Source organism: Neovison vison, chromosome 8 (assembly GCF_020171115.1).
Source record: "Neovison vison isolate M4711 chromosome 8, ASM_NN_V1, whole genome shotgun sequence".
NCBI lineage: Eukaryota > Metazoa > Chordata > Mammalia > Carnivora > Mustelidae > Neogale > Neogale vison.
Window position 1 is genome coordinate 140,424,411 of NC_058098.1, and position 72,089 is coordinate 140,496,499.

Consider the following 72,089-nt stretch of genomic DNA (forward strand, 5'->3'; position numbering starts at 1 on the left):
GGCTTCAAGAGCCAAAAGGGGACAAAATAAGAACACCGGGATTTTGCCTGGATTCTGGGGAACGAGGATTCCTTTCATCATGGAGCTTACCAATCAGAACTATCGGAGGTTTCATCTGGGCCAATCATGGGGAATGTTTCTTTGTGAATGAAATCAACCCAGAACAAAGCAGACGTGAGAAATAAAGAAAATTAAAACAAGCAAACATAAGCACGCACTGATTCCTATTGACTTCCTATTGATCCCTGTATGCAGCTGGCATGGAAGCAAAACCACATTGTGATCCTTCTGGTCTCCTGACCCAACGCATTTCCTCTCTTGTCTAAACCAGTCAGAGGCATATTTGCTGCGATGCAAAGATGCATGGCTTGTCATCGTCCCCATTCTAACCTTGTCTTTCCGGGGGACCCGCACAAGGGCGACAATGCCCCCCAGATGGTGCTGTGGGTTGGCTACGCCCACTCAGGTGCCTTTTCTCACGAGCAGGGTTCATCGGGGTCAGTGCTGTGTGTGCTTCCTGCCCCTCGGGGATGGTTTCCTAGCTGTCTCTGCAAGGGGGACTCTAACTTTGATTCTGGGACCAAGGGAGAGCTGTTCAGGCCTCTCTGCAAACTGTGCACACCCGGCTGCGGTGCCGTCTCACGTGAGAGCCCAGCAAGGCTGTAATGAACCCTTGAGAAACTGTGACTTATTCCCACAGTGTGTGTGACCGTCACTGCCCACTGAGTTCAGTGTTCGCTTCTATCTTTAGCCCCATTCCTTGGGCTACACCCTGAGCAGTCTGGGACAGACCAAGCTGGTGGTCCCGGACCAGCAAGGAGGCTCTCGGTAGAGCGCTCTGCCTGCAGCGGGCCTGGTGCACCTGCCACACTCGGTCTCCAGAGCGGCAGCCCCCTGCCTCCTCTGGTCCTGGGACTGGAGCCCTAGTCTCCTGCTTGGGTCCCCTGGTTTTGCTGTCGTTCTCTGCGGGTTCCCTGTCTCATGGAGGACCACACACCTCTCAGAAGCCTCTAGAGCCTTCTCCGGAGGGCAGGAGATCCCTTTCTCTGCCTGCAGTTGGACAGGGTTCTCCCTACTGTGTCCCAGACTCTGGGTGTACCAGATGCTGAAGCCATAGCCCCCCTGCCCCGTATCAGGTTAGTGGGAGATGCGGGTAATTCCAAGACAGTGCTCTGTAGGGGCCCCTGGGTGGCTCAGTGGGTTAAAGCCTCTGCTTTCGGCTCAGGTCATGATCCCGGGGTCCTTGGATGGAGCCCCGCATCGGGCTCTCTGCTCCGCAGGGATCCTGCTTCCTTCTCTCTCTCTCTGCCTGCCTCTCTGTGTACTTGAGATCTCTGTCTGTCAAATAAATAAATAAAATCTTAAAAAAAAAAAAAAGACAGTGCTCTATAATAGAAATAAAACAGTCAGCTTTCAGAGGAAGGAGCTACACACCTGAAACAGCCCCAGGAAGCTTCTTGGAAGAAACCACAGCTGAAGTGGGTCTTTTTTTTTTTCTTAAGATCTTATTTATTTATTTGACAGAGAGAGATCACAAGTAGGCAGGGAGGCAGGCAGAGAGAGAGAGGAGGAAGCAGGCTCCCTGCTGAGCAGAGAGCCCGATGCGGGACTCGATCCCAGGACCCTGAGATCATGACCTGAGCCGAAGGCAGCGGCTTAACCCACTGAGCCACCCCGGCGCCCTGAAGTCGGTCTTAAACAATGGATAGAGCTCATGCAGTTCGCCAGAGGGGCTGTTACAGGCTGAGGAAAGGCCACATCGGGCAGCCGGAGTCACCGCCCACAGGCAGTGAGCATGCGCTGTGAGGCGGGAGGCTGGGAGTCCCGCAGGCAGACCGGGAGCGCCCAAAGCCATGGACAGAGACCGCGGGGCTGGAGGCACCCTGGAGGGTCACTGGGAGAACGCTGACTGTAAGGGTGAAGGCGTTGAGGAGCTTTTCTAGGGATTTCCTCAGGAAAGTAACAGGCAGTTTTGCTTTTCCAAGAGTAGGGTGGAGGTATAATTTGGATCAATCGTCTGCCTACTGATGCCAGAATATTCATCTCATCGTGGGCCTGGCCTGAGGCCAGAGCCTACCCAGTGGGTCACACATGCTGGAGCTTGACCCCATCTTGGGTGCAGCTTCTTCACCCCCAAGAAGCCATGGTGACCCATCCTGCCAGACCGTTTGCAAAATGCTCTCATCCCAAAGCCCCGAGATCACTCCCATCTGCTGTCTGTGCCTCAGCCCCGTCCCTGGGCTCTTGCTTAACCCACAGCTCCCTCGGGCCACTGGGGTCACGATACCTGCCGCAGCACCCCGCATTGGCCTAATGGTTGTTCAGACCTTAACTAATGGGCTCATTACTACCCAAAACCGTGCCCTGTTCTTTTTTAAATGCTCTGAAAGCCTAACAGCTCCCCGAGGCTACAACTTAGACTTTGTGGCTTTTCCAAGTTTGCACCTGTATTTTGCTGTCATCTTTTCTGTTCCAAAGCCTGGTCAGTGGATGGACAGTTTTCAGGAATGCTGAGCACCAGACCCGCGGCTGAACGAGCAAAGGTACATAAGAAACAGATCTGCATCCTGAGCACAGATCTGCGCTCAAACCTGTCGCAGCAAGTATTTAATCACCTTTTCTGAAGAGGAGGTGAACACCGAGGGGTCGCGTGTTTTCCCCCGACACCACACAGCTTCCTGCTCCCCACAGGATAGGCTCTGAATTTGAACTCAGCTTGCCAGGCACCCTGGTGCACGCCGGGCTCACCAGCCCCATAGGAGTCCGGCGGGGCTGTGAGAAATCTCCTCTGGGGATGTGCGACTCAGACGCGTCTCCTGCTGTCACATAGGACCCACTGAGCTAGCATTCCCCGCCAGCTCGATGCTCTTGGAAAGCATCTGCCTGATTTTAGAGGTGGTTTCCTGAACGAAGTGCGTGATACCCGCTCACGCTTCTCAGAAAGAAATTAGGGAAACGGCAAAAAGCATGCAGCCATCAATCTGTCTGAGAGCAGCTTCTCACCGGCAGGCGGGCTTCCCCCGCGCACGGCCCAGACAGGAGCCCCGACCGCAGCGGCCCCGGCTCATCTCACCTGAGCGGGTTCCCAGCGGAGCTCCGTTTGTCGCAGCAACAGCGGGCTCCCAGCCGGGGAGGTCCGTGCTCCAACGTGGCTTGTCTGGGAAGCAGCCATACAACCCTGTCTCCTTGCGTGAGGCTGTCGCCAAAGCATCCCCCGTGCTGCAGAATGAAACCCGGTTTGGGGGTCCCTCTTCAGGGCTCCCCGGGGTGCCTGGCACCACATGGCACACCCCGCCACGTCCGAGCTCCAGCCAGACTGCTGACCTGGCCCCCGCGCTCTGTGATATCACTGGCTCGCACAGGGAGGCTTTAACTGTCTCGTCCCCAAGCTCAGAGCCCTCGTGTCTCTGTAGGATGCTCCTCCCGCGATGCCGGGGCTCCGCCGCCCCGGGCTTCTCCCTGCCAGGGCTCCAGGCTCGCGGGGGCTCACTAGCCCAGCCCCTTACCACCCAAGGATCCTTCGTTCTCACCGAAGTAATGATTAATCCCAGGGCTTCTGTGTAAGCCCTTTTCTTTTGAAGAGCCAATTAAAACATTTTCAGCATTCAGATATTTGTAAATATTCTGGTGTTTTTCCATAAATACCTATAGGTCGAAGTCATTGTATTCTTGGGAAAAAAAAAAAAAATCCAACAAGCACTCCTTCATTCCTCTGTAACATGCTGTTCTCATTTAATTTATAAGACTTGCAACTCCATATGGAAAGGATATGGTTGACTGGGGAGACATGGATATTAAAAAAAAAAAAGTGATCACATAGGAAATTAATAATGCACGCTACACTGTGGATTATACTATTGGGGGATTGAATGCAAAGGACGGAGGAGAAGGGCACAGAATTGGCACTACAGAGACCCAGTTTCCAGTCCCAAACCAATGCTCACTGAGCTGTACAGGTCTGTGCAAGTGCCTGGCTCCTGGCCTCTGTGCCCCTCCCAGGCTCGCCGATGGCCAGCGACATTTCCAACAGCCTGACCAGCTAGGTTTTTCTTTCTGGAGGGGAGAAAAGAAAAGCTACCTCCTTGTGCTTTTGGAGGCAGGGTGGCCCTTAGAGGGGGTGGACATGGGAATCGCTGAAGACCCCCAGGCTAGGACTCACAGCCCTGCCCCAGAAGATGATGACTCAGCGTCCTCGTCTGCCAGATGGAAGAATGATGCAGCCGCTGTAAGGACCAAATGAGTTGTTACTTGCAAAACCCTGGCTCCCGCTCAAGGAACATTAGCTGTTACCGTTACTCCTCTGGGGCCCTCGTTCTACCACGACTCTCTGAGCTCCCGCGCCGTCTCTCCGGACTCCATGTGCAAACCTCTTGTATACACTCAAGCGTCTTGTCTACACTCACCAAGAGAAGGTTCTGCTGATGTGTGCAAAGACAAGACCACACCTCCATCGCTAGGACACAGGATCTCGCCTTCAGAAGACAAAAACAAAACCATTTACTGAGCGTCTGCCATCCACTGGGATACTCTGTAACGTGCTTTTTCTCTGCTAACTGTTGTGTTTCAGGGCACCAAGTAAAGCATTTTTCTTCCGATAACCATTTAGAATGGCCCCGATCGTAAGACAGGCTAATACTACTGTAGAAAGCTTATACAATTTGCCCAAAGCGATAGATGTCCTTAGTGGTGAGTCAGGGATGGGAGCCCCGGAAGTCCGGCTCCAAGCCTGCCTGGAGGGTGAGGTCGTCCATCCCAGGAATCGGGGGGGGGGGATTTCCAACGCAACCTAGAAACTGGGATGAGGCTTTACAGAGGAGGAGGAGGGGGCTGCCTTTCTGTCACAGCCATTCTGTTCTCCCGTGTAACCGATAGCAGCATTTTACTGGGCACGAATTCACCGGACGTTTTTAAGTGTGCAACTGGAAATACGCGTTGCTGTGCGAAGTGTCTCTGGGTGTCCCACACTGAGTGATGGTACACGGCCACAGCAGCAGCAAGCGAGGCGGAACCCGGGAGGTGAGTGTGTGTGAGCCTTTCGCCGGGGTCCCTGCCCTGAGCCCTGTGGACGAGGCTTCACGCCAGCAGCCCGCAGACGCCGCCGGGGCACGGGGCAGGGCTGGAAGCATAGAGCAGGGCGGAAGGTGGGCTTGGAGCTGAGGGACAGACGCCGCTCTGCCCGCCTTCGCCCCGAAGGGAAAAGGGAAATGTAGGCGAGTGGAGAGGAGGACCGTCCCCTCCTCGCCAGGACAGACGGGATCCCCTGCCGGCCCCAGAGGTTGTGGGACAAAGAAGAAGGGGGGAGGAAAAGGATCAGCAGAGCTTCCCTCTCCCCACCACGCTGTCATCCATGACATCACACCGAGCAGAGCCGTCCCCGCGCCGGGGGCCGCGCCGAGCATCGTTTCTCGCCACCGGAAGATGCCTGGGCACGTCGACCTTCTCCTTCCCGCCCATTCTGGGGTTCTGAGTATTGCTAAGTGTGTATGCGTTGGTCGAGGCTTTCCTCCTTTACCCAGGCTTTTTCTCCTTCTGTGTGACGATGGGTCCAGATCACCTAAGGACAGGCCACCACGGCCCACCAATGTTTGTTCCACACATTTCTATTATCCCGGCGAAGCCCGGCGCCGGGGGGAGGGGGGAGTGTGCTTCGCGGAGATAATACTTGGGGGGGGGCATGTAATCACTACTTCACACACCGACGTTTCCCGGGGTTCCCCAAGGGACAGCGGCTTTGTCTGCCTGAGTGTGTGTCCCGTTTCCTGACCTCCGCAAGACTGAGAAGTGTGACTGGGTCCTTCTCCTTTGTGGGGGGCTCTTTGGTTTACCATAGCGCCCAGCTTCCTCCCACCAGATGCGGCCCCTCCCAGCTGAGACAACCGGACCGCCTCCAGACATCGTCAGATGCCTCCGGGAGGCCAGATCCGCTGCACTTGAAAACCGCTGGCTACTCTGATTACAAGTAGTATTAAATTACTCGTAATTTTACAATTAATATTAAAAGAAGAAAACTGTTAAGAAAATACCAAATTATGATAGAATGCATTCATTGTAGCATAGCAGGCAACCAGTGAACACTCAATATCTACCCGTGTATTTCTCTACTAAAGAGCAAACCACAAATGAATTCATTAATTTACGTATTAGGAAATTTCATATTTATGAACACTTACTGTTTTTTGGAGCACTTTCTTAGCCCTGATTATAAAGTCTTAAGAAAAACACTTGTCTTTTGTCACCAAGGTTAGCAGACAAATGAAAATGTCTTTCAAAAACACCTACGTGTGCAGGCGCACGTGCATTCCCAGCAAACAAAGGCTATGGTCAGTCCACGCGCTGCCTGATTCCTTTCACAAATAACTATTCTTTCTGCTCTGTGTTAGACACCGCCATGCCTAGGCATGGATTAGGAAGCTGTATAAGACCCAATTCCTGCCTTTAGGCAGTAATAGTTTGAGAAAAATGTAGCAAACAAGTGAGGACAATAAAATATTGTTTATTCTTGTAATAAATATTTAGGCAGAGTGCTGCACAGGGGTAATAGGATATAGAGCGGAATTAATACCATCTCCTGCAGTTAACGATCTAGAAGAGATAAGACACAAACTCAGAAACAAGGAAGAAGATTATAGTGGAAGTAAGGGAGGCCACAGGGGTTTGGAGGGGTGCACCCGTCTTAGATTAGAGGAATATTCATGATGATTTTAATACACGCTCGTAAGCTTTTGGATATACGGCTCATGAAACGTAAGTCGACTTCACCTCCTGTTAGAAAGGAGTCAGTGCTGGTGTTAGGGACACATTTCTAAGAGAATGTGGTGGCAATGTCACCATGGGACTCAAGATAGACAATGGCACTCTGCTGGCTTCTCTCCAGCTTGAGGCCACGCCCTGGGTGACCAGCCGCCATGTTGTATGGACACATTCAGGACAGACTGCGTGGCCCTGGCTGATAGCTCCAGTTGAGTTCGTGGTCAGTCTTGTGAGTGGTCAGACTCATGGCCAGTGTGTGAGCAGTGAGTCTGGCTTTCAGGTTTCCCTAACTGTGACTTTAATGGAAGAGAGAGGAATTATTTCTACCAAATCCTGACCCACGTTGCGAATTTGCAAGTAAAATAAATGTTTCCATTGTTTTAAGCCACCAAGCTTTGGGGTGGTTGGTTACACAACCATAGTAACCTTGACAAAACCACCTAGATTTGAAAGATATTTCTAAACAGGTATGGGGGCACAAATCTACTTTAAGTAGTCCAGGCAAGTTTTCGTGATGTGGTAATTTGAATTGTGCCTTGAAACCTGAGTGCATCCTCCAGTAGGTATTAGGCAGGCAGACAGGAAAATGGCAGGACCTGAACTGTGTTTTGTTTTGTTTTACTTTGTTTTTTCAGTGCTCCAAAATTCATTGTTTATGCACCACACCAATGCTCCATGCACTACATGCCCTCCACAATACCCACCACCAGGCTCACCCACTCCCATCTCCCTCCCCTCCACAACCTTCAGTTAGTTCCTCAGAGTCCACAGTCTCTCATGGTTCATCTCCCCGCTCTGATTTCCCCCAACTCACTTCTCCTCTCCATCTCCCCATGTCTTCCATGTTATTTGTTATGCTCCACAAATAAATGAAACCATATGATAATTGACTCTCTCTGCTTGACTTATTTCACTCAGCATAATCTCTTCCAGTCCCGTCCATGTTGCTACAAAGTTGGGTATTCATCCTTTCTGATGGAGGCATCATACTCCATAGTGTATATGGACCACATCTTCCTTATCCATTCGTCCGTTGAAGGGCATCTTGGCTCTTCCCACAGTTTGGCGACTGTGGCCATTGTTGCTATGAACATTGGGGTACAGATGGCCCTTCTTTTCATTACATCTGTGTCTTTGGGGTAGATACCAGTAGTGCAATTGCAGGGTCATAGGGAAGCTCTACTTTCATTTTCTTAAAGAATCTCCACACTGTTTTCCAGAGTGGCTGCACCAGCTTGCATTCCCACCAAGAGTGTAAGAAGGTTCCCCTTTCTCCACATCCTCTCCAACACTTTTTGTTTCCTGTCCTGTTAATTTTGGCCTTTCTAACTGGTGTAAGGTGGTATCTCAGTGTGGTTTAGATTTCAATCTCCCTGATGGCTAAGATGAGAAACATTTTTTCATGTGTCTGTTAACCATTTGTATGTCTTCATTGGAGAAGTGTCTGTTCATGTTTTCTACCCATTTTCTGATGTGATTATCTGTTTTGTGTGTGTTGAGTTTGAGTAGTTCTTTATAGAACTTGGATATTATCCCTTCGTCTGTAGTGTCATTTGCAAATATCTTCTCCCATTCCACGGTTGCCTCTTTGTTTTGCTGACTGTTTCCTTTGCTGTGCAGAAGCTTTTGATCTTGATGAAGTCAGGACCCACACTTTTAAGCACAAGGAGGCATGTGACCACAAGAATGAGGCTATGAGCCAGCACGTCCACTCTGTGAAGTGTGAGTGTGTAGCCTGGCTTGTCCACTGAGACAGGGCTGGGAAGAAGGATCAGAAGCAATCCAGCTAGATTCACATATGGAAACCTCTTAAATAATTTTTGTTACTCTGAAAACATACATATAACACACAAGTTACCATTTTAATAACTGTGTAGTGTGCAATGCAGCGGCATTCAGTAGATCCCAACGTTATTTTCCAAAGAGTCTTCACCCCGAAATTCCTTACACGCATCAGGCAATCATTTCCCCCACCCCCTCACTTCCCCACCCACTCCCCTGGCAACCACTCGGCTCCTTCCTGTCTCTACGATTTGTCTTTCCTGGGTATTCTGTTTCCGTAAAACCATACAACAGGAGGCCCCTCATGCCTGACTTCTTTCACTTGGCAGAACTCTCTCCAAGTCTCATCCACGCTGGAACCCATGCAGCACTTGATCCGTTTTTACAGCTTAATAATATTCCACTGTAAGGGAACAGCACATTCTGTTTACCTGTTTGCCAATTGTTGGTCATGATGGTGTTTCTGCCTTTGGCCATGGAGAGGGCCGCCACGAGAATTCCAAAGCAAGTTTTCGGTTGAAAACCTGTCTTCAGTTTTTCTGAGTATACACCCAAGAGTGGAATTGCTGGGTATGTGATATTCTGTATTTACCTTCCTGTCTTCCACAGAAGCTGCAGTATTGTACAGCCACACCAGCAGTAGAGGAGGCCCCCATCTCCCCACATCCTCATCCGCACTTGTTATCCCCCGTGGTCGCTGTCACTACTATTATTATTATGGCCATCCTAGCGGATGGGGAATGGCATCTCACTGGGGCTTTGATTTGTCTTCCCCTAATGACTAATGACGTGGAGCACCTTTTAATGGGCTTGTTGCCCTTTTAGATCCACCATATTTATATCTTCTCTGGAGAAGCTTCCAATGGGAAAAACTTCTGTCTCATGCCTTGTGACTGGGGCTTCAGCCACAGCGGAGCAACGGAGAGCCATTTGCCGTGGGAGGAGTATCCCGACCAGATTTAAAGTCCAGAGAAATCAACAAGCCTCCAAGCTGGGGCCACAGCTCCTGTGGAAATTAGGCTAGAACAGGAGCGAGAGGCTCCGAAGCCTGAGCGGTCATCGCAGCCAAGATGCAAGGAGGATTGAAGAACGTGGTCGGCTGGGTCCTCCGACCACTCACGGTTTTGCTGTGTGTTCCCGTTGCCTCCTGGTTCATGTATTTCTACAGCCATGATGGTGACCTGTTCCGTGTGGTAGTCTTGGGGAAAATCATCAGGAGCAATTCTGGAAGCCTCAAGAGAAGGGATGTTGCACCGTTTAGCTCCCTACCTGCAGAGTAGGAGGGAAGGTCCCCTAATCAGTCAGACCTGAGCCTCATTTTCTACTTTTCTTGTCAGAAAACACTTGAAGCTACACAGCTTAGGGTGAACAAAAATGCCACATTGAGAATTAAATGTCACATAGTCTACTTGGAGAAACACATTCCCTGCACAAATTATATGAAACAGTGATAGAGATGATTTCTCATAGTGCATCTTTACAGCACCCATTACTAACTCTGTAGAAGTAAGCCGGGAGAAATTAATTTGCCATTCTTCAGGAAAAACAGAATTTGGTCCTTGCCTCATGCTGAAGATGACACAAGACAGCTCCTTTCCTATATATTACTCTTCCTGTATCTTAATTTTTGAGACCCCTATAGCAACTTAAAACATGTCTACATGCATCATTTTACAAAATAGCATTATTTATTCTAGTTATTAATCAAAATGTTTATAAAGGAGTTTTTACACATTAAAAGTATTGAAAATCTTACCAGCCATTCCCTGCCATAACCACGCCTAGCTTAAGATAAATACAGAAAGCAAGCCAGAGATGCATAAAAATGGAGATTTACAGACCTTTCAACATAAAGGTGTAGATATGAATCTATATGATTCCCGCATCTCCCTCTTCTCCAGTTTCCTAATTCACTAGGGTTTTGGTTGTGTGCTCACAGCACTAAAGGGTCCTGAGTCATCCCCACACAGTTCCTTCCTGGATTCTCTTTCCAAATGCCCAAGTCAATTAGAAGAAATAGGATATACACTGACCATACAAAGTGCCTTGTCCAGAAGCATGGATGAAAAACAACTTCCTCCAAATAATAAAAAAGAAAGAAATGAGAAAAGGACAGATCTGTGGGTTCTGTGCCTTGGTCCCTAGTGTAACAACCAGAACACACCCAAGTCCTCAGGGAAGGGTGGCCTCATGATGAGTCCAACCTGTGCAGGAGCATCAGGCTTGCACATGCTCCCTGGTAGCAGAGGGCCCACTGGTGTGAAAGCCCCAGGTGCTGGGGTGTTTCACATCTCAGCGACAGCCTCATGAGACAATGACCATCACCCCCATCCTCAGCTCTACATCACCCCAAAACCTTGGCAAAAGGCTGTAACTGTGGGCGACCCTGCAAAGAGGAACAAGCTGACAAAGGCCAGAGGCCACGTTCCACGACCCTGGGGACATGACTTTCAATCAGGTAACATTAGTTATGTTTTAGACAATAAAGAAATGAACATTTCGTGGACATCCGGATCTGTGGCCTGAGATGCGTGTATGAAATACTGTGCATCATGGGTCATCATTCATGCATATCCAGCCTGGGGACCCTAGTTCATTTTAACTTCAAGCTAATAAGTAACATTTCAAATTCCATTTCAAACGTTGCATCACATTCCATCACATAAAGCTCCTCAAAGGCTCTATGTTTGGTAATTCTTGGTTCTTTCAAACATGCTATAGAGGGCACCTGGGTGGCTCAGCCGGTTAGGCGTCTGCCTTCCTCTCAGGTCATGATCCTGGGGTTCTGGGATCGAGCCCTGCATCAGGCTCCCTGCTCAGTGGGAAGCCTGCTTCTCCCTCTCCCTCTCCCCCTGCTTGTGTTCCCTCTCTCACCATCTCTCTCTCTGTCAAATAAATAAAATCTTTCAAAAAAAAAAAAAAAAAGGAAGAAGAAGAAGATGCTTCAGAAGGTAACATCTCGAGCTAATAACCCACATGTTATTGCCGGCAGCAGTAACTGTCGAGGGTTGACTCAGCCAAGGGCTTGTTTCCTCAAACTACAGAGCTGAGACCCTGCCTGTAAAGCAGGCAACGATGAAAAGGAGTGCGTGCCGTAAACCACGGTCTCCCAAACTTGTCTCGCTCATCTGTGTGTGCTCACAGCCTACAGATGGATGGAAGGTGTAAATGCCTTCGGGCCAGGGAACAGCCTGAAATGCCTCCAATTCCCTCAGTGCTGAGCTGAACCCCAGTGTCACTGAGGGCCCAGCCTAGGCTCTGAGAACTGGGGAACATTCCAAATGCCTTAGGCCCTATTCCCCGTCCTGCACTGGGCCTACATATCAAAGCCCTGCAGTTAAGCCCAGCAAAGGAGGCATTGTTGTTCCTTCTTCCCCTTCAGCTAGTCTGGGTTTTACTTGCTTCTCTCTTCCTGTGACTCTATGTGAAGTTGATGAGGAAAAGAACCAGAACAGGGAATGGAACCAGGTACCGCAGAGTCCAAAGTCAGCCCTATATCGTGTTAATGGCAGCAGGACACACAGGATCATGATCTTGGGAATGCCCCTGACCTCCGTCAGTTCTGACAAGGCATGTTCTCTTTCTGGTCTCATCTATTATTATGCCCATCCTAGGAGAGGGTTTTTATTTTTGTAAGTAAACTGTACTGTGTGTGACTCAGTATCATTTAAATAAAATCATGTATGTGCCGAGGACACTTAAGTTTAAATCCCAGCTCCTCTGTAAACGAACTGCACAGCCTTTGACATATCACTTAAACCAGGTAAATCTCTGTTTCCTCATTTGTGGAATGAAAAATAATACCACTGCCCCCCCCCCACAGGGCTGTTGAAAGTATTAGATGAGAAATCACAGGCAGAACGTCCGCACCAGGGTCTCGACGAGAACAAGTGCAGGGACACACAGGGGTGCTCAGCCCCGCGCTCCCTCCTCTGAATCCATTTCCTTCCTGAAAAAAAAAAAAAAAAAAAAAAAAAAAAAGTCTCACAAATATTACTTCAACTCCTATTTTGCCAATCTTCTCAAGAAGGAGAAATGATACTCTAATTTGAATCAATGAAATAGCTCTGGTAAGTGAGGTTTGCGAAGCGTAGCCCTCCGTGCAGGACACATCAGCGGAGATCCGTCGAGAGCGGCCGCGCAAGCCTGTCCCCGCCGGCTCCCGCTCCATTTCCCGTCCCGCCAGCAGCTCCCACTTGAGTCCATCAGTACAAGCATTTGGGAAGGAACCTCAAAAGGCAAAACCATTTCACTCTGGAACTCTACGTTGTAGAGATGCAAATGATTTCTGCATGGATGAGACCATCTTTGTGAAGACGGAATACGTGGATCAAGTATTTTCAAGAGACTGTGGATACGCCACGTGCTGACGGCGGCTCTCTCTCATGAGCCGCTGTACCTGGGAGCAGGCTGCAGGGAAGGTCCTGAGTGCCTCTGGCTTCAGCCCGCCCCTGAGCTCAGAGACGGGGTTCCCAGAATGGACGCACCTTCTACTTACAAGAGAGCAAACCCAGCGGACGGGGGCTGGCCAGCCCACGACGGGCCCCTTGCAGGCATGCTGCTGAAGCCGAGTTCTGCCCTTGCAGTGACCTGCTTCCCTCCAGGCTTCCCCATTTGTCACTCAGCCATCGCCTGCTTTCCAACTGCCCACCACCCGCGCATGTCGGCTAACTCAGGGTAACCTTTCAGAGGACACAGGAAGTGCTTTTTCCTCAGGGGTTCCCAGGCAGATTCAGAAGAGACCCACAATGCCATGAATATTTAATGAAATTAATGTGGCAAAGCACGGAATTCCTAGAATTTGGGGGTGAGGTCCCTACCAGCTGATTTTAATTTTCAGTGAGATGTTTCTTTTTCTGGCTTCCCCACCCTCTCCACAGTCTGAAGTCATGTGCAGATAAAACATGCTGAACACAGATCACTGGGCTAGCACTATGCGGACTGTGATGGTGCACACTGCCCAGAAACACTGTAGCAAGAGCCTGTGAGCTATTTGTTTCAACATGCATGTTACAGACCAGTGAGCCGAGATCCAGAGGGGTTAAATAAGGTGTCTGCTGTCACACAGCTGGTAAGTGCAAGAGGTAGGATTCAAACCTGTGTGCTATCAGCCTGGATGTTTACTTCGTTCTACACTTCTGAAAACTCACAAGGTCCCATTCGTTCATGCATTCATTCAGTCATTCTAGGGCTGTGGGTGCTTATTCTGGGCTGGACCCAGTGATGGGTAATGTCCATGGTCATAGTGCTCATGGGAATGCAGAGAAGGGGACAGCCGGTCCCGCAGGTGCATGGCGTGGGGAGGGGGGCACAGGATGCCAGGGACGGGAACCCCTGTATGGCTCAACTGCCCAAAAGCCCTGGCAGTACCAGCATCTAAGGAACAGAGGACTCTGAGAAGGAGTTGGGTACTTGAGAAGCTTTCTGGAAGGTGAGAGAGGAGAGCAGGTCCAGGAGTCCATGGTGTTACCACCCAGGACTGTGGACAGTGCAGCCTTTAGTGCAAGGGGGCAAGGTGGGAGGCCGTGGACAAAAGTCTCAATATTGGAGCATTGAAGAGAACCCTAGGTAGCAGGGTGGCCGGGGCAAAATGGAACCTTGGGGCATCTGAAGCAGGAGACCAATGGTGGTGAAGATGTGGGCAATTGCCAGGCTCTGAGGAAGGAAGAGTGAACACTGTTCAAGGAGTTTGCACTGAATCATGTCCCCAAGAAAGACATGGAAGTCTGAAGCCCCCAGGACATGTGAATGGGATCTTATTTGGAAATGGGGTCTTTGCAGGCAGAATGCACTTTCGAGGAAGCCAGTCCGCTGGGACCTCATCCAAATGTCTCAGCGACAAGACATGAGAGCTGAGGACTGTGGCCACCACCACAGCTCCCGAGGTGCGAGGGTGATGGTCCCTGGGCCGGTCTCCCAGCACGGCCATCATGAAGTCTCGGGAACGGAGCCGCTTCAAACACAGACGTGGTGCTCCCACTGTTCTGCCGCCTGGACGTCTGAGCTGGAGGTATTACTGGGGACAAGCTCCCTCAGGAGGCTCTAGGGGAGAGTCTGGCCCCCACCGTGTCTGCTTCACCTTCACATGCTGCTCTCCATGTGCCTGTCTATCTCCACCTGCCCCCCTTTATCAGGACACCAGTGCCCCCCACCCAGGATGACCTCCCTGTATGCGTTTGGACCTGCCTGGATAAAGTTACAGTAGGAGAAACACAGTCCCTTTCTCGAAAGTTTCAGAGGCAGAGTGTGACCTCATGGACACCTTGATTTCTGACCTCCAGCTTCCCAAACTGCGAGAAAATACATTTCTGTCGTTTTAGGCCATTAGGGGTAACCACGGTTACACCAGCCCTAGGAACCTAATACAGCCACTAAAATAAAAGGAAAACTACCATGAAAACTTGAAGAAGAGCGGTTTTTAAGGAAAGGATTATTTGAAGGCAGGGAAGCAAGGCATGGAGGGCTCTCGGCCCTGCCGGGGTCCAGGGAGGGCAGGCGCCGTGCTGGTGGGCAGGGGGGACGGGGTGAGGAGCGGCCTTTGGGTCCGTTTTATGGACAGTCGCCGGCTGTGTGTACGTTGGTGGGAGAAGCTGACGCCGTTCGGAACTGGGCATCTGGAGATGGGCAGGCGCCAAAGGAGAGCTCCTTCCCCGGCTGACGCGACTCCGGAGAAGTCAGGCCCAGGCTGTGCCCTGGTCCCTTCTCACCTGCGGGTGAGCAGAACAGGCTTGTTCCGTTCTTCCCTGTCCCTGGCTCCTGCCCACCCCCTCAAACGGGGACAGTGACAAACTTGAGCACTATCCTACAAGCAGTACCAAGGCCGACTGAACCAAAGGAGGTTTCTCATTCATTTTCAAGCAGGTAGTCAGCGCCCTGAGCTCACGCAGGATCTGGCCGATTTCTTTCCATCACTTTTAGAGAACGTTAGAGCTCTTTGCTGAGCATCCCAGTAGAGGACCCCTCCCTAGTTCCGTTGTTTCTCTCCCTCCCTGCGGAGCCTGACTGCAGAGCTGTCCCAGGCCGAGCTTTCTGCCCCTAGGCCAGACCCCAGGACCCGCGGTGCCCTCACCAGCTCCGGCTCCCCTCCTTCTTCTCCCGCCAGGAGCAGTCTGGAAAGTGGAAGCTCAGTCAAGCTAAGCGCTGGCGTGGTTTTTCTCTTCTTTAATTATTTTGGTCACACTGCATGTGCTTGACTCATATTACCAATAAAGCTCCGATGGCCAGTCATTCAGGGACATTTTTACATCCCTGAATTTGCTTTCAAAACACACTAAGCCAGGTTTTTAGAAGACTGTTTCAGGATACATTTCAGCTAAAATCACTACGCGGGTTCAGTTTCAGTGGATGGTTTTGCGAATTAACGTGGTTCAGTTCAGTTTTGGGTTCACGGTTCAGGTCAGGTCACGACCCTTAAACATTCCTAGATAAGGTGGATGATATTAATTTCTTATAATAATAATGCTGAAGACAGACATGAAAATAACCCTTTGTCTGGGACCCCACGGTCCTTGCAGACCTAGAGAGGAAAGATCTCTGGTGACTTCCTTAAAGCAGCACAAGGTTGCAGCTTTTGTGGATGTGAGCAGTGACGGGCGAGGGCGGACCACTCCCTGTGTCGGTCCTTCAGGGCCACTGCCGTCCACTTGGAGGTGACACTCTTACAGCTTCCTCTTCGAGACACCCCGTGTGCTGGGTTCAAATACCGTCTCTCCACTGACTTGTTGGGTGGGAAGGGGAAATTCAGGGGCAGGGGTGGGGGGCTGGGGACGTTCTGCCACAGGGGAGTCCTCTGAAAAGTTGAACCTCTCATTGTAGTTTTGCTAAAATGCTTTCATCGACAGTAGGATTTTTGTCATTGTTTTTGTTTATTTTTATGGCAGCGTTTACTCGCCAGCACAGGGAGTCCTGCGCAGCACCTGAGCACACGCAGGGGCATGTCACGCCGGAGCTGCCCTGCGGGCTGAGGCTGCCCCATGGTCCGGGGTGACAGCAGACAGCCACAGTGATTCCAGCAGATGGGCCTTCCCGACGGGGACCCCTCAAAGAGCAAACGTGCGGCCCCGAAGGAGGGTCCGGAGATTTCCTGCTTTTTCCTCCCCTTGGTGTTTCTTTAAACCACAGAGCCCTTCTGAGCCTCTTTCCACCTCAGGAAGCTGCTTCGGTCCCAGAGCAGCCACTGACCTTCCCGCCCCTCCCCCTCCCCCCTCTCCCCTCTCCTCCTCCCCTTCTTTCTCCTTCTCCCTTTTTCCTACTGCTCCTCCTCAGCCTCCACCCTCTCTCCCATCCCCCTCCCCCTCACCTCCTCCTTCCTCTGTACCCCCCCTGCCCCTTCCCCGTCTTCATCCCCCCCCCCCCGCCCCCCCTTCTTTGCCTCCACCTCCCCGTCCTGTTTCCCAGCTGCCTGCCTCTCGCCATTTTTTCCTCTTTCTTGCCACAAAAGCTCAAAAACAAAGAAGGAAAAAGAATCCGTGGTGTCAGGGGTCGGTGGAGTGGTCTGCAGGGAGCCCCCCGCCCCCGCCCCCGCCCCACCCCTCCCCAGACCTTCCACGGCAGCTGCTCAGGCTCACAGGCACCCCACGCCCCGCAGGCTTTCCCCACGCTGACCACAGGGCAGTCAGTGGGAGCATTTCTGCCCTAAGCCGGCCTTGCATTCCCCCAGGGGACTCGGAGCCACGAGCCCCAGCCCTGCGTCCCTCCAGAGATGCTCTGCACAGCCGTGTACCAGCCAGCAGCCCTGCCCAGGCCGCCTGGAAGACCCCTGAAACCTCGCACAGCCTGTTTCACGGCCCCTCCCCAGACCTAGGGTGCAGACATGGGGGGTGGGGAGCTGCAGCCTGGGAGGGCCTCCAGGGCTTGGCCCCTGGAGGAACGTGCTCCAGGGCTCTCCAGGCTGAGCCAGGCTCCCCCCTCCCCTGGAAATAGACCCTGAGTGGCCAGGTCCCCGCACGCTCACAGCTCACAGCTCACAGCCCCGTGCTTCCGTGTGGGAGGGGAGAGGCCCCTGGCTGCAGGTCCACCCCTGCGGCTCAGCCAAGGCCAAGAATGTCCTGGAAATAGCCGTTGTCCCAGCCTGCCTGCCTCACCCTGAGACACCCTGGCAGAGCAGACCTGCTTGTGTGGGTTACAAAGACCCCTTCTGTTTATATGGCACTTTCCTGTTTACACTCGAGGACCTGATCCTTGGGCGGGGAAGCAGGGGAAGCTCCGCCTGGTGTCCCTGCCCTCACCCCCCGAAATTCCTCCTGCCCATCACCTTGTTGGGTGACTGCTTGCTTCCAGGGCCTTCCCGTGGAAAGGACGAGGGCACCGGTCAGAAAAACCCGCCCCTGGCTCCTACCCACAGCCTGACTTTGGCTGCTGCTTTTTCTCTTCCCTGAAAGTCGGGCTACGAGGCTGGTGGTGTTACCTGGCAGCGCCGAGGTGTGAGTAGCGGGAGCGCGGCAAAGCGCCCGCCCATCTAGAACTCCACCGTGCTCCCTAAGGATAGGCTCTCTTCTCCCCAGCGAGAATGCTGGTGACTTGAATCCTGGCCCCACACCTGATTTGCACATGCCCAGAGCTTAGCACGAGATTTGGTGCATGGTTGCATTTTTTAAAACAGGAAAGGCCGTGTGTTTTGCACAAATGAGCAAATCTACTTTGCCAGCAGGTGGACAGAGGCGCGGGGTGGCTGGGCTCATTTATGTGGACCCTGACTTCGAGAACCTTACCCGCTATCCATCCTACTATCAAGTGTCTTCAAAGATCCGCGGTCCATCTTCTCATTTGTTCATAAAACTTCTCCAAATGCAGTCTGACTGTGAAGACACCTTACTGTCATCCTTCTGGTCGCCCCACCCCACAAGAAGTCTCAAACTTTCAAGGAAATTAAAGAGGCTCATTTACACAAAGTGGCGGGGAAACCCAGGTTGGCGGCACTCCCGGGGGGCTGAGCTCTATACAGTGCACAGTTACTGAGTCATCGACATGCGGACACCGCACCTGAGCAAGGAAGTTTTCCGAGAATTGTCTGCTAAGGGAGTATAAGTCTATTGATTCAAAAACTGTTTTGCTTGGTTGTTGCTATTAAGCAGAGACCACATTGATGCTTTCCAATTCAAATCTAATCATGTTAACCTTCAGCTTAAGCCGTCGGTGATCTCCATGATCTTTTAGGATCAGCAGCAGAATCCTTGGCCCAGCGTCTGAGTCCCTAAGAGCCCCTGCCCCAGGACACCTCCCTCTTTCTCCTCTGACCACCGGCTTCCTTTGGTTTTGGTTTGTGTTAGTGACTCACTCCTTCCCTGGACATAGCTGTGTCCTCTTCAGAAACCCCGCCCCCACTTTCTTAGTCAAGTCCCCTGTTTTTTTTGTTTTTGTTTTTGTTTTTGTTTTCGGATTTGGGTTCAAATACCGTTGCCAGCCCTCTCCGGTGCTGTGCATACAATCATCTTCTTTTCATCCCAGCTTTTTAAACAGACATCTCTTACTCTGGATATTTAAATGACCTAAACTGTAAACTCCCTGGGAACAAAGACTGTGTTGGTTGTTCTCACTCTTGGATCCTTAGCGTTTATCACGGTGGGCCCGGCTCCTAGTAGGTACGTGGTGTGTGTTGAACGGAAATCCGCTGACTAAAAGAATATCGATCTGAGTGACTCAGAGAGCTGTTCCCATAGGGGCAGCAGGGTAGAAGCCCAATTAGGTTAGGAGTGTTTGCTAGGCTTTCGGAAGCCAGGGACCATTCATAGAACAGCAGTCTCAGAGCTAAAAGAGATTTTAGACATCATTGAACTGAAAACTCCCTCTCTTTGCAAATCTACTAGGGCTTGCATGCCACTTGATAAATGGTTTTCCAGCTGGTGGGCTCATTTTGGACAAGAGATCTACATTAATAGTTGATAGAGCTTAAATCACCCCCAAAGAGTCTGTAGGCCAAATAAGGAATAAAATCGCCCGGAAAGAATAGATCCACATTTTAGAAGAGGCAATTTTAAATCTAATAAGCAAGGGGCAATGTATGTACAAGATTATAGAAATAAACCAGTCAATGGTATATTTGCATTAACTTCTGTTTCCCCCTTGCTGGGGAATCAGTCTGTCTGTTAAGGAGGGTAGGGTATGAGGTGTCTCTTCCCAGGTTTTCAGAGTCCACTTAGGATTTCTCCTCTCTGTTGAAACACGGGGAACTGGCCCAATTTTTTTCTTGTTTTTGGTGTAGATATTCTAGATAATCTCTCTCATTTGGTTAAAGTTCAGTACCTAAACTTAAAGTCTTGCTTAGATTTCCAGGGGTTCTACACGAGCTTTTCTATCACTTTTGCTGGACTCCCGTGTTTCATTAATTTCCACGTGTCTTGGATCTGGCGCTGGGACATTATTGAGTTTCCCTGAATCACTGCTATTTCTGTGTCTAATATCTGCCACTAGACCCACAAATAGGGTAAACCCGTGTCTCCCGTCAGTGAAGCAGACAGAGCACCCTACCTCCGATAGTCTCTTTGAGGGGTGGTAAAGGTCCTCTGCCGACAGGGAAGTTTACAGTCCTCACAAACGATTATTTTTAGGCTGAGCTTAAGCAGGAAGGCACTTTTTTTTTTTTTTAATTTTCTTGTACCCTTTTCTGTTTTCTTTCCCCATTCTTTGCTACTCAAGTCCCTCGACAGAGTCCCCATGTTGCAAATACATTCTTGCCCCCAGGCCTTAGTGAATTCGCTGTCTGTTTAATACCTACTCCATATGGGATAGATTAACACAAAAAGCTCTAGCCTTGTACAACACTCAGATGCTTTCTTGTAATGGCCATGAGGATGGGGGCCGGACATGAACACATAAGTGGGTGCATGTACCAAGAACAGAAATCCATTGAGTTCCCCCAGACCAGACGTCTACATTCTCGAAGGCTCTCAGCAGCCAATAAATTTGACTTGAACTTTTTTATTTCATGCATTCTGCTGTTAAAGCAAATCCTTCTTTCTAAACTAAGTATAATTGCAAGATACTATTCTGAGTGCCAAAAACGTCAACTGTAAGTTGCAAACATGGACACATTTAAACAGAACCATATGTTCGATTGAAAGGAAAAATCAGAAACAAACCAATCCCTCTACCTTTTGCTAAAGAGATACATTGCAAAGAAGCAACCATGTTACCAAAAAAAAAAAAAAAAAAAATTAGGGAAACAGTGATGATTACGTAATGCTGTGTATTCATATATTTTCATCAGAAGAAAAGTTATCTGTGCTCTATGGAAATCATAGGCAGGAGAGAGCCTTATAAAAACCTACTGCTTCGGAGGCAGAGGAGGATGGTGGCAGAGCTTTTTCCACACCAAATCAGCTGATTTCATTCTACACCTGGGTTATATATCTCACTGAGTTACAAAAGCTTGGTTTTGTTCAGGCTCTGTCAGTAACTGCCTCTGGGACCTTGGGTCATGGCTTCCTATGTCACTTAGAATAACACCCACAGTCTCCACCAGGTCACACCTCCCCTGTCCCCGTGACTCACCTCCCCCACTGCAAACCCTGCTCCTTGGGCTCCTTTTGTGCTCTAAGAAAATCCTAGGAGTTATGTTGCTGGATAAATCCCTGTTCTACAGAGAAGAAAACTGAGGTTCAGGAGTTTGAAGGAACTTACCCAAAAAAGGTAGAAGTGAGAAGTTGCAAGGTAAGGGTTCTAAGATTTATTTACTTATTTTTAATCCTGTGGCTTTCTGTGGGATAATCATTTCTTTATTTCAATAAGCTCACTCTACTTTCATTGGCTCATCTGTACCAAGAGAAGTTCGGGTCATATGTCCATACATCCAATGGTGGTATGTTTAATAGAGATACATAAACCATTTTAGGGAGGTATATAGACCTCCCTATATATAGGGAGGTCCCTATATAGACAAACTTCAGGAAAAAGTAGTTACACTTACGTTTTAAAAACAAGAAACTAGCTGAATCAATGCAGAGCTTAATGCATATTATTGCTAAAGGGATAATTGTTTATTTTATCATTTTTTAAATTTGTTTTTTTTTAACTGAACATAAAAAGTGAGCTTATTTTAAGTAATATTTAAAGTAATAGCACTGTATATGGGGAAAGAAGTCATGGGGGGAAAAATGTGAAATTAATGCCCAAAGACTTGGAAGTTGTAAAACAGTGAAGTAGATAATCCCAAATAGTTCTTCCAGCTCCCAGGAGCACAGAAATCAGTGATTTTGCTTAGCCAGAAAGAAAGTGTGTAATTTAAAAAGTAAGCCCAAATGCAGAATAACTGAATGATGGAAAGTCAGGAAACCACTAATACGTAGTAATGAAGCTAATAAGACAGTGGGAATGGATGGAGGCTGCGCATCAGAGGGTCCGCAACGAGTTATGTTTCAGAAGGTTCCTTCTGGTCACTGTGAGCACATCTCTCCATTCCAGTGGATTTGAAAGCATCTCTGGGTCAGTCCACCCATCTGTGGTGTCTTCAAGAGGAGTCCAGCTGTCCCACCAGCGAGGCTTCCAGACGGGGCCTGTTTGCAATTACGCCAGCATGAGACTTAGTCACCGTGTAATTCAGCCTGAAAGTCTCCTGACGACGTTTTGAATCAACGTGCTGCTAGGTGATGTCTGTGGGGGCGGCGTACGAGACCTCTCTTTCAATGAGGACTAGCTGGTGCGTAGGCATGTTGTTAGGACCAAAGGAAGTAGAAAGAACGTTATCGACAAACACACTGTCTTTTCTGGAAAGAATGGCTTTCTAATCGCTTAAGGTAGCTGCATAAATGACGTTCACTCCATTTAATGAAGTGAGTAAGTTAATCGTAGTGAAACTCATGAAAATATGTGCTTAGAGCATTTAAAATTCTCTGATAGTCAAATGAAAATCATCTTTCTAGATGGGATATGAATACGGCAGAAGAGTGAGTTTGCAGAAAAGTAATGGTTTGGGCATTCAACAGATGACAGAGGGTGTGCCCCATCCCAGGGTTATGTTCCTTCCTCTCTCTCTCTCTCATGATCTGTTTTTGTCTATCCATCCATCAATCCACTGTCTACATATACATGCAGGAATGACTACGTCATTTGTAGGACCCAATACAAGCTGAATCAATGCAATGATATAGATATAGGGATATCTATATCTATATCTACACATATATATGTCTTTCTACAAAATTTATTAGGAATTTCAAGAAGGAGCCAGCAGAGTATGGGCTGTGTGTCTGCACAGGCTGTGGGCTCATGAAGGTGACTCTGTACATATACACGTGTGTTTTATTATTCTCACTGTTCCTATAAATGTCATGAGCTCAAACACCTTAACTTCATATGTTTGGGTAGCATTTTACTCCACATGTGTGAAGAAAAGATTAAGCCAAGCCATCTTGTGAAAAAGGAAGCAGTCAAAGGAACTCACCACATATAAGGCTTTTTTTTTCTTTTTTGAGTCCAAATTACAGTAGGCAGCATATTTTTACAACAAACCTCCAAATTACATTTTTCTTTTGCCACAAAACCCTGTAAATTGGTTATAATTTATGGTAGTCAGTGCATTTTCTGAATTACTTGCCAAAGAACTTTCATATTGGCCAATTCTGAACTTCTTTCAAGAGTGGTTAACATCAATATTAGTTTATTGAATATGAGTTTCAGATATACATGCAGGGATTCAACAGGGATACATATAACGGAGCCGTCATCATGGTAAGTGCAGTTACAGTCTACTGACATCCAAGATATTAGACTCAATCCGGCTTCTGATGAGTCAGTTTGCTTCTAGACCATGTATGTCGAAACCTTTAAGTTTCTCTGGAGGGTAGAGGACATAAGTGGAAATTTCCAAGAAAAGTGGATAAAATACAAGCCTTTGTCTCCACAGCGAGATCATCCTGCTGGGTCCGTTGGGTTCTCCTGAGCACTTTGGACGCCTCAGCCCAGGCACCCTGATTTCAGAATTCCAGATTTTCCCCACTCTGGCCAGCCCATGCCTAAGCGACTTGCCTGAGGGTTCTGGCTTCGACTTCTCGTTCCTCTTCTAAATCCCTCAGCCTTTCTCAGGTGAAGTCATCTCGGCTCTGGTTCTGGTTTCTGGCTTAGCTCTGTTCTTTCTCTGCAAAAAAAGCACTCTCCACAGGGATGGGCTGCCTCTCCTGAGGAAAATGTGTTTGCTTCTCCTCCACGAAGTATCTTGTGTGTTTCTTAAGTCTTGAGTTCAAGAATTATCTTCAAGATGTTTAGGGAAGGAAGCCAAAATAAGTAGGCCAAACTGATCATGGCAGTTTTTCATTATCCTGGGCTCACGTGGGGCAGACCCAATGAAGAGACGCCTTTGCAACGCACTGTCCGCAGGGGGTGGGTGAGCCATAGATTAGAGATGTAGATTAGATTAGAGCCGTAGATTAGAGATGGGTGGCAGTAGATTAGAGACCAGCACAGACCCTAGAGAGCACCTACGGATCTAACGCCTCGACTCGCACAGGAAGAAGCTGAAGCCCGGGGCGTAACTTCTATCCTGATAACGCGCAAGCCTGGTGGGGTTGCCCGGAATATGTTCAGGAAAATCTTAGCCTGGTCCACAGAGTATTTTCATAAAGTCTTAGCCTGACCTTCAAAGCTTTCTGCAATTTCCTCTCAACCTATCTCTCTAACATTCCTTAGCCATATTGGACTAATTACAGTCCTGAAGCACAAAAAGCACATTACCTTGTTTTCATATCTCTTCCTACTATCGTCTTTCGGCTGCCGACATTTCAACTCCCTGATGTCCTTCCGTGTTAAATTAACCCACCTCCCATCTGTGGTACACATTACTGAGAATTCTTTTACACTGCGAGTTTAGTTTGTCATTATTGTTTAAGGCTCTTGTTAGTGGACTTTATCTAAACTCTGTTCTCATACACTCACTATGATTTCTGTAGTAATGTGCTGCCCGTTGCTGGGTCTTGGGCATACAAGGGGGTGTGGCATACTCATCGCCTTCAAGGGACTCAAAGTGTAGAACTTTGTCCTAAATTAAAGCACTATGAAGACGGCACGGAGAGACCGGTGTGTGCGCAGGGCACGTGGGGAGCTGTATCTGACCAAGGCCTCCTGGAGCAGGTAGGGCTGGAGCAGGGGCTGCACACTACGGGAAATTCTCAGGATTGGAACTTCTGAGTTAAAGTAGCAGCAAATAGAGAGAATGGCCCCTAACATAGAAACAATTTCCAAATCTGTTAATATTCCAAGAGGCCACTCTTTGTACAATTCTTTGTGATGTGAAGATAATTGGAGCTCTCGTTTCCTGTCCTTACAGATGATTACATTTCTTGCTTTCCACAACAAGAAAGAGACTCTACAAGAACATATGCTCCCCTGTTAACAACTGAGCGAAGAAACCTGAAGGGAGACACAGTCAGTACTTCAGAAGAGAAACCAGAAATTCTGAGTGTATTCTCCACCTGGGGCTCACATTTCTTGTACGTTAACTAGCATGCTACCCTCTCAAAGAAACGGATAGAGGACCAGAAAATATCAAGATGCTCATCATCTTTGCAGACTGTCGGTACCAATGTCTTTTCTTTTATGAGGTCAATGGAAGAAAAGTGATTTTTTGTTTTGTTTTTGTTTTTTTCCACAAGCCAAGAAAACCGTGAGCTGGGGGGTCTAAGTAGTCTGACATCCACGTGCTCCTCTGACCCTGTTCCCAGCACGACACTTTGAAGGTCGTATTCAAGAGCACCGTTACCTCCTGGTAAAAAGCACTGCTGAAACCAGCTAATGACAGATGTGGCAGTAATGTATGGAAAGCCAGAAGCAGCATGCGTAGGCTTTAGCTACCTGGAACTCTATTTCAGGCAAGAGACGATCGATAAAGTTCTGACTCGGTCCTTCCTTCCATGTAAGGGAGGGGAAGGATCATTGTGAAAACCGCATGAAAACAAGAGTCTGAGACTGTGGCAGAGAACTCGCGATGCACAGATCTGCCAGGCAATGACAGTAAAAATGCGACGGATCTGCTCTATTGATTACATTCACGTGGGATCCGCGAGTGAGCTTCCTGCTCAGTATGGGTACAAGAAAGAGACTCAGCAAACATCTGAAGGCTAATGAAAGCACTCATGCTGTCTGGATGGCTAATTGGATGGTATTTTTCAATCCTGGCAGGGTGGATTTTCTGAAACAAAGTAGAAATACTGTCATAATTCAGCTGGTAGCATTTTTATAAGGCTTTGGAAGACACTCTTGGGAATAGCTATTTCTTCTCTTTAAAATCCCTTAAAGGTTATCTTTTCACAGATAGAATGCCCATACTTTCTTTTTCAAAGGTCTCCGGTGCCCATGGAAGGACTGGAATAATATAAACCTGGAAAAATGTGCTTTCAAAACAGTGGTGACATTTCTCTGTAAACAACTGACAATTCCCTGCATTTGGTTTCCCTCCGATGGTAATTAGTTAACTGTGTTTATCTTGGTTCACCTTTGAGGAGGTTGTCAAGTTAAAGTGGCTCTATTGTCCTTTAATTATTTTAATCATTAAAACATCTCACTGCTGCATTCCCATTCCGTGGGAGCCAAAGCCTGTAAACACAGAGAGGGAAAACAATTTGAAGTGAGCAGAAGAGCAGTAAACGTGTTAGTTAATTGAACAAACCCTCATTGAGCACCACCATGTGCCAGGCACTGTGCTTAAGTCTGGGGAGACGTCGAGAGGAATTAGGCGTGGTGAATGCCCTCCAGAGGCCAACAGACCCATAGAACCACCTATAAACCATTTGATAGGAGAAGTAATAGGCTATAAACAAAGCGTTTTGAGAATGCAGAGGAGGACACAGTCTCTTCTGCCTGGCAGGCTTGGCAAAGCATATCAGTGAATGTTCTTGCAGTGGAAGATGGCCAAAAATACAACCCAAAGTTGGTTAAAGAATCAGGGCGTAGAGATAAAACAGGGAATCTAGGACACTGCCAGAGCAGGACTGAGTTCAGGGACCCAGCTGATTGCACCAGACTCAACTCTTCCCTTCCCTCTCAGGTGCATTGTCCAGCTGTGAGGGCTGGCTTTGTGCTCAGGCCACGTGCTGTGGCATGGAGGTTGAATGGGTGGCATGCTGCCTTTCTCCCAAGTTCTAATACAGCAGGTGTAACACCTGCAAGTGTGGCAGAGACCCAACAGAAGTCAGAAGTCATTGTGTAACCTACCACATCTGAACGAGTTCAGCAGAATGTCTTCTTCTGAGCCGGTCAGCATCCACTCGCGGCAGGGCCTATAGGTGAGGCCAACTCCGTCATGCCCACATGGCTTAGAAACCTTGAAAAAGCTCCCACCGCCCCGACCCAAATACATACTATTGTTTTACTAGAAGTTTGGATGGGGCGCCTGGGTGGCTCAGTGGGTTAAAGGCTCTGCCTTCGGCTCAGGTCATGATCCCAGGGTCCTGGGATTGAGCCCCACATCGGGCTCTCTGCTCAGCAGGGAGCCTGCTTTCTCTTCTCTCTGCCTGCCTCTCTGCCCACTTGTGATCTCTGTCAAATAAATTAAAATCTTATTTAAAAAAAAAAAAAAAAGATGTTTGAATGGGTGTTGGGCCACAAAAGATAAATCATGTAGGAGCTGTATCTCGAAGCACGAAGACAGAACAGGAGGCTCCACATGGACAGCAGTTTGCTGGACAGGTGGCTCACCGAAAGGGATGCACACAAAGGGGTTTTCCCAAAGCAGAAAACGTTGCATGGTGAGGCATTGGCCTTGATCTGGATGCCACACTACGCTGCTAACAGCTGTATTACTGTCTTTCTCTCTCAACTGCTGATTTCTCAGGGCTGATTTTTAGAGTATCCCTGCCATCTCTCAAAGGAGAGGTAGGCATGATTTGGTGATTTGGATGGGAGGGAAGTATTCTAGCACACCTGTGTGCCAGAGAGATGAAGGGAGGGAGACTGGGGCGAGTCCTCTGCCTGTTTCCATATACCAATGTGCAGTTCCCAAAGCTCCCTGAGCCATGGTAGACTCATCGCCTCTCTTTCTGTCTATTCAGCACGAGAGAAGAGCGCCGTGAAATAGAAAGTCTGAAATGAGTGTAAGTTGAGAAATGAGTGTAAGTTCCCAGAGTGGGAAGTCGTCTCCTGCCTGCCCAAGCTCTAGCCTCCTACCAGACTCCATGACACAGAAGGCACTGAAACATTATTGGCCATCTCTGTGGTCAGGACCCACTGGATAAATCACCTTGACTCAGTCTATAATTTCAAGGTCTAATCTCATTGGCCACCGCACAAACACTTAACTTCTTCGTATTTGAGGGCAAAGTATGGTTTGGGAATTTTTATGTAAACTGTGGATAATTACAATGTAGAATTATGAAAAAATATATATATATTTAGTCTGACTCTGCTATTTTCCAGGAGAAGATACATTCTTTTGCCTTCCTGTGCCTTGGCATCTACACAGATCAGACTGGGGCAGCTACTAAAAAGCACATGTGTTTCTGGCAAAATGAAGAATCCTCATGGGGTTGTTGAAAGAATCAAACTAGGTTAGGCACTTGGTCCTTGAAATTTGGTATACATTCTGTCAAGAACATTATGTTTTTCTCCCTAAAACTTCAGGCTTCATCTTTGCCTTGTTAATTCTTACTTATTACAAGACCGGTCTTAGAAATGCCTGGGTTTTCTCTGACTCTTCTGGGCTGGGACTCCCTTCCACAGGTGCCATACGCCCCTGACTGTCCCTGTAGTACCTCCTTTATGGATCCAATTCCTGGACACAAGTCTAGCGCCCTCTCGACTCCTCGAGGGTGGGAGCCCTATTGGTGTTTTTACACTACTGTATTGTAGCCAGGCACCAGCACAGGGCTGTGGGCATCACTGGCCATCACGAGTCCGATCAGTGAATAAGTGAGTGAGTGACTTCATCAGACATCTAAGTCCCATGCTTAGTGATTTAGGCTACAGAAGAAAGCACGCTGGGAAGCAGACCCATGGTTTGATGTTAACTTGACCGGCATAGGCAGAACGTCTCTGAGACCACTGAAGTATAGTTAGGTGTCATTATGTCTTCGTCTATTCCCGATGATAAACAGGTCAGCTTACGGAATGGGAGCTCTGGCACACAGGCGGCTTTGAAGCGGGCTTTGAAAATGCACCCCCAAATCCCACCTGTGTCATTCATAAGGCATCCGACGCCAGAATGCTACCTGCCTGACGCTGGTCGCTAGTTCACGGAGGGGGAAGAAGCATAATGGCATGTGTCTGCACAGAGTTCACAATTTTAACTTAGTTTACATATGTTAATTATATACCACAATGACGAGTTAATACTTAACCTTATTTATTTATTTATTTATAGTTTTTAAATATATCTACTTACATGTACTTTGTAAACTTGCATACAGCTTCAGGAAAATTCATTTGGCATTTTCTGACCTGTCACTCTACGATCACCAAAACTTCATCGGACACAAGTAATTTCATGTCCACAACACTTACAAGTTCATTTTCCAAGTATTTTCAAGTTTCTGTTCCCGAAACAGAGGAAAGAGAACTTCTCCACGGTGTGCCCCTGACCCCAGCCCCGCCTTCACTTCCACAAACCCCTACAGGTCTGAGATCAGTCTGACATTTACAGCTCGGCACTCCTGCTGATTCTAGATGTAGTCAAAGGCACCCTTCCTTCTCCCTTTCGGTAAATGAATTTTCAATTTACCAATAAGAAAATCACAGTATTGGGCTGTGCTAAACCTGACTCAACTTTGAATTTGTTGTATAATTAATATTAATTGAATATGCATTGATTTTGTTCTTGGGACTAATGGAGTAATTTTAAAAGAAAAGCTTGTTTCAGTAATTAAGCAGATTAAAATAGACAACATATATTTCTCGTGTAATCAGTCCAGTAATTGAGTTCCACTCGTTTAAATTCACATCTAGTGCCTATTTAATCAACGTTAAATGCTGGGTTTATCCTAAAAGTAGATAGTGTATGGATAGGACATTTAGCCCAGAGGATCACATTTCAAAAATCGCCATGAATATAGATGTGTTATTCTTACTTACAGTTGATCAGGGATAGGCTTTCTTTGAAAGTGTTTTACATACTGAGGTTGTTTCTGAAACCACACTAATGAGAACAACATTTCTACATCTCGAGATGATGCAAGAATATCATATCGCAGGCCTTATAATACCATGGGCCCAAACATGTAAATAAAGCGGCCACAGCAACATAAACAATGGCACAATCATAGGCGCATATCAGCGACTATAAAACAGAGCTCGTTACACGGCCGCATATCAAAACAACAGCACAGCTGGGACGAAAACCTGACTTAGGCAATTTTCACTCTTAAGGATCTAAAAAGGCTTTAAAACTCATACACTAAGGGAACAGGAAAGATTCCATAAGGTTCCAGAGGCAAAATTCTTTCATGCATAGAGAAAGGTATGACCCAGAATATCCAGCACCGTATTGAAGGAGCACAAGGTTGGAGACCGACACTCGCTGACCTCCAGACTTACTACAAAGCTCTAGTAATCAAGACAGTGCGGTACTGGTGAAATAGATCAATGGGACAGAACAGAGAGCCCAGAAATACACCCATATAAATATCGTTAATTGATCTTTGGCAAAGCGGTAAAGGAAATACAATGGAGCAAAGTGAGGCTTTTCAGTAAATTGTGCTGGACCAACCGGGCATCCATGTGCAGAAAAATGAATCTAGACACAGATTTCACACTCTTCACAGAGGTTAATTGAAAATGGATCAGAGGCCCAAATGTAAAACACAAAACTATAAAACACTTAGAAGAGAATGGAGCAGAAAGCCTAGATGACCTTGGGTATGGTGCTGCCTTCTTAGATCCAGCACCAAAGGCAGAAGCCATGAAAGAAATCACTGATATACTGAACTTCATTGAAATTAAAAGCTTCTGTTCTGTAAAACACAACATCAACATAACTAGAAGACAAGACACAAGACTGGGAGAAAATATTTGCAAAGGACACATCTGATAAAAGACTGTTAATCTAAAATATACAAAATACTCTTAAAGCTCAGTTGGAAAACAAACAATCCAGTTAAAAACTGGGTCAAAGGTTTCAAGGGACACTCACCAACGAAGATACACAGATGAAAAACGAACACATGAAAAGATGCTCCACATCGTATGTCATCAAGGAAATGCAAATTAAAACTACCACTACGTGCCCATCAGAATGGCCCACAGCCGGAACGCTGACAACACCAAATGCTGACAAAGGTGTGAAGCAATAGGCACCTCACTCATTGCTAGAGGGAACGCAAAATGTTCCCGCACACAGTTAGCCGTTTCTTACAAAGCTCATCGCAGGATCCTGCACCGTCCCACAATTGTCTTCCTCGGTATGTACTCAAGGGAAATGAAAACGTATGTCCACACAAAATCTGCACATAGATGTGTACAGCAGGAGCGTGCGCGCGCGCACACACACACACACACACACACACACACCCCTAGTCAAAACTTGGAAACAACCAGGGTGCCTGGGTGGCTCAGTGGGTTAAAGCCTCTGCCTTCGGCTCAGGTCATGATCCCAGGGTCCTAGGATCAAGCCCTGCATCAGGCTCTCTGCTCAGTGGAAAGCCTGCTTCCCTTCCTCTCTCTTTCTGCCTGCCTCTCTGCCTACTTGTGATCTCTGTCAAATAAATAAATAAAATCTTATAAATAAATAAATAAGTAAATAGAACAAACTTGGAAGCAACCGAGAGAGAGGTCAGTGGGTAAGTAATTGCAACATCCGGACAACGCAGTCTGTTATTCAGCACTAAATGGCAATGAACCATCGAGCCACGAAAAGACATGCAGGAAAGTCAAGTGCATATTCCTAAGTGAGGGGCGCCAATCCGAAAAGCTTGCCTAGTGTATGATTCAACTATGCGATAGTCTGTAAAATGCAGACGTATGTAGACGGTACAAAGATCGGTGGGTGCCGAGGGTAGAGGGAGGGATGACTAGACAGAGCGTGCAGGGGTTTTAGGGACGTGAACCTACTCTGTGTGATCCGTACGGGAGGACACATGCCATTATACATTTCTCCAAAACCGTGGGTACATCATAGACCTTGGTTGATTATGACGAGTACGCACTCATATGATGAGTATGTGGTTCACCAGTTGTAACAAATGTATTGAGCTCTGTGGGGGACGCTGACAATGGGGGAGGCTGTGTGTATGTGGGGGCAGGGAGCATACAGGAAATCTCTGTACCTGTTTCTCAATTTTGCTGTGGACCTTAACCTGCTCTAAAAATAAAGGGTATTAAAACAAATAAAGAGGGACCCTGGGTGGCTCAGTTGGCTAAACATCTGCCTTTGGCTCAGGTCATGATCCCAGAGTCTGGGATGGAGCCCCCAGGCTAGCTCCCTGCTCAGTGGGGAGTCTGCTTCTCTCTCTCCCTCGGCCACTCCTCCTGCTTGTGCACTCTCTTTCTCTCAAATAAAATCTTTTTCAAAAATAAACCAAATAAACAACAAACAAACAAAATGTACCCTCATGCTGGAAGGAAGGCAGAGATGTCGACACCCCTGTGAAGAAGTAATAGGGTTTCTAAATACACCCTCGCCTGAGCCCCCCAAAATAGCCATAGCCCACCTGCCTGTCTGAGGGGGAGGCTTCCTAGAAGCTGCCCTTCCCCTGCTCCAGGGGACCAACATTCCCACCCTTGCACAAAACAGGCAAGCTATCCATAACTTTCCCAAAACCCTTAGTAAAAAAATAGAACTCATTGTTACATTTTTTTTAAGCCACTGAATTTGGGGGTGATGTGTTATATAGGAGAGGATAGCAGGAATGGGGTGTCAAGAGATAAGGACTCGCATTTCCATTCAGCCAATAACTGTGTGGGCTCTTGGAAAATTATTCCATTGCTTTGACTCCCAGCCACATTTTGCCCCGAGCCTCAGATCATCCGGTAACTTCAGACATTTTTCCTTATAACTACGAGCCTGCAATCCAAAGATGCTCCTGTCTGAAATATTTTCCTCTTCTCTGTGGATATATATGAAATACAGGCATAAATAAAGAAATACAGGAACAGATTTCTTATCCAGGAAACTCAGAGCTTTACATAGTAATAGACATCTTGCTTCCTGCTTAAAATGCCCTCTAGGGAACTCATGGAGACAGTACATGTGTGCATTCAACTCAATTGTTCCTAAACTCATTCTGTTGTGCACCAGTGACAGACTGGCGTCCGGATCCGCCTTCCTGGGGGGCCTCTGCTTCCCCGCAGAGTTGCATATGTGCCAAGTCGGGCTGAGCACACCCGCTATCTCCAAGTCATCTGGGGAGACCTGAAGCCCCCTCCCCAAGGCTGGGTCTCACCTCACCATCACTGAGCTCGCTCTAAGGGACACAGCTCTGCCCAAGCTGCAGGGAAGCAGCCTTGGCAATTTACTCAAGGGGGAGAGATGGGGCGTTTGGGGAGCATTCTGTGAGAGGAGGCTGCCAAGGTTCACCTCTCCAAGGACACGGAAGGATGGGCAGAGAACTTGGCCTTTGCCTTCCTGGATAACCCGATCATACGCGTTTACTGTGAAGTCGAGCCGTTCTCAGGTTTTCTTACAAGGACTGTTTCTCTGGCCGTTAACCTTGAAAAATCTTGTCATGCAGGGACATTTGGAGATCCGCACGTTTGAACCCTATCCCTGGGCACTCAGGGCGTTCTCCATGAGATGACTCTAATAGCATATCTTTTATGCTATTAGAGTTAAAAAGTGTTAAAAAGTGCAAGGCTGGAAATATCTTTAATGCTGATGGTTTGGAGATCTGATCGTGAGGAAAATTATCCTGCCACTTCCACACAAATCAAGCCAAGGGTTGCATCCTTGCAGTAGAAGTATGTCCTCATAAAAGGAGGGACAGACTTCAGCATCCTCTGAGCCCCAACTCTTTCGGCCAAAAGGTCATGAGCTTCTCCACTGTGTGCTCACATCTCTGCGGGATTCGTTTTCATAGAAAGCCACCTGATACACACAGGATCAGTTGGGTGCACAAGGAACCTCCCCAAAGGAGGAAAGATAGCCCGTTTCCAAGGCCTCCCCTCCACTGTCTGCACAGTGAGTGGCCCCACGTGGCTCGTCCCTTTCTGACCACTCTGCACCCAATGCAAGATACATCTTGCTGAAACAGGACTAATCCTGTCATTTTCATGTCCAAATGTGCCCCTTCCTCCCTGTTGCCTCCAGAACACAGATCATCTCCCACGCTGGCTTCCTGGGCTCTTGGGGCTGATGCCCGTCACTTCACCTGCCTGGCTCGATGTCAGTGATCTCCTGCTCCTTGCTTGGGTTTCTGCCCACTCCCAGTCCGTCACCTGGCTTTGGTGTCCTCCCTGCACAGACCGCCTTTCCCTCCAACCGCTTGTCCAGAACTTCGAGGCTGAGGACAACTGCGACTTTCCCCATGATGCCATTTCTGACCCTCTCCGTGTAAAAGAAGTTTCTGGCCTTCCAAAATTTACAAGAATGCTTTTTCTACAACTTTTCCTGCACATGGCAAGCCCACCTGGCCTTACCAGTTTGGAAAGTCACATTTTCCATTTTCCATCCGAGTGTAAGTTCCTTAAAAGCAGGATTTTGCACAATGCAATTAGTGCATTCCATGCTGTGTATGTGTGTTGAGGGGCAGAACAAAGCAATGTTCTCACCCCAACTGCATGCATGAAATCAAGGACTGGACTCGATATAGTAAAATTTACATTAACGGTGATCAGACTCATTGATACTGAAATTTCATATAATCTTCATAAAACCTTTGAGGAGGGATGCCTGGGTGGCTCAGTCAGTTAAGCCTCCCACTCCTGATTTCGTCTTGAGATCAAAGCTCCATCAGGCTCTGTGCTCAACACAGAGTCTGTTTGAGAGTCTTTCCCTTTCCCTCTCCCTCCCCCTCTGCCCGCTCCCTCTCCTCAAGCACTCTCTCTTTCTTACTCTCTCTCTCAAATAAATAAATAAAATCTTAAACAAACAAACAAAAACCTCTTGAGGAATAATATCTACATGTGGGATCACTAGGCCCTAGGATATTGTAGGTTGACTTGGGTCCCATAAAAAATGTTGAGATTCTAAACCCAGCCTGTTAACATGGCCTTATTTGGACATTGAGTTCTTGCAAATGATCCAGTAATGGTGAGATCATTAGGGTGGGCCCTAATGTGATATGACTGGGTCCTTCACCAAAGGGGAAATGAGGACACAGGTGCTCCCAGAGAGGTTGCCATATGAAGGTGAAGGCAGACGTAGGGCCGATGCATCTACAACTGGGAAAGTGCTGGAGATCGCCAGCGAACCGTCAGAACCCAGGAGAGAGAAGCCCACACAGTTGACACCTTCATGTCAGCTTCAGATCTGCAAGACAATGCACTTCTGCTGTTGAAGCCACCCAGTTTGGGTGACTTTGTTATGGCACCCCTAGGAAACGAATACTCATGGTGCATCTGTCTTAATGTTATAAGAAACCATCAAATTGGTTACCAAAGTGGCTGTACCATTCAGTTCCCATTCTCAATGTGTGAAGTCCCAGTGGATTTTTATCCTTGCAAGCATGTGGCACTATCAATTTCCTAAAGTTTATCCCTTCTAGACATGGTCATGGTATCTCAGGGTGGTTTTTTTTTTTTTCCTCCCAATGAGCATCCTTGATATGTTTATTTACCATCTTCATATCTTCTTTGAAGGAGTATCTGTTCACATTTTTCTCCCTTTTATTGATGTAATTATCTTCATATTACTAAATTGTAAGATATAATCTGGATACAAGTTCTTTATTGAATGTATTTTGCAAATATTTACCCTCTGTGTGTGGCTTGTCTTTTAGTGAAAACTATCAAAGTCTTTTGAACAGAAAAAAACTGCATGTTGATGAATTCCAGTTGATCGACGTTTTTTCATCACTCATGCTTTTCATATAAAGAAGTACTTACCTAGCCAGTGTCATAAAGATTTTCTGCTTTCTTCTGGAAGTTTTATAATCTTTTATATTTATTCCACACTGATGTATATTTTTGTGTATAGTACAAAGTAAAGTAAGAGTTGAGGTTTATTGTTTTGCATATGGATGTTCCCTACGTCCACTACCATTTATTGAAAAAAATTCTTTCCTATTAAATTACTTGGGTGCATGTGGTAAAAATCAGTTGACCTTGAGTGCATACCTGTTTTTAGATTCTCAGATCATTTCCATTGATCTGTATGTCTATCTTGATAATTCACACTTGATTATGGTTACTATACAACAGTCTTGACACCAAGAACTAAGCAGAGAATTCTAGAATTAAAAGTTGACCTTTTTTTTCCCCCCATTTAGTACTTTAGATGTTGCTCTCCTGTATTCTGTTTTCCATTATTTCTGATGAGGAATGGGCTCTCATCTTTATATTTTTTTCTCTGTACATGAGTTTGTTTTTTTTGTTTGTTTTTTGTTTTTGTTTTGCACTTTGTAAACTTGGAACATTTTCTATTTTCAGTGCTTTTAAGCAATTTGACTATGATATTGTTCCCTTCATTTTTGCTTCATGTAGAGTTTCCTGTTTTTGAGCTTCTTAGATCCCTGAGTTTAGAGTTCTCATGATGTTTGGGAAAGTCTCAGCCATTATTTATTTCTTTGAAAGCTTGTCTCTGCTTGGTCTTCCCCCAACCTTCAGAATGCCAATTACAGGTATATTAAGCTGTTTTATGTTGTTCCAAAGCTCCCTGAGTGCCATCACTTTTTTCAGCCACTTCTCTCTGTTTTGGCAGGCTTCCATTGCTGTGACTTCACATTACTAATCACTCATTTGGCAGTATCTAATCGGCATTAATCCTACTCAATGTATTTATTGATTGATTGATTGATTGATTAATCTCAGGAGATAGAGTTTTCCTCCATAGAAGGTCACCTCGGGCCATGTTTATACCTTCCATGTCTCTTCTTAAAATGCACCATAGTTCCTCTACCTTTTTGCGCTTACACACATCTCAGTACTGAGACCCACTGGTGGTCTTCTTCCAGTGACACAGCCGGGCAAGTCACACAGACCACCCTGTGGAAGAACAGCTACTTCCTGTGTTGTCCTGCTTCATTAATCCAGAAGGAACTACTTGGTTAGTCCATGACCTGAATACACGGTTTATTGTAGAGCTCTGATCAGGACATCAGGAGATATTATTGGTGACCAAATATGGTCACATTGATAAAATGTGCCAAAATAGTCTCCACATAAAAAACTTCATTCACCCAAACCATTGGTCTCTGAAAATAATAAGCTCGTGCATTTTTGCAAAGGATGCCAGTTTTCTACATCCTTCCTTACCTACTACTTGCTAGTGCTGTCCTTAAAAGGGTAACATTGAATAAACATGCCAGATCTCACTGACCACCAGCAACTTCACAAGTCATATTCCTGGTAAATGAAAGAGTCAAAATTAGTACTTAAATTCTCAAACTCCTAGTTAACATTGCTTCTGTGTTCCAGCTGATAGCATCAGAATTATCTATAAAGCTTTTCTTATCTTTTATTTAAGATGTTATTTATTTATGAGAGAGAGAGAGAGACAGCACAAGTCGGAAGGGCAGAGGGAGCAGGAGGGAGAGAATCACAAGCTGACTTCATGCTGAGTGTGGAGCTCGATGCTGGGTGCCATCCTGCACCCTGAGATCATGACCTGAGACAAAATAAGAGTGAGACACCCTATCAACTGGGCCACCCAGGTGCCCCTCATCTGTAAAGCTTTTCAAAAATGCCCAGCCAGACCCCACCCCAGTTCCACTCTGTCAAAATCTCTAAGAGTGAGACTTGGACACGTCCATTTTTCAGAAGTTCTAACATGTAACAGGTGAATATCCCCTCTAGGTTGTACATTGTAAAGTTTACTTACAAAGCCATGCATAGAAGACTGTTCTTTTGTTTGGTGTGTGTGTGTGTGTGTGTGTGTGTGTTTACCCTTCTACTCATCTGTTGTTTTTGTTTGTTTGATCAATTGTGCTAGGTAATTTATACTCAGCTTCTGAGGAAGTGGATACTCTTTCTTTCTTTCTGTATAAAGCACTGTCAAAATGCAATAAGCGAGCAATGCATACCCATTATTGACATAAAGTGTTAATATCATATGCAATGGCATGCTGCAGAATTCTGAAATTTATATTAGCCCCCTAGATTTTAAGAGTTCCGGGCTTCAGTGTCCCAGAGTTACCTATGTTTTATAGCTAATACATGTATAAGAAGAAACACTACCTGATGTCCTAGTTATGTGTCAAAGAAGAAATTCAAAGCAAACCTCATCAATTCATAGAAATTGTATACAGAAGATGAAGTTGGGAACACTTTGAAATGCATGCAGCTTTAGTATTTTTAAGGATATGTCAAACAAATAGATATTAGCAATAAAACCATCAAAGTGGTCAAAAGTCTACGTACCTAAGAAGATTGGGACAGAACTTGCTTAGAGATTTAGGTTGCAGCAATTTGAAGAAAAGCTTATCCAATAGCCACGTGCAAATGAATGCTCCCCACAGTGTTTCAAAATAGTTCAATCTGCTAAACTGCTTAAAAAATTGCCCTGAAATTACACTTATTTTGTCTTAAAAGAAGAACTTCAAGCCATTTCTACAAGCAATATTATAAATTCCAGATTACTAAGGCCCACTTGCTTGAGGTTGCTTTCTACAGCAAGGTCTCTTAGTAAACACTTCCAAAGGTCTGGGACGGTAGATGAGCTGGCCTGCGCCAGGCATAATGACATGAAGTGTGTGCCTTTGAGGGAGCATTTATCTCAGGGGCAGCCGTGGCCTTTATGTATGAGCGTCTCAGCTGTTCCACATGTGCCTGACCCGTAAGGCGCACCTTCTCTTCTCTACCACCAATCCTTTTTTCAGAGTGTCCCACACGATTGCTCATCTATAAAAAGCTAACTTTAACTCTTAGGGCATATGACCCATCTTAGTAATTTTCCAAACAAAAAGTGTGATTTGGCAATCAAGCAATTTATGTAGTCATGTCTCAACAGTCCAACTGTAGCATTCTGCAGCAAACATTTGTTTTTCTGGCAAGCACTCTCAAGCAGAAGCTTTTATTTTGAGAACTGCAGGGAGGTAAATATTTGATTTTAGAGAGTTAAGATGGCACAAGGATCTTTCAAATGTCTCCTCAGGTCAGCTAATATTTAATCTGGCCACTAAAAACAAAACAAAACAAAAAGAGAATTCTTGAGCTGTTTTGGGGTTGTGTTTCCAATTCAAAATTAGTATAGAGAGTTATTTGGTAAGTAGTTTCTAAGCAAGTTTTAACACATTTTTATAACTTATATAACTATAAATAAATGTAATAAAATATTATATAGGGGGGCCTGGGTGGCTCAGTGGGTTAAGCCTATGCCTTCGTCTCAGGTCATGATCCCGGGGTCCTGGGATCGAGCCCCACATCGGGCTCTCTGCGCCACTGGGATCCTGCTTCCTCCTGTCTCTCTCCACCTGCCTCTCTGCCTACTTCTGATCTATGTCTGTCACATAAATAAATAAAATCTTTTAAAAAAATAAAATAAGCATAAAAAATAAAATAAAATATTATATATAATATTTATTCTATATGTGTGTAAATATAGAGTCCAAGTTTCTAGGGAAATCCTAACGCCTTCTGTAGCTGTGGCTTAGGTGCCCTCTGCTCCCTGTGTCTCTGGAATATTCCCATCTTTGAGAAGAAGTCTCTCACCACGTTCTCTGACTTCCACTGTCCTCCGGGACACTGTTTCCCTTTAGCTGGAAGTGAGCCTTCTTCCATGTCCTTCAAGTCTGCGAACGTCACACACGGCCCGGGGACATCCCTGGTCCTGCTGGCTTTGTCGCCACTCACCCACGACTGCCTTGCTCCCCCCGCCGCCTGTTCGCCTTGGCTGGGGAGGGGCGGGTTTTTACAGCTCTGGTCCCTTTCGTGAGAAAACCCAAGGGCGACCGGCAGCAACGAGGATTTCAACCCGCTTTCGCCGACGAGGAGCCGCCGCGATGCGGGTCGGGTCGCTGCGGTCGCCCGGTCCAGGACGGCGCTGGTGCGTGTGATGTGACGCGGTGAGGAGCGCGCGCCGGCCCCCGCGTCTCTCCGGAGCGCCCGGGACACCCGCGCTCTCCGCTCCGGGCTTCGTTTTTCCGCACGGCCGCTTTGTCCTTGGCGCTCCATTAGACGACCAGGAGCCCGTGACAAGCAGACAGCCCGGACGAGGGGAGGAAGGCATCCGCGTGGACAGGCCGCAGCCTTCCGCGCGGGCGGGGGCTAGAGAGGTCGCGGACACTCACCGGACCGCGCACAGAGTCGGCCACACGCTCAAGAACGCGGTAGACCCGCTGGACGGCGGCGCCGAGCCCTGGAAAGTCGCGAGGCGCAGCGGCGTCTGCTCCCGGCCGCAGCGCCCGTCTTCCCCGCCTCAGCCGGCGGCACCGTGCGGCCCAGCGCTGCGGGCAGCGGCGGAGGAAGCGACCTCGCCGCGATGCCCCGGGAGCCCGGCTCGGCTCCGTCCCTGGGACACAACGAGCTTCTCGACGTCCCGGCCTCCGACCTCGCAGCCGTCACAGCGGCGGATTTTAACAGACGCTGGACGCGCGACTGTGGATCCCGTTTCCACCTTCAGCTCCGCGCCTCGCTAAGGAACCGATCGTTCTTCCAGCGCCTTCAGGCCACTGATTCTGGAAGACGGAGGACAGCGAGCGAGATGGGAAGACAAGGTGGGCCACGCGCGGCCCCCGGCCCTCGGGGAAGTCCGCGGAGCCGCGCGACGTCAGTGGCCAGGGCAGCCGCGCGGCTCTGTCGCTCCGCGTCCTGACGGGCCGCAGCTGACCTCGCGCGGCCACGGCCCCCGCAGAGCTGCTCTGGTAAGGGACCTGCCCCGTGGTGACATTGGCCTGCACGCTCCGCCCCGTGGTGACATTGGCCTGCACGCTCCCGCGTGGGGAGGCGCTCCCTGCCCCGCTCTGTACTGTGCGCTCCTCGCCGAGGTTAGACCCGGCAGCGAGTTTCCATTCTAGGGGCTGTCAGGAAAGATCCTCCTGAGACACTACGGCCACGCGGGCGCCCACTTACAGCACCTCCCCCACGCCAGCCCTGGACTTAGGTGTCCCCCGGCAATGAAAAGCCCTAACCCTCCTAGCAAACGTACCGACGAAGACGCTGAGGGTCCCACGACCTAAAGGTCCTGCCTGATGCCGCTTGTCTACTAGACGGAGCATTCTGGGTCCAGACTTGTCCGCCCAACTCAAAAGCCTGGCCTCCTCCCGCTGACCTCTGCCTCTTAGGAAAGCTGTGTTCGGTGGTTTGTTTTGTTCTGCGGGACACATTCTTTTCACTGCGTTCTTACTATCACAGATTTTAAGAAAATAGAACCTGATTTCCCAAACTGCGGTGCAAGTATTTTTTTATAATAGCCATTTAATTCAATACAACACCTGTAGACACCCTACCTTTTATCTAGCTTTAAACTGGAATAAAACTACACATTACAAATGCATTTTACTGATTTTCTACAGTGAACGTGTATGGATTTTTTTTTTTTAATCAGAGAAAAGAAAGCATCGTTTTAAAATTATTGTATTTTGATTCAGTAAATATGTAAAAGGCATCAGTGACATTGGTGCTGGGCTGATCATGTGCATATATTTAATCAAGTTTGTTTGAAACTGCAAATCTGAGGTAGACACCATTTGCCCGTTTATTTATTTATTTATTTATTTATTCATGAAGCGTCTGTGGCAAAGGATATGGGTGGTGCTAGGATTTCAGGCAGTCCCCCTCTTGGGGCACTGTCCCCCTCTTGGGGCACCGTCCTGCACTGAAACCCGCTTCACAGGCCTGCGTGTGCACAGGAATGACCTCAGAACCGTGCTACGCCACTATATCTGATTCACTCGATCTGGAGCAAGAACTAAGAATCTGCGTGTCCGCCAGTCTCCCAGGCAATGCGGCTGGTCTCGAGCCACACTTTGAGTAGCAACCTTCTCTGGCTAAAGCACATTTCCCAGAAATATAAGAATCTCTTACTCTTTATTTTTGTGGCAGTACTTTCTGATCCTCTAGAATATTCTCTATATTTCAAGGAGCAGCTCATTTTATTAATTAAGCAACTGAGATTCTTACAGTAAAAGTGAGTTCTTACAGATCTTCTATGTGAATTAGTGAAGTTAATGCAAAGAAAAAAAAAAAAAGGAGATGTCTTAGAACTATTGCCAGCACATAGGAAAAAATTATTACTGACGTTATGGTGAATGAGACACAAAGGAGCTAAGTTAGTGACCTTAACACTGTCTGAGTTGCAGAGAATGACAAAGTATAAACCATGGAAAGAATTTAATGTTTTATTGACGAATGAGTGCATGGGAATTAATGGTATCATTTGCTGCCCAGACACTCAAGAAATCTTAGGTTACATTAAAAGAAAAAAAAAAAAAAAGCCAAAAAATGTCACTCTGGACATTGATGTAGTGCCAGTTTGGGGCTACATTTGGAGAAAGATATTCAAACCTGTTGTTTTTCAGTGAAAAGTCACCATTTTGGTGAGGGGAAATAAAATCATGTCATTCCCATATTCCACTAATAGTAGCTGAGCCCCAGACTGAATTCACATCAAACACTCTCTAAGTTGTTAAGGCACAACAATAAGTAAGCATGCCCCCTTAACTTCAAGGGTCTCGGCACTATCATTGAAGGACCTGAAATAGTTAATGTGGAGACATCTTCAGGGAAGGATGAAGACAGTCCTGACTGGTACCCTGAGGAGTTAGACAAGCAGAAATGACAAACACGTGAAGCTTGGTCTCTGTGGCCCCATGGGGTTGATCTTTGGCTTATCATATTTATCTTCCAAATAACACAAGGAAAATTTATAGTCACTATTACAGTTAGTTGAGTTGTAGACCTAATAAACACCCATTGGAATAAATTCAGTCAATACAGAAGAGTTTAAAACACACTGTGACAATAGGTGTTAACAGTTTTGATTTGTTTGATCCACAGTGTTGATACTTTCATATTTTAAGGAAAAATTTAAATAGAGTATGCACCAATGCCTTTTGGAGACGACATGCTCCCTCTCATTAAGAATCATCAGAGAGCGGTCATGTTGCAAAGAGTAATGGTTTGGGTGTTGGAAATAAACATGCTGTAAGGATTGTCCTGGCTCTGAGATTCCTAATACACATTTTTTATTAGAACTAACAGTGAAAGGTAATTCTATAGATCCCCAAACAAAGCAAATATACCAAAACTTTGTCCACAAGTGCTCGAGAGAGAACAGGAGTGGTCGGGAAGGGCTCTTGGAGTCGCAGGGTGCCGGGCTTTTGAAGATGAAGAGTACCAAAAAAATACAGTGATTCCCAACAAATGAAGCCCTGAACTTGAAAATCTGTTTGTAGGTACAATCTCCATTGTGATAATCAGTTCTGAAAGAAAGCAGGAATTAGAACTATTTGGATTTGTATTTTAAAGTAGAAAAATATTTCTATCGGGGTTATCACCAATAGTTCTTGATAAGGCATGAAATAATGATGGTTCATCCTTGCATATTTTGATATACTATTTAAACCCTCTATGAGTGCTATCAAAGAGGGGACAAAAATGTCCGCCTTTTAATTTCTCAAAACACCCGCATCGGGCTCTCTGCTCAGCAGGGAGCCTGCTTCCCTCTCTCTCTCTCTCTCTCTGCCTGCCTCTCCATCTACTTGTGATCTCTCTCTGTCAAATAATTTCTCAAAACATACGGGTAAAACTTATTCTTACTCTTAGCAATTAATAGTCAAGTGCTTCATTACAGAGACATTTTTGCATTGAATTTTTAAGTTTTGAATAAATATTATCATGTACCTAAAAGGACAAGTTAGTATAGAAATGGTTAAGAGTGACTTCTTTTTAATTAAAAAAAGAACAAAGAAGTGGAAATAAGTGATTGCCTCCATAGTCATGGTCATTAGTATTAAACAGCCTTAATAAGAATGTGCACTAAAAACATCTCCTTCTTAATGCTTGTGAAGTCAATACCTTGAATTGTATCCAAAGATTTTTTTAAGTAATGCAAAACTATTTAGTATTCACAACATGGTCTCCTGTTTCCACAAGGACAACATAAGTCGAAGTCCACAAGGTGGAAGGGCTTGCAAAGGCTCCTAACGTAATTCTCGAGAGCCCTCGTTCCTCCTGACCCAACACTGAGCTCCGCACTCTGTAACTCGCTGAAGCCGGACACTTGGATCTCATTCACTCCAACCACTTTGAAGAAGGAAGCATTCAAACATGCATCATGGGCTGAATGCAATTTTCACCTTGTAGTATGGAATTATGGGAAAAAATCATGGGTTTTTGTTTGTTTTTAGGAGTACCAATGCGTATGTGTGCTTAACAACATCGGTGTGTCTGTCTTTCCGTTGTGTCTGTTCACTGTGTGTGTCTCTTCATCGTTTCCATTCACAAGAGTGTGTCTTAGTACCACGTGGCAGGTCTCATTTATCCTTATAACTGAGGGTGTAGGATGGTCTTTCATGGGCTTTTGGATGTTGGTGTATCTTCTTTTATGAAGTGTCTATTTAAGTCTTATGCCTGTTTATGTTGACCTTTTCCCCCTTATTAAGTTGTACGAATTATTTATGAAATCTAGATAGAAACTCCTTTCCAGTTACATACAGTGAGAACACTTTCTCCTGGTCGATGGTCTGTCTTTTAACTTTCTTAACCATGTCACCGAAGGAATAGAAGTTTTTAACTTTGAGGAAGATAAATTCATACATTTTAAGGCTTTCTACTTTTTTTGTCCTAAGAGCTCTCTGCCTACCTCCCAACTGCAGATTTTTCTTTGTTTTCTACTGGACTTTCTAATTCTCAAGCTGAGCCGACATGCGTACACCTGTGGAAGACTTTCACAATTGAATGAGCTCAGATCTCATGATCTGTTGTTTACCCATCATGGTCTGCTCAGCTAAGCTGGCAGTTCATTCACAAAACTACTCCAGATGTTATGATGACAACACTGGGCTCTTCCCTTACCTCGGATTCATCAACGAGAGCTGCATAACATGGTACCACAGGCTGAACAGCCGAAACAACAGAAATGTCTTTTCTCACAAATCTGGGGGCTGGAAGTCCAAGATCAAACTATCAAAAGAGCTGGTTTCTCCGAAGGCCTCTCCCCTTGGCTCTCAGACACCTGCCTTCTCATCGGGGTCTCCCTCGGTGTGTGTGCACACCCTGGGTCTCTCCCTCTTCTTATAAAAGGACCAGACCTATTAGATTAGAACCCACTCTTTTGACCTCACTTAACCTTGTTTTCCTTCTTAAAGACTCTGTCTCCAGATACAGTCATCTTGTTAGGACTTCATTATACAAATTTGGGCATGGACAAAATTGAGTCCAGAACAACCACTCGAGATATTTTAACACCACTCGGAGAGTATGTTCATGGGCAATGAAAAAATTAATGGGGAAGTGTCTAATAATCATAGCTGCATTTCACTGAGTCTAAGATGTCGTGGAGTGTAAATTGTACGCTGCTTTCAGAAACATTAAGATGGGGCAGGGAGAGTGTATTTTTGAATCCATGATGATCAGCGGTCTGATACAACCCCTAGATTGGGGGTTCATATAGACCCACACATCAAAAACAAACAAAATATTTCAATACCAGGAGCTCACATGGATATTGAAGCATTACAAATTAGGGAAAACCATTTTTTTTTGGAAGATTTTATTTATTTATTTGGCAGAGAGAGATCACAAGCAGGCAGAGAGGCGGGCAGAGAGCGAGAGAGGAAGAAGCAGGCTCCTTGCCGAGCAGAAAGCCCAATGCAGAGCTGGATCCCAGGACCCTGAGACCATGACCTGAGCCAAACGCAGAGGCTTAACCCCATGAGCCACCCACAAACCCCGCAGAAACCATTTTAAAAGTAAATGGTAGTTCTTCCAACTACGGAGCACATACATGGACATGAATGTTGGATTATGGACCCGTGCCAGCTGAGAAAACAGAATGTGGGAATCCTGCTCTCGTAAATGGTAAAGGCCTGAATTTGAGGTCCAAGGGCACTCGAAAAAAGAGAAAAAAATTTTTAAAAAGTGCCCACTTTAATAAAACAGACCAAATCTTTTGACTTTTGTATGAACTCTGTTAGGGTCAGGTGAGGACGGAGTTAGAGGGGTCCACAACTTCTAACTTCCTGTTGGTTCCCTGATCGTAGGCCATGGCCACAAGGAAGCAAGACCTGTGCCAGCCAAAGGTAGAAGTGACGGTTCTGCTGAGATGCAGCCCAGCAAGAATTCGGAGCCACCTCCAAGATTCAGCGCTGACAGTAGATATCTGCCTGGTCAGGCTGGAGGCTGGGCTCGGAACAGGCGCATTTGTAAGAAGAAAGCAAGCTTCCGTGGTGGAAGTCAAGAGGGGATGAGCCCCCGGTCCCCGGAGGATGGGGGGCACGGTCGTTGGTCACGCTGCCTGTGTCCTTGCACACCGTAATACCACTAGCTGCCGAGCTCTGCGTGACTTCAGGCACAGAGGGCTGGCTCCATCCTACACACCATACCTGCCGGTGAAGCCGGTGCACTCCTGGAAAGACCACACCTCGCAGCTCCTCGGCTGGAAGAAGTCATAAAAACCGCTCAGCGGGAAGCGCTTCACCGACAAGAGGATGTGCTGTGTGAGCCGATGCTTATTATAGAAAATTGAGTCTCCGTGCATTCCTTTGGCTCCTTTCTGGAAATGACTGTCATAGAGTCTTCCGGCTCGGAGAACACTTGCTCTCACCATTTCAGAGCCGTGGTAGCTTGGCAGACGTGGTGCCGCCGGTCCTCCCTCATCTGCAGGAATGCCTGGCCCAGCCCGGACCCTGCAACTGAGGGGGCCGCCTGTGTGCCTCAGTCTTGAGAAGCAGCAGGAGTGGAAGTGGAGACAACTGTGCTTCTAAATCACTTATCACAGGTCGCCGGGGCACCTGGAAGACTAGAAAACCAAAGAGCACCATGGAGTCTGCACCCCACGAGGCTGGGGCTTCTGGGCAGAAATGCGAGGGCACCGTCCACACCAGGCAGGCTGGGGAAGACACCCTGTGTCTGCGTTCATTCCAGCCCCCGGGGCACAGTAGGGCGACCGAATACGGCCGTGCTTTGGGTGATGACAGGTGCAGTGGGACCGTGGGCGGTCAGCAGTGCTCTCTCTGTCCCCGGGCGACTCTCCCAGCCCCTGTAGGCCTTGGAGCGCTCATATAAGACACAGAGCTTACGCAGCGGACCGGAGATGTGCTTGTGATGGGGACAGATGCTAAATATTAGACATATTTGCTGATGCACTCACAAATGCTACATGTAAATAAAAGGGTAAAAAAATAAAACATCAGCTGTTGCAATTGTTCACCTCAACTACTTTGGTCATTTACTCTTAGGGACCCGGTGACCCCGCACTGTGAGTGTAGCCATTTTTCCAGTGAGGAAATGAGGCAGCTCTACTGGAATCAAGGGGTCCCAAGGTGGCGGAGCCACTGTTCCATGCTCGGATCCTTCCTCCTTCAGTGCCCGTGGCTAAGACAAGGAACACGTCACGAGAGGGAATGAATGATCCCTGAGGGCCGGTGGTCCCCGAACGCCCCCCAGTATCAGGACCCCCTGTGTCAGAAGTTCGGTGTGACTTGCAGGATAACCGTGCCCAGGGATGGGCAACAGCTGCACTTTAAGGTCTGGGAGCTGGAGAGCCATCGAGCTTCTCCGACGTGCCACGGCCACAGACGGCCACAAAGGTCCCAAGGGGCTGAGAAATTGAGTTCAGGTGTGTCGAGTTCTACAGAGGACAGTCTTCCTGTAAGAAAGAAGCAGAACGAAGTTGAGATGTGACTGGCTAAAGGGAAGGTTCAGGCAGAGGGTCTGGAAACCACGGCGACTGGCTCTGCTTCACTAAGACTCTCCTGGAAAATCCCGACTGACAGCCTGGCCTTATGCACCTTCCCCTGAACACTGCCAGACACAGACGAGGTCTTGAGCAGAAACTAGAAACTGTCCAGCTTCCCAGGCATCGCTCGTGATAAAATGCCAAGTGTATTTGAGTGAGACGGTCCCCGATGTCCCACGTGTAAGGTGGGCGCAGAGTACCTTCCCGTCAGCCTTCAGCTGCGCAGCAAACTCAGTGAAGCTGTTATGCTGATCATATTTTGTGAATGCAAGACTAGATAAAAAAGAAAAAAAAAAAAAAGTCAGAGAAGAAAACTGACCCAGGTCACTGAAATGTCTCAGGTAGAGAGAGAATTTTTGCCGTAAGGTGTGGACGAGCGGGTTGGCCTTCCAGGAACAGCCCTGCCCAGGAGACGAGCCAGAGGTCAGCCCAGAAGGTGGCCGAGGAGGGAACCGGCCTCGAATTCTCACCGATGCCTGTGCAGGGGCTGAGCGGACATGTGCACAGGGGCAGCAGTAGGGGCGAGGGTCACGCGGCTCACTTTTTAGCCGATCTGAGAAGCAGCAGCTCTCTCCATGGGCTGGGCAGGGGGGTTCTTAGTCATCCTGCTCCCCACTCGGTGTCTCCCACATGGTCGGATGAGACAGTTCTCATCTGAGAGATGATGAAACGTGTCGGCCCAGACGAGCAGACAGCGGGAGAGGTTATAAACCAGAGAGGAGTCCGCGGAAGCAAAGATGGTTTCATAGCCCAGAACTGCAAATCCCAGCGTCACTTTGTTCTGTTTGACGACACGGAAAAAAAAAAACCTGAAATTCTGACACTGTCTGCCTTACTAAGGTTTGAGAACAGGTAGGTGGAGAGACAAACGGATTGGCCCACTTGCTCTCCATAAGGTGAAAGAGGGTGCGTGTGCGTAAGGAGGGGTGGGCTGCAGGGAGGAGGAGACATGATCCATGAGCTCTGAGCAGTGCCGAGGCTCTGGGCTTCCCTTCTCTTGCCCTGGACACCCACGGCCCCGCTCGGCTCCTCTCTCTGTCGAGAATGGGATCAAGCAAAGGGAGTCATAGCAACACCTTCTCTGACAGCCCTTCCGTGGCTGAGAATGCGTGCCTCTCTGGTGAGTGGAAAGGAGATACAGAACAAGAGGCCTGGAGGAGGGCGGCGTGCAAAGGGGAGACCGGCCGAGCGACTCGTGTCGTCTGGCAGCGCCCGCGCCCACACCGCCCTCTTTCCCTGGACGCCGGGAGACCTCCCAAGCCGAGCGTGTTGCAGGGCGAGACATCCCCGGGCGGACACACCCGGGGATTTTCCAGGGATCACGAGCAATTAGGGGCTGCATATTTCTGCACTGGCAGCCGGCAGCTCCGAGGGCCGTCCCGGAAGGGCTGGGGGACGCCGCTCGGGAACGCAGCTGCGCCCCTCCTGGAAGGAAGGCCGCAGCGGCAGCTGGTTCCTGGGCCCCCCCTCGGTGGGTTCCCTGCGGAGTCTTGCGGCCTGGGGCGTTGCTGGGTGTGGGCACAGCTGCCTCTGAGGGTGACCTGGCCGGAGGGCTCGGGAATGCGCGTCTGGCCATACTGATCCCTGTCGCGCCCGCCGCCTCTCCCGCCTTGGGTCCGACAAGCAGCCGGTGGTTCGGGCGGCCTGACACTCCCGAGCCTGAGCGGAGCAGAGTGGATTGAACCATGCGTCCGCACTGCCCTGCTGTCCCCGTGCGCAGATGCCTCCGTAAGCCCCTCTCCCCTCACAGGGAGAAGACCAGAGTTCTCTCCCGCCCCAGATGGGACAGGCTGGCCCTCCCAGGACTCCGCACATCCCCGCCCCACGGGAAGGCCTTCAGGAGAAATGGCTCTCGGGACGCGTCCCCATCGCTGTCCGCACCCCCTGGTCAACCAGAGCATGCACTCACATCCACAAGAGCCGAGCTGCCTCAGTTTCTCAGAACGCACAGCGCTGGCTCCGGCAGAGTCAGCGTCCCTGGCGCTGGGAGAGGCTGGTCCCAGCTCCAACCCTCCACTCATAATGGCAGGAAACGGAATGACAACTCACTCTTGTGTTTCAGACAGCGGTGAGCTCTGGACTCCCCACGCAGCCTCCCGGGGCCCTCCCTCACACGCTCTCCGCAGACCAAGGACGCGGTAGCCGATGCCTGTTTTCTGGAAGCTGAGCTGATGGGTTGGGCTAACGGTGACTTCCGTTTCCGGACCTCCTGAAGAGGCACAGAGTTTGTCCAGGAATCCAGGGTGACTGGGAAGGGGACAGGGGTGTGGTGTGTCTACGTGAGGGTCCCAGAGAAGCTCTTGAAGTGTCTGTGTGGGGTGCTGGTATCATGAGAATCCTTGTTGGAATTGTCTACTTTCAGCAGATTCCCAGGAGCTTGTCCCCTGCCTTAAGGCACAGAAGAGGGAAGCCTTGCCCTGTGGGATGACCCCACCTGTGTTCCTGGTCGGGTGGTCCAGCGGCATCGCACGGCTGTCAAAGAATGGGGTGAAGGGAAAGGACATCGTCATGAAGCCCGATGCTGAGGACCAAGAAGAGGGGCTGGGTTTGGGGGACACTGGCTGTGTGACTCGCTTTAATAAAGATGGCAGTTCATCTAGAAAGGTGAGTGCGCATGACATCAGCCTCTGCCTGCCTTCGGGTGTTGGTTCCATGTCTCTGTGTGGAGGAGGAGGCTCTGTGGGGCGCAGTGACAGCCCAGCTCACCCGCCACCAGCTCTTCTCCGCGGGCGCCTCTGGGGCCGGACAGGCTGTTCAGATGCGCGCCCCTCCCCCCACAGCCGACTTCAGGGCTCCTGGAAGAGAGCCGTGGCCGGAAGACACGCCCGTCGGATTCCAGCTATTTCCATGCTCGGCCGACACCCACACAGCGCTGGCCGGGCGCTGAGGGACGGGTCTGCAGCTGCCGCTCGGGCACTTGCCTGTGGAGCGCGACCAGCAGCTGCTCCGGCCGGAGCCCAGAGAGGGACAGCGGCCCCCGCGACGCAGCCCAGTGGCCTCACGCGTCTTCCGCGGGGTCTCCTCCCACGAGCCCGAGCTTTGCACAGGACCTGGGCACGCAGGTGGGGCCGTGCCAGGGCCGGCTCTGGCCTTCCGCGGTGCCTGGGAGCCTGCCCCGGGGTGGTGGGCGCCCAACACCAGCTGCCCTCTTCGTCTCCGGATCCTCACCGTGCGCCCGGCTGCCGCGCGGAGCCACTGCAGGGAAGGCTGGGGATGCAGGAGAAGCCAGGGACGGAAGCGCAGGACGCCAGACACTTCCCTTCCGTTTGACCCGTCTGGTGGCTCGAGTCCCCAAGCATGGGAAGCAGGAACGGGCATCAGTGAGGCCCTGGTCTCCTGCCCTTCCCTCCACGGCCGGCCTCCCGGTCTTCTGCACAAGTGTCTCTGCACAGTCTCAGGCCGCCGGGCCCCTCCGCACCTTGATGTCGCGGCGGGCTGCGGGCTCGTCCCAGTCCACCCACATCCGCCATTCACGTGAGGTCCCTAGGGCGGCCACGACACAGCACCACACTAAAGCAACAGAGAGTTACTGTCTCACAGTTTTGGAAGCAAAAGCCCCAAATCCAGTCGTCAGCAGGGCGGTGCTCCCGCCAACAACTGTCGGCTCTCCAGGGGTGAGGTGACAGGGCTGTGTCCCTGCCCTCACTGACGTGCTCTCCCCTCTGCCCATGTCCACCTCTGTGTCTCAGTGTCCCCGTTTGATGAGAATGTCAGTCCTACAAGGAACAGCCACCCTGGGGACCTCATTTTAAGGATGACCTATTTTCAAATAAGCTCACAATCCTGAGGTACTGGGAGTTAGGACCTCAGCCTATCCTTCCAAAGGGATGGAACTCAGTCCCTAACACCACTGGTCATACACGTGACACACATCTCCACAGTCCTGTGATTTCTACAGCCCCGTCCCCACTGACACGAGCGGAAGCCAAGCCTCGGGAAGGCCAACAAGTGGGTGTGCTGAGGTCCTAGACCTCGGGGGAGAGAGGGCATCGGGCCAGATCATTCTGACCTTGCGTGCATCCATTCTGACCCTTCCCCACAGGAGAAAGTCTGTGACATCCTTATGGTTCTTCGAGATTCGATTCCAACGCCACATTCTTCAGAGACAGCCCGAAATTCTGTAATCAACCACCTTGTCCTAAGATTTGTCCGACTTAATAAAACCTTCTCCTACTTAGCTACATTTAGTCCTGTAGACTATTCGATGAGCTCATTATTGGCTCACACTGTTTTTATTTTTATTTATTTACTATTGTTTACCTTCATGAATGATTTATCTTCGAGCAGAACACAAGCCTGTGTTTCTACAGTCCCTGTCAGCACAAAACCTTAGCAGAAGGGCCAAAGCCACTGTGTCACACTTAGGCCGTGTCTGTCTCACTTGCCTGTTAGAGAAAGGAACCTTCATTTTTCCCATTAAACAAAGCTCAGTGACGTATGTATTTTCCTAGGTGCAATAGCATTTTATTTCTGAAGTCAGTTTGATTTCTTCCTCTTGCTGCTATGGAAACACAATGGTTTTGGCGAGAAAAAAATATAGCATATATTATGATCATGATGTCAGCAAAGTAAATTCTTCTCCCTAGACTCCTTGTCAATAATGGGTTCTAGTCTCCGCCCAAAATAGGAACAGGATCGGTGCTTGAATTCGGCAGCTCCAGAACACAATTATCTAGATGTAGCCAGTGCGACTTCCTTTAAGGAAGAAATTGCCTGTACCTAAGGAGAACTCTTCATCTGACAAACATTGATGTGTCACTTACTATGTATAGACATCCTGGAAGCTGGGATAAATGCCGGACAGCCATGGATTGGGCTGTCGGTGTGTGGTGATCCAGAAGGGATGGCACACGTGAGGACGGTGTGAAGGGAAGAACCTGTGTGCTAAGTGCGTACAATGCCACCAGCAGCACACAGAGCTCAGAATCTCCACTTAGCTGAGGAGGCAGAGATTGGATGCTGGAGAAGCTAGTGTAGCTAGTGTTTATGGAGCAGAAGTGTTGGAAAGGAGATAGCTGCACAGAAAAAGAGGCCTGGTAATCCACATAGTCCCCTGGAGTCTCTGGTCAATTCCAGATCTACGTGTGTGCACGACAGGAAACCCCCGGAGGCTGGGAAGAGCACCCAAAACGTGGACAACTCGCATGACTTCTGCTGTCCCACCAGCCAGAGCAGAAAAACAGAAGAGCATGAAGGGCAACCAGGAGAATCCAAGAGTGGTAATTAGAACTCATCACAAAGCTGCACCAGACCTACTCTGACAAATTATAAAAGCAAGCCTTGACATGGTCCACTTGACGTGAAATAACTTCCCTGTGTCACAAAACAAAACCCAGCTCTCTGAAGAATACAACAAAATCCAAGAAGCAATAATGTAAAACTAAGTCCAGCATCCAGTAAGAAATGATCGGAAATATAAAGACGTGGGGAAGTACGACTCATAACCAGGAGAAAACATAACCAGTAGGAAGACATCCATAAAGGACCAAGATTGTGGAGTCAGAAGACGAGAACACTGACGCAGCACAGACATGATGGAACATCTAAAAGCTAGTTGTGCAGGACCTGCTTTTAGAACCTGAGAAGTGGAAGTTCAGAAGCGACATGCATAGTCCTATCTGTAATACCATCTGTCTGGGATGTGGACGACGTCTAGCACTTTCAGGCCCACAAAGAAAGTCATGTCTGCACAGGTCCCAATCCTGTCTGTCCTGCTCAGAAGTTGTGCTGTAACTACTTTGGTCTTGGAACTGAGATGTTCGACTGTCTTGACCATTAACGGTTGCAGTGGTAAGGACTGGTAGTGTGTGCGTGTGTGTGCAGGAGAGAGAAAGAGAAACCCAGAGGATGTTACCACTACAACAAAAAACAAACAGATGAGAAAACAAACAAAACCCAGCAAACAAATTAAAAAAAAAAAAAAGATCCTGGCTAGATGTGATTTTATGGATCTTATCTAAAAATATAATAAACCTAATTAATCCATGCATTAAGATCTTTATATTTTATTCTTATATGTGAGCATTTTGTTCTGTGGTGCCTTTGATTATTTGCTCTGCACTGATTTTTCTAGATAATTTGAATAACACGATCATTTTAAGACGACATGCCTAGTCTCTTTCCACCTTGCAAAGTGTCGTCTTTGTCTTCATTTACTTTTCTTTGTTTTTTCTTATTCATTCTGAAAGTACTTTAAAATTCATCATCAGATCACAAATTCTATTTTTATATATCAGCTCGTTATTAATGCATGCCATGCAGACTTTGGCTCTGCTTTTGGTTTTTTTTTCCTTTTCCTCTTCTCTTACCTCATGCATTCAATTTCCTTTTCATTCTTGCATATTATCGTTATATTCATTAATCTATCAATTAATCCAACAGATATTTACCCCGTGCCTGCTATGTGCCAGGTATTGTTCTAAAGCACAGAGAGTTCAGCAAACAGTAAGACAGAGATCTCCATCTTCCTGGAGCTGGCATCCTCGTGCAGACACAGATCTTCAACCAACCCATCAAACAAGTGTGTCATCACCAGGTAGGACTTTATCATCAGATGGTGATAACTACCTGGAGAAAGACATCACTGAGAAGGAAGTAATGAACAAGCCATGCACTGCAGGCAGGGAGATCTTGAAAAGCAAAGGTCTTGGCACAGGTCTGACCAGGCTTGCCTGAGGAGCAACAGGGCCAACGTAGTTATAGAAGAACAAAAACCACGCAAAAAGACACCACGGGTTTAGGGGGGTAGGGAGGGTCGGGTGGGGCCTGGCAGGCTGCTGCGATTACACTGGCTTCTCTGTTGAGAACAGCGTGCAGGTTGGGAAGAGCAGAAGGAAGGGCAATCAGAGTAGTGATCCAGAAGAGACATGAGGGCAGGGTAGACCATGGAGGGAGTCAAGACAATGAGCAATTCTGAGTATATCTTGAAGGAACAGTCAATGGCGTTTGCTGATGGTTGCTTATGAAATAAGCAAAGAGAGGAGTAAAACACGAATACCCACAATTTCTGGCCTCAGTGTCTGGAAGAACAGAGTTTCTTATTGACAGAGATTAGGAAGCAGAGGGAGCCGTGAGTACGGGCTCATGCAGAGCTCTGTTGGTGGCAGCGAGGGTTTCCATGTCCAGGAGACATCCAAGTGGATATTTTAAGTACATGGAGATGTGAGCAGATGAGTACATGAGTCTGGGGTTCTAGGATGGGGCCAGGACTGGAGAAACGGGTCTGGATGAAATCAGTATGTAGGTAACAACTAACAAGTGAGGTCACCAAGAGAAGAGAGAAGACATCCAAACATTGAATCCTTGGGAGTCCCAGAGTTCGAACATCAGGGAAGTGAGGAGGTACCACCCAAGACTGAGAAGGAATGAGCGAGGAGAAAGAAATGCCAGACATCTGTGAGTCGGGGAGCCAAAAAATGAGCTTCTGTGCTAAATGCCACAGATAGGCCAAATGCACGAGGATGAGAATTGCTCAGTGCTGTCTCTCTATCTTGGGGTATTTTGTTTGTTTTTTGTTTGTTTGTTTGTTTGTTTGGGGGTTTTTTGTTTGTTTGTTGTTTGTTCTTTTCTTCTTTGTAAGGTATGTACTTTCCTCTGGGCTACTGGGGTTGCTAAGCACAGTTCCTCAAATTTTATCCATATTTTTGTCCTTTAAGTTTTGAAGTCGGGCGCCTGGGTGGCTCAGTGAGTTAAAGCCTCTGCCTTCTGCTTGGGTCATTGTCTCAGGGTCCTGGGATCGAGCCCTCTATTGGGCTCGCTGCTCGGCGGGGAGCCTGCTTCCCCTTCTCTCTCTGCCTGCCTCTCTGCCTGCTTGTGATCTCTGACTGTGGATAAATAAATAAAATCCTAAAAAAAAAAAAAAAGTTTTGAAAGTCATGTCTTTTATCCCTGGATTTTTCTTTTTTTTAATTAAAATCACTAAGTTGCTCTTTCCCTTTGCTCACTCTGAGAGATTTGCTGTCGCTTAGCCTCCGACCAATCTCTCCGTGGTTGAGGATCCAATCCTTTCTCAGATACATCACCAGGGCACAAGTTACAGACAATATCTGGCCCAGTTTCGAGTGTCCGGTAAGATTTCCCCTGGTTGCTTCTGTGCCACTGGGGCTCGATCGGCAGCTCTCTCTGCCTTGCTCCACATCCAGGATGGCAAATGAGACTCGGTCTTTCTGGATGACTCAGCAGGTTTGTCATTATTGCCGGAAAGCACGCTGAGGAGAAACAGGGGCAGTGAGCCAAGGCCAGACCAAGCCGGCGGGTAGCAGCCCCGCTTTAGGCAAAGGGAGCAAGAGACGAAGGCTCACTGTGCTGGGACCCAGGGGGCTCCTTGGAGAAGTTCCATCCGCAGACAGGCTGCCCCACATTCTTCTTGTCTCCATCTCCGGCGCATACCTCAGGCACATGCCTGCACAGGCAGGCACTGTCTGCATTCCGTCCATGAGTCCTCGCGGCTGTAGTCCTTCTCTGGACACAGCGGGGATCCTGAGGGACGTGGGAAGAAAGAATGCTCTGCTCCAAGCCATTTCTACATGGTGAGTTTTCAGGGGGACTCAGAACAGGGTCTTCTGCCCCCCGAAGGAGGTGGAGCTCGGTGAAGAACTTCCTTGAATGTAAGTATGGATTTTCTGTCTCCAGACACTGAGTATATAATTGGCCAACAGACCCGTTTCTCAGCCCCACAGCCACCGGCCTTCTGGTCTTGGAAAGTCCCAGCTTGATTTAACAATAAGTCACTGTTGGCCTTTGTTTTCAGGATGCTCGTGAGGTTTCTTCAGGTTCCCTGTGCTAATGGAAATACTGTCTCCGCTCCCGCCCACCCCTCACATCTACCTCACCAACAACCCGAGTGTCTTAGACCTACAAGACTGTTCACTTATTTCTGTACCAGGGGTGACTCTCCTGCTCACCACCATGTCCCCCGTCATCCCCATCCCAAGCTAACAAAATATTCAGATTGGCTTTCTTATTTCCCTTCTTTCCAGGTCATCGATTTGTTGGCACATATGTCAGAGTGATCTTTGAAGAACATAGAACTTACAGTGGCTACCCCACCCCCACATAGACACCCTTCCCTTGCTTCCTGCCCCATGTGAAATCAAATGCAAATTCTTTAGCCTGGTGTCCAAAACCCTCCTTATGGGTTCCTTACAAGCTTTCCCAGCTCGGCAGCCTGGGGCTCGTCTCCCGGGCCCCCTCACCTCCCACTCCAGGGGTGCTAACTCCTCTGGGAACTCGACGACAGGACTGAGCTCATCCCCTCCCCACGATACTTGCACTGGCTTTTGCTTTGCCTGGGACCTTGTTTGTATTTCTGCATAATAGTTACTGTTATGGGGCATTTCCCTGGTTTCTTTACAGTCCTTCTCCTTTCTGTCTCACCATTCTGATTTTTTTTTCCTTGTTGTTGTTTCAATAGCACATTTTGTGTCTCTTTCAATATCTGATCCTAATTATGTAGGATACTGTCCAGTGTAAAAAATAGATATTTGTTGAGTGGATAGATGGATGTATGACGGATGGGTACATGGATGCGTGGGTAGTTGATGGTGGGTGGACGAACAAATTTGGGGGGAAAACAAAATGACCTGGGAGCAGGTCGACCAGATGTCATTTCAAAACAAGCCTATTTGACTGAACTTTCTTAGGCAGAACATCACGACCTCTCAGTTTGGATTGTTTAGACACTACAGTTTACATTTCAGTTTTTATTGTCAGATATGACAATATTAACTAGTTAAGTTTTATTAATTCAGTATTAATTAAGTTTGAAAAATTACTTGTCTCATAAAAATCTGCTAATCTGATAGAGCCATTAGTTTTGGACAGTCTGATTGGGGGCAGGGGCCATTAACCCCTTAACTCACATCTACTGCGTATTTGCTACAAATCCAATCCTGTTGCATATTGGGCTGCGTATTGCGTACGGAAGACACCCAAAACAGACACATACTTACACACATACAGACACAAATCTGTAGCATTGTAGAACCTGCAAGGTGGTTGAAGAGCCAAGACATAAGCTATCGAGACAAATTAAATTCTACATTCAGTATTAATGTGAGAACAATGTTTCAGAGACAGAATGACCATGTGGGCACCCTAGCAGGGCCCAGGAATGAGACATGCCATGTCTGACCTCTGTAGGGGACAGGACAAACATGGCGGTCCATGGCGTCCCCATGGGCCACCAGGCAAATGCAGAGGAGGTCACAGACACAGCCCAAGGAAGAGAATTCAGAAATTCCACTCACCAAACAAAAAATCAGCAGAAAGCCTTATGGTAAAATCATTAATATGATTCTTTTTATTTTGAAAACCTAACTTCAGGCAACATTGTCAAGCACAGATGCCTAACTTAGTGCAGTGAAGTTTCTATAATCTGTATTTGTAGATAAGCCATATAGCAAGACCAAAGTATTGCCCGTCCTCTCCTAAGTACCACCCCCCACACACACGTGTGCATACACACACACGTGCACACAGAGATCTATGCACTGACACACACATGGACCTACACAAACACATAGACTGGCACAGACATACCTACTTGTCTGTTTTACCGCTGACCTGATCAGTTCTGACCCTTTGAACTGAGGGGAAAGAAAGGCACTTAGTATATTCTCAACGTTATAAAAGCCAGACTGGATAGAAGAGATTTATAAAAGTTGGCTTCTTTTTTTTTTTTTTTTTTTTTAAGATTTTATTTATTTATCAGAGAGAGAAGGGGAGAGAGCGAGCACAGGCAGACAGAATGGCAGGCAGAGGCAGAGGGAGAAGCAGGCTCCCTGCTGAGCAAGGAGCCCGATGTGGGACTCGATCCCAGGTCGCTGGGATCATGACCTGAGACGAAGGCAGCTGCTTAACCCACTGAGCCACCCAGGCGTCCCTAAAAGCTGGCTTCTTAAAGAAATAGCTAACTCCCTGGAAATTTTTAAAGGAAGAAAGAAATACCCCACTGAACTCAGAGAACGCTGTCTATTTACCTGGGCTCTTCCGAGGACGATTCCATGAGTAGCCCTTCCTAGGAAGCAAATCTCTCTGGAGGAGAGACACACCGGCACCTTCCGAAGTGGCCTGAGGATTTACCAAATGCTTCGTGTCATCGCCGACCTCTCGTGAAACTATCTCAGCAGGCGGGATAAAGAAGCCCCTCTGAGGACTCCCCGGGCATTCCTGAGTGTTTTATGAATCTCGGGCTGCAAGACGGACTCTCAGGAGAGCCGGCGAGCCTGCAGCACACACCTGTCTTCACGGCCCTCCTCTGCAAGCGCCGCTTCCATGTGATTCCCGATTTATTTACAGACCGTGCTCACTGTCTGCAAAGGGCAGATTTACGGAGCGTCCCGGTAGGATAACTGGTCCTTGAAGCACCATTCAGACACCCAGAATTTGCTTGCAGTGGTGTTCTTTCCTGTGAAATGAGGCTGGAATGTGTTGATGTACACAAGGGGGTTCCAGAATCCAGGCTCCGAGGCACACTTGCTGCTTCGGGACAAGATAACAGGTGCATTCCTCACCAGGACTTCGTAAGTCTCAATGATTTTCATGTTATTGATCACTAAAATACACCCCACGTGATTCGTAGGTAGTACCGCGACACGAGACCTCGGGCAAACGTCATCCACCCTCCAAGGACGGCTTGCTGTCTTTTCTGAACATGAACAGCCTTGCCTCGCACAGTGGTTGTTATCTGGGGGGCGCGTGTCACCATCACCTGAGTCTGTAAGAACACGGTGTCCGGGGGATGGGAAAGCCCCGGGATACGCAGGATCTCCGGCACCGGGCAGGGCGTCAGGGGCTTCGGAGGTCCTGGAGTTAGCAGCGGCCGCTCTGCAGGCGACTGAGTCACACCTCAGGGCACCTCGCTGTCAGCCCCACAGCCCCGTCCTCCAGCGCCCAGCCCCCTCGGCCTCAGTTCCCTAGACCGTCCTGGGTCTCTGGATGGGGGGAGGAGAATCGCGGGACGATTTCCCAGTCGCCGCGCCTTCTAAGCACGTTTCTCCTTTTCTTCCCGGGAAGCGCCCACACCGCTCTCCAAACCTGCTCCGTGTCCACGGGGTGTGCGCAGTCAGCCGCGTGTCCTTGCTCAGGTGTGACCATCTGGAGACCTCAGGTGGCAGTTTATTTATACGCCAGGGATGAACAAGAGCCCCTGCCGGTCGGATACTGGAATCCGGGGCTAGAAACTGGCCAGGGCAGTGTGGTGGCTCCTGGAGGCTGGGCTGTCGTCTCCTCTCCGGGACGGGGCTGCTCAGACAGGTCGGAGCGGCCACACGCCGGGCCACTGGGCGCGGCAACGTGGTGACCCAGGAGGCCGCTCTGCCCGGACACTGACCACCAGACTTGAGTCATGATCTGTCCTCGAAGCCACCTATCAGAGGACCCCACGCACCGGAGTTAGGGGGGGCCATTGTCGGGGTGAATTCCGATTGTCTGGAAGAAAACGGAACACGAGACAGAGAGGGTTTCAACCCAAAGCTGGGGTGCTTGTGGGCAGTCTGCACACTCCTCTGGAGCAGCGGCCAGCAGTGAGCTGGGTTCAGCCAGGGACCGACATCGTGGAGACTTCCACTCCGGAAGGTCCCCTGGCGACTCTGTGAGAGATGGGCTGTGCTGCAGGGCGTCCGCACAGAGCGGGAGGAGGCCGTGGAAAGCGGCTTCTGTGCGGGAAGCAGGGCCGCAGCCGCGCCGACTCGCGGAACCCGGGGCACGCGGTCCGCGGCGCAGATGGGCCACCCGTGGCGTCAAGCGCAGCACTTGGAAAGCGGGTTCTTCTCTCCTGCTTGAACTTGGCTGTGGAACGTCGAGATCCCGACCCCAACCTCCACACCGTTGGTGTCTTTGGCACAGGGAGATTCCTGCCCCCCGCCCCGCCGCTGGGGCCCTGCGCGCCTATGACCCTGCTGCTCACGCGTCGCCTCACCCCCGCCACATGGAGAGGTGGTCGCCACCACCGATGTCCCCATGGCATGCACCCAGCCCCTTCCAGCGAGCTCCTCACCAACTCACCGCAGTCCCTTGGTCGGGAACCATGTGAAGAAGGAGTGGCAGAAACAGCAGGGGCCGGCCAGGAGGCAGGGTCGGGAGCGGAGCCCGGCTTCCCGGGAAAGTCTCCTGTCACCGGGACGCGGTCCCCGCAGGCGAATCAATTCCTTGCTCTGCCCAGCCTTCCTCATAGGCCATCCAACTCTGTCAGGACTTCTTCCTCTCGCAAAATACATATAGAGAGAGACAGACGACAGAGAGACAGAGAGAAAGAGAAAAAGAGAGAGGGAGAGAGAGAGAGAGAGATTGCATGAATTAAAAGACAAGAGCTTGAACCCGAACATTTGCTGACGGCTAAAACCCCTCGCCATGGATTAGAAGCCCCAACTGGACTTCTCCTCAAGCCCCCTTCTCCTCTTGTGTCCCGACAACGCTCCCTGCTACTGTGACATCAGGTTTCTGGCCCCGCAGGAAGGCATCGGGCCTATGAAGGCCGTGTCTGGTTTTGTAAACTGGGGAGATGAGTTACTGTTCTCGGTGCATCCTCCTCTAGAATGGGAGCACTTGGAGAAAAAAAAAAAAATCTTGTATTTTATCTATAATTTAACACCTAAAATATAGTGGGTGATTGGTGATTGTTAGTTGAATCTAATTTATTTGTTTTTAATCATCTTTGGAGAAATGACTATTTTTAAAATACACATAAATCACACATATCACATAACAAAACTTGATATCAATTTCTGGTACTTTATCTCCGCTTCTACCTGAAACCAACAATTGTCATTTTTCCTTCTCATTGATTTTTTTTTTTTTTCTAGAACACATGGGTTCTGTATCATCACACATTGAATACTCCATCCAAGTGCTTGTTAATTCTAAAGAGAAGTCGTTGTCTTGCAAATGAGGTTGGGCTCCTGACAGAGCACTGATTCATTTTGCTTTGGGGTATCAGTTGATCCCACAGATTTATATCAAGTTTGTTTATCATGTAATGTCAGAGCAGCCCTATAAGGTGGTCAGATGTGTTCCATCCCCTCAATGTGGGCCCCTCGTAATGATGCCCTGATTCTCCCAGGGCTGCTTCGGGATGGCTTAGGAACATGAGGCCTCAGCTGTCTCTCCCTTTGACATCCGTCTCTGCATTAATCATGATAAGAAAAGTTTCTAGGGTGCTATCAATGCTACCATCTCAAAATACATCATCAACTAGGTGTTCCAAGCTCCTACTGTGCTAGGCTCTGGAGAAAAAGAGCAGAACAATGGGATTCCTGTTTTCAAACAAGGTAGTGAGCCTTAGGAGGGAAACAAACTGTAACGGGATTTATCCTGTTCTTGAAGTCGAGAGCCTCTTTTGTTAATTGTGTACAGTATTGCTATGACCCCGCAGAGGGCCCTCCCTAAGCTGGGCAAGCAGCCACTGAGAAATCCTTGACCGTTGCTGTGTGTGTTGTATGTTCCAGAACCAGTGAGGACCACTTCCACAGGCACTGATCCTGGTAACCATTAAAGCATCTGTATGATCTGTAATATTGTCCCTTTTTAGAGATCACGAAATGGAAACTCATAAAAGAAAAAAATAATTTCCCTAAATCTCTGAAGGGTGCCTTTGGATCTGCAACTTGCTGGGTTTGATGTGAAAGCCTAGGGCTGTTCTAGCTCCTTCTGCTGGAGACACATGGGGACACGACCATGAACAAAGCTGTTCCAGAACGAGAGAAGAAAGAAACTTAATTGTAACTCAGCTTCTGTATACAAGGAGAAGGGCTGGGATAGCTCCCATTTTTTAAATGTGGGAGATCCTCCAGGGCACAGGGATGGTGGAGAAAGAGCAAGGACTCTTGCCTTGAGCCCAGCAGCCACACAAGAAAGCTCAGTTTCCTTTCTTTCTCCCCGCCCGAATCCTCTCCTCTGCCCTCCCTCTCAGGCCGCAGGAGTCCCAGCACCCCTGGACGCTCCCACCTTTCTCCTCTGACAGCCCAGTGCCCCCCGCAGCTGAGCCGTGCACTGTGCTGAGAGGCAGTGGCGGGTGCGGGGGACAGCCTGGGCTGGGAATCAGGGTCTGGGCCAGAGCCCGCCACACCAGGGCTTGTGGACCTTGGGCAAACCATTCCATGTCCTTGAGTCCCAAGTGGTTCCACCCCTACAGGAAGCAAAGATTGGGGTCAGATCTGAGGATCTCTAAGGCCTCTTCTATCTCCTTCCAAAGTCTTGACAACACATCTGCCTGGCCATCTGTACCCCCTTCTCATCCTCACCAAAGTGCTTTTCCCCAGTAGCTCCTCGTGGTTGGCCAGCAGGACCCAGCCTGGGGCAGAGGCTGGGGCAGGAGTTGGGGGGCGGCACCTGCCTTCTCCGCCCAGGCACCCCTCTGCCCCAGGGAAGGGAGCCTGTCCCCCAGCTGCACAGGCCTGCGTCTTGAGTGACAGCTTCTTCAGGTCTCTTGTAATGTCATCATTCCTGGGCCTTAGTTCAGCCCTGGCAAAGTATTTCTCTTAGAGGAACACGTCCAAACCACAGGTGTAACGAAAAGAATATTCCAGCCCTTTGTGGCCCATGACAGCTGGGGGCTCAACCACGCAGGGGGACTGTCTCACTCCCTCAGTGGAGCCGTAAGGCAGCTCAGGTGAAGGCAGCACAGTCCTGTCCCTGCGATGATCCCAAGCATCCTTCCCTTACACCCCCAGGCCCTTTGTCTCCGGTCTCTCTGCCGCTCTCCCCTCCCCTCCTTTGTACACTGACCCCCCTTCATCCCCAGCGAGGATTTGCTCCCCAACTCCCTCCCACGTGCTGCCCCGGGTTCAAAAAACCAGCTCTCATGGCGGGCGTGTGTGCTGTGTGAGGTTGACCTCAAAACTGCCTCAAACATGCATGTGGCCAGCGAGGCAGTGGGGGGAGGAGGACTGTGAAAAGTAAAACCCACTCGTTACGACCATCCTGGGCTGTGGTGGTGGCAAGTCAGCCACTAACGCCTTGTGCATCCGCCCTCTCTTGCCTCTCCTGCATCTGTAGAAAGGTAGCAAGCAGCACACTGACGGTTTGCCATCTCGGGAAGAATGATCCTCAACAGTGGGGACTGGCTGGTCTAGGGGAACAAAACGTAGATGAATTGGGGGAACGCTGATTAAAAATAAAGCAAACCGGGATACAAACAAGAGCACGCATCTGGAGGAGGAAGGACGTTCTCTCGCGCGCAGTCTCTTCCCTTCGAGTCACGCCTGCCTCCACAGCCACAGAAAGGGTCAAGGGGCCAAACACCTTCCCGAAGCGGGCAGAGCCCAGTCGCCCTTGTCAGAAACTGCTGCGCCCAGACAGATAGGGAGACGATGGCGTGGTCCTCTGCCGGGTGATTTCCCCCTGGACGCCCTTCCTGCGGAAGCCAGCAGAAGGCAAAAGACATCGCGGGCTGGGCCTCCTTCTCCAGCGTCCCGGTCGGCAAGAGGCAACCATCCGCTCGGCTTCGAATCCGTCCGGAGAACTGCTCACTCACTCCCGTCACACGCAGCCACCGTGGTGCCGGCAGAAAGGGTCTCAGCACCCCAGACTCCAGACTCCAGAGACTGCATGAGCGTACGTACAACAAATGTCCCCGGTATGCTTGGTAAAATGGAAATCACATTTAAAACGTTCAGCATTCTGGGGCGCAGGGGGGACTCCGTCGGTTTAGCGTTCGACTCTTGATTTTGCCTCTGCTCAAGATTTTAGGGTGCTGAGATGCAGCCCCGTTCGGGGTTTCTCCACGCAGCAGGAAGTCCGCTGGACATTCTCTCTTTTCTCTCTCTGCCCCTCCTCTCTGTCACTCTCTCTTTTAAGTAAAGAAAGAAATACAGTTTAAAAAAATAAATAAAAATAATATAAAATGTTCAGCATTTTGTTGTGAAAGAAAAATAAGAATATCAGTATTAGAAATGCTGGGAAGGGGGTCTTCTTGAAACACTTTTGCAAGCATAAATCACGCTTCACCATTTATAAAGCACCTTCTTCTGTGCCCTGTTTTCTCTTCCTTTGTCGTTGTTAGGGGAATAGGTCTGTGAACACCCCAGTCTGGGCACTGGTGAAGTCTTAAACCCATAGAAGGGGTCTGGATATCGGACCGTAGCACTGAGATCAGAGACAAGCCGAGTGTCGGTAACGCGTGGACAGTGGAGCATGAAGGAAAGGAAGAAATGTGGGGATGGGAGAGGCAGAAAATACATAATGACGAACCCTCGCCATGCACGGAGACCAGAAGAATGTGCTGCCACGGGGCTCCTGCGAATTGGCATTACCATCGAAACCGCACATTATTTGTTAGGATTTTAAAAGCCGAAGGCCTCACAGAATGTCATTTTTATTCTTTACAAATAGGGGAAGGTTTTTAGGGTCCGCTTAAGAGGCACAAATAGCAGGAGGCATGGAAGAGAAAATCCGCTGCTAATGGACGGGCCTGTTCATGAAGGGGAAGAGGCGCCCCACCAGCCCGTCTCCAAGGCAACGGCAAGGCCAGGCCCCTCTCTCTGTTCCCCGGGCCTGGAGCCTCCTGCGCAAGGAAGGACGGAGGGTGGCATTCAGCCGGCAGGGAGGGACCCCGCGCCGCAGTCGGGACAGTCGCCTCCCCTCCAGCCCCCACCTCTCTCCCCCATCGCCCCCACCCTCCTCGCCTCCTCCGCTGGCCCCGGCCCGCCCGCTCAGAGCTGGACACTTCCTAAAGCAAGCATGGAAAACGGCTTTGGCTTGGGATGGAAAGGGGCATTTCCTTTCATCCTTGATGAATCCTGTACGACAAATTCTTACATTTGCAAATGACGTTGTAACCCGTGGTTTCCAGGCTTCCCCTGGGCCTCTGAGCCCAGGGAGCGAAGGACTGATCTTGGGTGGCTGTGAGCTGCTCTGAGAAGGGGGACAGCGAGACGGGGGGCCCAGGCCCTTTGGAACCTGGCATCTGGGGGAGCAGAGCAGGGATGAGGACGCAGGAAGCAGCGGATGGACGCCCGCCGGAGGGGCGGGCAGGTGCAGCCAGTCCTGGGGGAGCCCAGCGCGTGGCCGTGGCAGTCAGGACTTCAGATACGTCCAGAAAACACCGGGCCTAGAGACAGGATGGCCAGCTAAAAAGCGGCAGTAACTACCAATAAAGAAAGTGCCAAGGACATAACACAGAGCAGCGTCTTTAGGTATAGAAAACATGAGGCAAGTGAGCAGCACTCCAGAAATACACCGGGTCAGACAAATGTATTGTCTCTTTTGTGCCTTTTGAGAATTAAATTTTTTCTAAGTTTAAGACTGATCATCAAAAGCCTGATTGCAGAAGTAATGTGATGTGACTAATGGTTCTGCATAATGAATGACCTTGGTATCAATCAGCAGGAAGCCCACTTTGGAAAGAAAGTCTTTGAGGCCTCATATACGTGAGGCCCTGAGTGCTGCCTCTCCACCCCCACTGGCTTCTGCAGAAGGACCTCCAAGAAGCCAGGAGACTCAGGAGAGATTCGCAGAAGTGGCCGTAGATCCCGTATTTGTGCAGAGCTTGGCTGACTCATTAAAAGGTCATCGCGAAATCTCAGCCAAATATGGTCTGGATCTTTCTTATTGACCATCTCTTAATGCAGAGATTGTTTCCAAAAGTTGCAACCTGTCAAAACGCAAGTACAGGTTTAACCATTCCAAACAGAAAACCGCCTTAATTATGTAGGAAGATAATCACGGGCTTGACATTTAAAGAATTTTCAAGGTTTTTAAAAGAGAAAGACAAGAGTTACAGACGTGGGGAAAACAGCTTCTGTCAGTGGAGCAGGTAACAAGAGGGATTCCTCATGGCTGCTGGACTGATTGCTTCAACTACACGGTACCACGCGGCAGAAGGGGGGACAGTTGGCGAGGCTGCCTGAAGCGTGGCCTGCCATGAAATCCAGGGTCAGAAACACGGTGGCCCATGCCTGGTGAACCCCTAAATAATGCTCCAAGGGGCTGCAGCCCAAAGCATAGGGAACATTTTGGACCCCGGTATTTTCAAAGCCCCCTCTTATCGCTGACCTGGATGTCCTGCCGGAAATGTGGCATCACCGCGTGCTCTCTTTGGTAAACCCCCAGACACGCTATGTCTCTCTACCACTGCTGTCTCGCCGCCCCCCCCCCCCGCGCCGTGGGGAAACCCACCACTGTGTTCTCAAGTCCCCTGTGCTCAGGGTCAGCCTCAGAACAGTGCACTGCCCAGTAGCTTTGTATATTTGTTTTTCAGGAAAAATAAATGACCTTTTATTTTAAAAGTAAAAAATAGTGTGTAAACATGGTGATTCACAGACCTGTACTCCTGGGGCTAATAATACATTATATGTTTATTAAATTTTTTTTTTAATTTAAAAAATAAAGTAAAAAATAAAATGTTATCAGCTTTCAGTGGGGGGAGCAAGCGTGACCGATGGCCAGCCCACGGAGGTTCTCCTTCTCCTTCTTCTTCTTCTTCATTTTTTGAAGTCATATTCAGTAATCTTCTCTTGATATTTGGTATTTGACATCTGCAAGATATTAATATTTTAACAAAAAGAAGGAGAGAATAGGAAGAGATCTCTCTTTCATCACAACACCTGGAAACTAATTCTTCTTAAACACCATCGGTGTGAGGCACGAGGCCCCCCGAGTGGCGCTTTGCTGGGTACAAATCCACTCCGAATGGCACACGCGAGAGGATGTTTCTCCCGTCACCTGGGGAGGGAGACTGACGTTCAAAATGGCTGCTCCGGGGTGAATGTGGTTCAACTCTCTTTTCTAAGTGGCCTGTTTGAATGCAGTGGCTGTCAGTCAGCTTCCTCCTCTCCTGCCAACATTTATCTTGTCAGAGCTTGGGGGAGCCGGCAGAATTGACACGGGGAGGGGGCAGCGGGAGATGGAGCTCTTTGGGGGAGGTACCAGCCTGGCCCCGGGGTGGCCTGTCAATGCCAAGGGCTCACTGTCCGCCCCGTGCACGGGTCTCTGCACATTAGTCAGAGTCTGTGAACATTCAGAAATCACGGCCCCCAACTGTTTTATTATTTCAATTTAGCCCCTATGTGCATAGTAAACTCATTCTTTGAGTTTTCCAAGGCAGTGATAATTTTATGATATTCTTTTCTGTAAATGTAATGTTTAATGTAATTTAATTTTTCACCTCATTTGTGCTTTTATCTCTAAGTGCTTATTATGTTTCCCATTACAAATACTCAGTACAATAAATTTGAAAAATAAAGAAAAGAATGAAGAAGAAATGTTTAAACCACTCAAGTCCCACACCCTAGAAACAACTATTGACTTTTGTTACCGCCATCCAGAGTTTTATGCACAGATTTATTGATTTTTAATATGGGCATCATCATACTCTATTTTGCCTCCTTTTCTTTTATTATAATATAAATCCTTTCACATTATTATTACAAACTCATTAAAAACATTATTTTAAAGATTGCTTCTTCATGTCCTGTAATTTTCTTAGTTATTCCCCTGTGGTTAGGCATTTAGACAGTTTCAAATTTTTCACTGTCAAATACAATGTTGCCATAAATACTGGTTCCTAAAATGTGTTCAATACTTTGGATTGTTTCTTTGGGTGGATTCCCAGCAGTGCAATTATTAGGTCAGAGTGTTTAACATTTTCAATAGATTTTGGTACATATAGCCAAATTGCCTTCCACAAAGATTGTATATACTGGTAGAATTTCTGCGTTTATAATTTGGAAAATATCTATTGTGTCAAATATGTATCCTGATAATAGTTTTGGAAGATATCCCTATATCTGTTTCATTGACTGAACTTACCTACATTATGGCTTTTCTAAAGAAAAAAAATCAGTTAAGGCAGAAATGTTTTTATTGGGAGAAAATGTTTCTTTGTTTTATTGGTTCTGTTGGAGCATAACCAAACATCTGACCTAATTATTTCTAGTGGAGCCTATTAAAGCAAACATTCCACTTCTTGAAAACTATCTATTTATTGATTCACCAATTCATCTACTCATTTGTTCAGCAAACATTTGTGGTGTCAGGGTGCTGAGACACTGGGCTGGGTTCCGTGGCCTCCTCTCCAGTCGGCTTGGGCTGTTGACCCGGTGATGGCCATCCTCATGAGCTCCATGCTGGCCACTCCATAGTTTGTGGATTGAAGTAATTACCAAACCCAGACACTCAGAATGTGACAGCAGTGACCTTCCAATGCAGGACCCTGCCCCACTACAGTTTGCAGAGATGGGAGGCTCAGTCAGGAACGTGGCTTCATAGGTAGACTGGAGGGAAAACTGTACACTTTTAGGGGTTTGTCTTCTTTTTTGTTTGTTTGTTTGTTTGTTTGTTTTTAAATAAAGGATAAAAGGGCAATGGTGTCCTTCCTTGCCCAGATTTCTATTCCCCAACCCTGAGAGATGCTAGAATTCTAAGAAAGCTGTGTATGACACATGTTTACCCTACCATTCTGCTAGGATCAGTCAAACACCTTTATGGGAATCATTCTTCCACCTTACAGATAAGCTAGACACGTGTGTTTTGAACAGAGACTTTCATTTTGCCCCAAAACCACATGTGAGTGACAATTTAGTAGAAATGACAGAAAACAGTGTTCCTCAGGGACCCGCACATTTCAAGTTTTTAGTTTCTTTCTGGAGACACAGTGGCATGTGCAATCGGCTGTCTCCTGTAAGATTCACATTCTAACCCAGCCTAGTTTCCAGGGCAAACTGTTTCAGGTGGAGGAGGAATTCTTCTTGGAATTCGTGAAGAGACTAGTCAGGTGCTCCCTGTTGTGGGTTGAAATATGAACCCCCCAAAAGGTACCTTGAAATCCTGTGAGTGTGACCTGATTTGGAGATCAGATCTAGGCAGATGGTATCAAGTGAAGTCATTAGTCCCATCCTATATGATTGATGTCCTTACAAGAAGAGACACGTGGATGGGGAGAAGGTGGCCATGTGACCGAGGAGGCAGAGGTTGGGATGGTATGTCCATGAGTCGAGGAATGCCAAAAGTTGCTGTTCCCCCCAAGAAGCTAACAGAGAAGTATGCAACAGGTTCTCCACAACAGCCTCTAGAAGGAGCTCCCCCCACAGCACCTTGATTTGAGACATCTGGTCTTCAGACCGTGAGAGAATAAATTTCTATTGTTGGGTGTCACCAAGCAGTCCCAGGACACTAAGATGCTTCAGCAAACCGATTTCCTCTTCTTGGGCACACAGAAGACTATTCCCCAGCCCCTCTTACAGTAGAGTTGGGATTTTGGCCAGAAACATATACCTCATCCGTGTCTGGCAATGAGATACACTGCCTGCCTTCTAGATGTTCTCTGTGGGGGCAGTGCCAATACGGGATGGAGGAAGTCACCATCCTTGACATAGGGGCTTCAGGAACTCAGCCATGAAAGGCATCCGATGTGCACTGAACCATGTCAGGAGCCAGCAGAAAACTTCTATTGAGGCTGGTGATGGTTACAATGTCTTCTTTCATGTATTCATCGTTGAGCTGTCAGAACGTCATGTATGGTAATTCAGTGTGGCCATAACCGAAAAAGTAACATACGTACCCTTGGCTATACTGTTGAAGTAGCAGAAAGTGGCTACTGGAGACCAGGAAGATGGCGTCGAGATGTGCAGGGGCACATTGCATGATGGACATTCACCTGTGGTGTCTGGAGGCTGGTGAGCATGACTTAGGCTGTCACACCAGGAGGGATGGTTGGAAAGACCAGAGCACCCATGTGTGCTCACTGTCGCTGGCTGTGTTCAGTAAAGAATTAGCCAAAGTGGTGGATATGTGACATGTCAGAGTAAACGGTTAATGGCGGACTCTAGATGCTGAGTCGGTGGGGTTTCATTGTAAAATTCTTCCAACTTTTCCACATGTTGGAAACAGATCAAAAAACAGATCAAAAAAATATTATTAAAGAGAAGGATGAACAAATGAGGGAATTTGCAAAAGAAATGAAGAGGGCGAGAGAGAATCCAGAAATTCAAAGAACTGCAGGTTAGAAAGCTAAGTGGTTCCATATCCAACATGAGAGCTGGAACCTAAAAGACTCTGAGTAACAAGGTCTCAGGAAAACTTCTAAATTGTATACAGCGACTTGGTGAAAGGTCAGGTTACAAATGTGTCTTCATCTAGGATTTTCATTAGCTTTGGGGTAGAGATGTAGCATCCGAAGAGAAAGACAAAGGGATAAAGGAAATACATGAAGCAGGTTCGGGGTGCAGACCTTGGGAAAATGTGGTCATAATTACAGACACGTTAACTGACTAGTAGCAAATCAGAAAAGTCAACTGAATTTTGGGATCATTTATTGCCAAAAAAATCCATAAGCCCATTTAAAAAAAAAAATGTCTTTGACTATGCATTACTTAAGAAAAAGTCCTTGGGTCTCTGACCTTTCAGCGGTCACAGGCTGGATCTGGAAACAACAGAGACCTCAGGATCACAGGTACAGCTGGCAGAGCCTCAAGGGGGAAGCGCCCCATGGGGCAGAGCCTGGAGGGCACAGAGGAGGGAGGAGGGACACCCTCCCAGGGAGCGCGCAATGGACCCACTAGATGCCTCTGCCCCAGTGGGCGACCTCCAGTGTGTCCTGTCAGTGGGATTTCAGCCTTGTCCTGACACAGTGGCAGCTGTGTGTCTCTCACCCAGCCCCTCGGGTTATCCCTTACCTCTCCTGTCCTAGTGTATGTGGTACGTGGCTGACAATTTGTAGTTTTAGTCTCTTTTGCCAAAACCAGGAGATCATATCTGAGCCTGATGGAAAGCAAGTGGTGGGGAAAACTGGGATGTCTCCTTTGGGGAAGGGCTTCATGTGTCCTACAGGAAGGACTAGAGGAAACACGGATGGAGACTGGATCAATGCTCTCGACTCCCTCGTCTTCCCAAAGAATGACACTGGCCTTTCCAGGCTTCCTTTGCTGTGGGGTTGGAGTCACGTGAAGGCTCGGGCCAGTGGAATGCAAAAACAACGTGGGAGGCCAGCCAGAGAGTGCACAGCCTTCCGTGACCTTTCTGTCCCTGCTCTGGCCCACGGAGGAAGTTCCTGGGGAAGGAGGCTGTGTCAAAAGATGGATCCAGGTTGGATCTCTAGGCGCTGCGTAGCAGAGTGAAGCCCGGAATGGCAACCTGCCCTGGGTCAGACTGCTCTGTGGGCCAAGCTCAAACCTGCTTTGTGTTGAGGGCCACAGCACTGCCTGGCCTGAGCAGAGGTGCGAGGTAGCCCTTCATCCACATGTGCCCTTGTTAGCTGCTCTCTGTAGCTCCTGACCCTGCAGACATGTTTGTACACATCTGCTGTGCCCCCAGGTCCCATGCAGGTCAGCTTGGGACTCACGGCCTCACCGCAGCCAGTGCCAACGTCAGCGGAAGGCCAGCCACACTCCTGTTGTCATGCACTGACCCCTGAGGCAGGGGCAGGGCCGGGGCTCCGCGGGGAGCACACTCGGGGCCCAGAGAACGTGCTCCTTTTATTTCTGACTCTGGCCAGACTCCCAAACTGCAGTGGGCAGCCCGGGATCGGGGCTCAGGGGCACCTCATTGCAGCCACACCACACTCTGTCCTTCTGTCCCCAAGGATGATGCATGCTGGTCATAGGCTTGTGACCTGTGCTTGAGCTGCTTTTCCTCACCCTGGCCTGTCACATGACTCAACAAAACATGCGTGCTGTTTGAAGCACTTCATGTAAATGCCTCATGTTACATGCACTTTAACCATTTTTAACATTGCTCTTTGGCTATAAGCCAATTTCCTCGAGAGTAAAATATTAAACATCTT